The sequence below is a fragment of the Nicotiana tabacum genome, chromosome 14, assembly GCF_000715075.1.
Source record: "Nicotiana tabacum cultivar K326 chromosome 14, ASM71507v2, whole genome shotgun sequence".
NCBI classification, from domain to species: Eukaryota; Viridiplantae; Streptophyta; class Magnoliopsida; order Solanales; family Solanaceae; genus Nicotiana; species Nicotiana tabacum.
This window is the reverse complement of record NC_134093.1, coordinates 12,573,833-12,645,921: the sequence shown is the minus strand read 5'-3', so window position 1 is coordinate 12,645,921 and position 72,089 is coordinate 12,573,833. Positions and strand designations below refer to the sequence as shown.

Genomic DNA, 72,089 nt, shown 5'->3' with positions numbered 1-72,089 from the left:
CTCAAAACTCGACACTCGGCACTCGCACTCAGTAGGTATTTGTGCTCGCTGGGGGTGTATACAGACTTTCGGAGGGGCTTCTTCAGCCCAAGCGCTATATCAAGCCAAATCATGGCATAAATCAATGAAACCTTGCTGCGGCATGCAGCCCAATCCCATAAATATCCTCACAATCAGGCCCTTAGCCTCACTCAGTCAACAATCTCTCCAGTATTTCGGGCTCTCAGAAATCAGAAAAATCTGCCCAAACAACAATAATATGATGTATCAATAAGAATAATAGAGACTGAGATATGAGATGCGAATAAAACTGAGACTTAGTACAAATAGCATTTAGCAGGTAATTCAACATGTAACACGGCCTCTGTGGGTCCCAACAATACCAACACATAGCTTAAATATGGTCTCTAACATGATTCATAGTCAAATTTCAATAACACATGAAGAGCATTAAGTTAACAACAAGTTTATTCAACTTCTTAGTTTCACGGAATGGACCAAGTCATAATTCCCATGGTGCACGCCCACACGCCTGTCACCTAGCATGTGCGTCACCTCTAAAACAATCATATAATACCAAAATCCGTGGTTTCATATCCTCAGGACCATATTTAAAACTGTTACTTACCTCAATCCGAGCAAAACCCTACTCCAATATTCCTTTGCCTCGTGAATCGGCCTCCAAACGTCTCGAATCTAGCCATAAACAGTACAATACAATCAATATGGACTAAAGAAATCAACTCCACAAGAAAAATACGAAATTATAAGCCAAAATTCGAAATTGGTCAAAAGCTGGCCCCGGGCCTACGTCTCGAAATTCGACAAAAGTCACAAAATCCGAAAGCTCATTCACTCACGAGTCTAACCATACCAAATTTATCAAAATCCGACATCAAATGGCCATTCAATTCCCCAAAATTAACTCTCCAAATCCCTAGCCTCAAACCCCCAAATTTTACCTCAAAAACACACCAACTAGGTGGGAATCAAGCTTACAACTTCAAAACTTTATCAAGCTTACAACTTCAAAACTTTATCCGTTAATCACTCGAAATCAACCTGAGGCCCTCGGGACCTCAACCAAACATACCAACACGTCTTAAAACATCATGCGAATTTAGCCAAATCCAAAAATCACCTCAAATAACGTCAAAAACACGAATTACACACGAATTCAAGCCTAATGAACTTTGAAATTTCTAAATTATACAAATGACGTCGAAACCTATCAAACCACGTCTAATTGACCTCAAATATTGCACACAAGTCACAAATGACACCACGAACCCACTCCAACCTCCGGAATTCCAATCCGACCCCAATATCAAAAAGTTCACTCCCGGTCAAACTTTTCAAAAACTCAACTTTCGTTATTTCAAGCCTAATTCCACTACGGACCTCCAAATCACAATCTGGATACGCTCCTAAGTCCAAAAGCACCTAACGGAGCTAATGGAATCATCAAAATTCAAATTCGTGGTCGTTTACACATAAGTTGACATCCGGTCGACTTTTCCAACTTAAACTTTCAATTATAAGACTAAGTGTTTCAATTCACTCTGAAATCTCTCCGGGTCCGAACCAACCAACCCGATAAGTCATAAAATAACAGTGAAGCACAAAAATGAGCAGAAAAGAGGAACGGGGCTACAACTCTCGAAACGACCGGCCGGGTCGTTACACTAACAGGGTATACAGTTGTATAGGGTCATTCCAACAATTGCCTATAACTATAAAAACTATTACATAATACACATAATTTATGTCCATCGACATAAAAAAATTCGCACTGCAAATCATGTTCATATAAATAATTCCATAATATAATTCACTTAAAAATGCAACTAAAATAACCAAAACAATGTTCAAACTATCATATGATACCAATATGGCATATAACTATACCAACATAGTATACAATTTTACTGGTTAATTTTCGGCAACTATATGACTATCCTACTATTACATAACACACATGCATAAAGAGAAAAAAAAAAAAAAAATTAGTGTACCACATATTACTATAATAAAGTATTTCAAGATATTGTACTATATTACTATTATTAAAAAAAAATCAAATACTGTACCAATTAAATGCAGCTAATCAACCAAAAAAGGATTCAACTAGCATATGATACCAATATAATATATAGATATACTAATAGGGTATATAATTGTACGGGGTCGTTCCAACAACTGCATATAACTATAAAAATTATTACATAATACACAAAATCTATGTCCATAGGTACATGAAAATCCAACACAGGAAAACATGATCATATAAATCATTTTAGAATAGAATTCACTTAAAAATACAGCTAAAATAACCAAAAAATATTTCAAATACCATATGATACCAATATGACATATAATTATACCAATAGAGTATACAGTTCTACTAATTAATTCTAGTATGACTATACTACTATTACATAATACACATACATAAAGAGAAAAATTAAAAAATGGTGTACCACATATTAATATAATAATATATTTTAAGATATTGTACTATAATACTATTATATAAAACAAACGCATAAAGAAAAAATCAAAATGATTACATAATACACATGCATAAAGGAAAATTAAAAAAATTCAAGATATTGTACTATTCTACTATTACTAAAGAAAAATCAAGCAGTGTACCAATTAAATGTAGCTAATACAACCAAAAAAAGTTTCAACTAACATATGATACCAGTATAGTATATAGCTATACCAACATGGTATACAGTTATACGCAAAGAGTTTAAAAAAAGATTTTTTAATTCAATTATTAAACTGAAATAATATCAGTTGTCATATAATCTAATTAACTCTTATAGATGATACCCGCATGGTATATATCATATATTATCACGAGTATCATAGATGATTGGTTCATTCCTTCAAAAAATTAGTAGTATACTATTGCAATTAATTATATATTCTTAAATTAATTATTGTATACCAATATTATATACATTATAACATTTTGGTATACAATACGAATCTATCTTATTCGCTAGTTCAACTCAATTCTTTCTTTTTGTTTTGCTTCTGCTATCTGCCTTCTCTGCCACAAAGTGGTGCACAAATAGTTCCTAAAACTGAAAAATAACCTTTCCATTAGTTTTGTAGTCAAATATTCTCAAATTTGGCCAAATCCTACGGCATGCACACAATCTTCTTCCTCTGTTCATATGTGGCTCAACCGTTGAAAATTTTAAACTTCCGGTGATCCTCCAACAAAGGTCCCTACTTCTACTAATCACTTTTTCACAAGTAATTATCAATTCGATTTTTTTTAGTCGTCGATCTAGCTTATCCCTCCTCCTATGATATTGAAGCAACAACTTTTTGTCAATCTGCTAGTTCCGATGACTAATTCCCGTCAATCGCAAATTCTACAGAGATGGCCGGATTTTTTATATACCAGGTACAACAAATTCAAGAGAAAAAAGAAAATGGGTAGTCGGGTAATAGGTTTGGGCTGGATAGGTAGAAATTGTAATTAATTCTTAAATGGGCAAAAACAGGTAATTAATTTGAGCCTAATGGATATATTGTGTAGTTTTCCCTTTTTGTTTTGCACCTATATAGCCCAAAAATATTATAAACACAGAGATATAGATAATGTTTTTTGGTATTTCCTACGATGATTGTTTAAAAATATTTGACGCTAAGTATCACGTCAAGACATGCTAAAAGAACATGATAATTAATATTTTCTCTTCTTCCCTTATGAAGAAGTAATCTGAATAACCGCCCACCCAAGGTCTTAAACTAAAAATAGTTGGTATATATAAAATATATGTATAATTCATATGTAATATGTGTATAACTCTTTTTAATCAGAGTATAATCTTTGCATATATACCAGCTAGAAAAGATAAATTACGAATTCGACTGGCTATTTGGGTAAAGATACCCTTTTTTCTTATCTAGCAATTTATACTCTCAAAACATTTAGCAATTTGTGTCTCTTTTTATTTAACGAACTATAGTAAAGACGTATATATATTTTCAGTAACTTATCCCGCATGTTTCATGGAAACAAAAAAAGTGCTAATTGTAAAATCCCAAGTAGTATGCAAATCCTAATGAAGTATGTGCAACGATATGTAAAGGGCCAATACGTTTGAAATTTAAAATTTAGATAACTTTGTGTACATTGATTCATGCCATTGAAGCAATAGAATATATGATTCACAAAATCGTGGTCAATCTAGCTATTATGAGTTAAGAAACCATGCTCTTATGAAACGAGGAAACTTTTGTAGCATATGGTACCTTCAAACTCGAAAGTGTGAAGTTAGGCTCAACTGACCTTTGAACTGAAGTTTTCAAATTTTAGCCCAAAGTTTAAACTAACTGAAGTTGGACTTTACAATTCCAACTTCAGACCTGAAGGACTGAAGTTTGAAACTTCATTCCCGGGATTTTCAACTTCAGCCCCTGATAACTTCAGCCTAAAGGTCTGAAGTTGTATTTTAACTGAGAACCGGAGTTAGACCCTTTGGCAATTCCAACTTCAGACCCGAAGGACTGAAGTTTGAAACTTCATACCTTGGATTTTCAACTTCAGTTCCACATGATTGAATTTGATTCTAAGGCAGCTTAACTTTATAATCTTTATGAAGTTGGCTATCTTTTAAATAGGAACCGAGAAATGGCTATATGCGCAATTCCCTGGGTAAATTTCAAAAATAGCCAATTTTCCGCTATGTAATTAAAAAGTAATTGTTGTATATTTGACCATCTTAATGAGTTTCTTAGAAACAGATTTGAATTTCGATTACTTGTCAAACATCAAGGAAAATCAAGTGACTCACTTTCCAAAGTAGTTCCCGCAAGAAAAGATTGTGTCCCCTTAATCTTAGATTTAACTTCTTTAATTTAGGAAGGTAAGTTGTTTGACCCTTTCATATTAGAATTTATCTTTATTATCATATCTCCATCAATTGAAAATTTGATGTATGTCTTTTTCCCCCCTATAAATACATTGCTAAAGCAACCGTTAAGACATCAATAATAACAATTATATAATTACAATTCTGCTACCACAATACCTCGAAGACAATGAAGAAGGCAACATTCCTTAAGATTTTCTTGGTCTCTTTTTTGCTTTTTTTGTTAGGTAAACAATTTAGATCAACTTACCTATACATTATGTAGTGGTTCATATTCAATCAGGTTATAGTCCCAATGAATTCTTTTTGTGAGAAGTATTTTTTTTAAAAGTATTTTTTTTTTTTTTTGTGAAGCTCTCAAAATCTTCTTATTTTGAAAAGTTCTTACTATCAAACTTTCTAACCTAAACAGTTTTTCTGAAAAATAAGCACTTTTTACTTCCAAAAGACTGACAAAACATACTATTAGTTATTAAAAGATATTGCTCATACTTCAAAGGTCGAGTGCCTACTTTATGTTTGCATTAGATTAGCCAAAATGTTAAAAATATATAGTACATTATATTAGCCAAAATGCTATATAGATATTGAATTATCTTTTTTCTTTTGTGAATGATTTGTTTTTTATTATTGATAATAGATATTGTACCATACATTCCAAAAGAACTTCGTACCTAATATTCTCTTTAGAAAACGTTCAGAATTATTTGATCTATTAGATTTGGTTTTAAAATATTGTTCAATAACATATTGAGTTAGCAAAGCACCCACCATTTTCTTTTGGCCCAAAAGAAAACGGTGTGTGCTTTGTTTGTCTTGTAGGTTCGGAGGGCATTTTATAAAATAAAATCCAATAGATCAGAGACAGTTTTGGCCCATTTTTTGTATTTGCTTTTATAGCAAATTGTACCCTAAACAAGTATCGCAATTTGTGTCTTTTTATATGTTGAAATATGATAACTCTAATTAAATTTTTCTTTTTAACAACTTATTCAACAATGTCTTATTGTTGTTAGGACAATCAAGCAATGCGGCATTGTTATGTTCTAAGGATGCCGATTGCGCTGCAATTATGAAATGCATAGACGCAGGTCCCAAATGTGACTTAACTAAAAAGGCGTGCTTCTGTCCAAAACCTCCCGCAGCTAATAATGGAGCAAAAAGAGTTCACAAGACAGTCCAAAATTGATCTATTTATGTTTGTTATTACTATTTGCTGTATGCAATTGAAACCTGATTTTATGGTTTTATTTTTCATTGGTAATAAGGATATCAATAAAAGTTCCTAGCTTATTTCCATTTTGATTTTGGAAAAGGGTCTGCTCCCTCTGAATTTATTACTTTGCACCATGCATTTTACTTTCTATGAATTTCTTCGAGCCAATTATACAAAATTTTAGTTATTTTTAACTGTGATTGATATTTATTTAAGTCTTGCGTAGCGAGAAAGAATCAAAGTATCGCTATAGATATTCCGTTTTCTACTTTTATTTTAATGCACTAAAGTCACTAATTTCTTTATTCTTTTTATTGTGATGAAATAATAAAACGCTTTTTTATAACAAAAAGTCATCAACCGGGACCAAATTGCCCAAAATAGTCATTAGGAGAAAATAAATTAGACATTTTATATGATACATAGACCAAATCGAATAATTATTTTGCTTACATTAAGGTAAGCTGTTTAAATTAGACATTTTATATGATTCGGAATTTGGAAGTAAAATAAGGTTGCATATATTTGTAACGACCCGATCGGTCGTTTTGAGTGTATTAGCCCTGATCCCCTAATTATTGTTTTCTCTATATTATACTGTGGTTGCGTAACCCGGGATATTTGGTTTTAGTTTCGAAGTGAAATGGGACACATAGTCCCTAAATTGGAAGTGTAAGTCGTAGGAGTTTATCGTAGTTTGACTTGTGTGAAGACGACTCCGGAATAGATTTTTGACGGTTCCAATAGCTCTATAGGTGATTTTGGTCTTAGGAGTGTGTCCGGATGTTGATTTGGAGGTCTGTAGGTCATTTCGACGTTAATTGGCGAAAGTTGGAAAATTGAAAGATTTTGAAAAGTTTGACCGGGAGTGGACTTTTAGATATCGGGGTCGGATTTCAATTCCGGAAGTTGAAGTAGGTCCGTAATATTATTTATGACTTGCGTGCAAAATTTGAGGTCAGTCGGACTTAATTTGATAGTGTTCGGCATCGAATGTAGAAGTTAAAAATCTATAAGTTCATTAGGCTTGAATTGGGGTGCGATTCGTGTTTCTGATGTAGTTTGATATGATTTGAGGCCTCAACTAAGTTCGTATCGTATTTTAGGACTTGTTGGTATATTTAGTTGAGGTCCCGGAGGCCTCGGGGGGTGATTCGGACCATGTTCGGCGCATTTCGGAACATTTAAGATTGCTGAATCTGGTGCTTCTGGTTTCTGCGATCGCGAGTGGATTAACGTGATCACGAAGGGTAGTTTGGAACTGGGGGAAATTTTTTCTATGCGATCGTGAGAGGAGGTCTGCGATCACGAAAGGTTGGCTTTCAGTGGATCGCGAACGCGTGAAGGAACTCGCGTTCGTGTAGAAGAAATGGCGAGGCTGGGGTTGAGGCAGTTTGTGCTACGCGATCGCGTGGCCTGGGATGCGGTCGCGAAGTTAAGGCAGCTTGTTTATCGCGTTCGCGATTAGTTTCACACGATCGCGAAGAATAAATTGGAGCTGGGCAGAATTTGTCTTACGAGATCGCGAAGGGATTTCCCCGATCGCGATGTGTAAATTACTTGGCAACAGAACTTAAATTTCAAAACGAGGGTTTATTCCCTTATTTCATAATTTGGACTTTGAGAGCTCGGTTTAAGGCGAATTTTCGAGGGATTTTCAGAGGGATTGTTGGGGTAAGAGTTCTTAACTCGTTTTTAATTAAATTTCCTTAATCTATATTTGATTTCATCATTTAATTAATGATTTGGGGGGAAATGGAGGAAACTTATTAGGCCGAATTTTGAGGATTTGAGCGAGATTTTGGTATCGAATTTGTGTAATTCTTATATGGTTGGACTCGATATCGAATGGGTGTTCGAATTTTATATTTTTTGTCGGGGTCTGAGATGTGGGCTCGGGTCGCTGTTTTGGAGTAATTTTTTAATTCTTTCGCTATAGTCCTAATTTTATTATTTAAATTAGTTTTCTATAGTTATATTTATAGTATAAAATTATTTTGGCTAGATTCTAACCGTTCGGAGTTGGAGAATCGAGGGAAAGGCCTCCTAGTTGATTGATTTAGCGTGGTTTAAGGTAAGTGACTTGTCTAACCTTGTGTGGGGGAAATTCTCCTTAGGATTTGGTATTGTGGTGATAATTTGTGATATGTGAAGGCCATGTACGCAAGGTGACGAGTGCGTACACGGGCTAAATGTTAAAATTCTGGATTTAGTTACGTAGTTTCCTTTTTATGCCTTAATTGAGTTACTTTAGCATGCTATAGTCATCATGTTTAGCCTAATTTCACATGTCTACCTGTCTTATCTCTTAATTGCATCTTGTACTACATGTTTAATTGAATTACTTGCTTTCTTAATTCCGTATTCATTATTTAACTGTGGGATTCTCTACTTGAAATTGCTATCCTTGAAATATCTTGTTGTTGAGTTTGGTGTTGAGTTGCAAAGGTCGTGGTTTCTTTTGAGGCAAGGTGTAAGTTGTGAAATTTTATTTTATTTAGTTGCTATGTTTTGGTTTCGTGTTATTATTGATGTTATTATTTTGTTGTTGCACGAGGTTTCTGTCGTGCTGTTGTTATTGTTTGCACGAGGTTTCTGCCATGCGGTTGTCACTATTTGCAAGGTTTTTGTCGTGCCGCTGTGATTATTGATATGCATGTAGTGGTACAAGGCATGGGTGTTGATACGTATGCCGTGAGATAAGGTGGGCTTGATACGCGTGGCTAGTAGGGGAACTACTAGAAGCTATGTGGTGTGACAAGGTGGGCTAAAATGCGGGGGGTGCTATTTCGGGAAAATGACTTTCAAAACTAAATGTAAAGGCTCCTACGGTGATATAAGGAAAGTTATTTATTTTTATGATTTGGGACTACGAGGCGGTACCTCAGGAGTGCCTCTGTTGACATTCTCTATTTGCTGTATTGTTTGGTTATTGTTTCCTTAACATGAAAAATTCTTGCTTTCTTTTCGTGTTGTATTAGCTTCTTGATTCATGATTGTTACTTTCCGTAAATCCTTTATTGTTTCACTTCCCTGTTATTTTCATTATATCATAGTATCTATTGTCTTGTTTCTTATTATCTCCAGTAGGGCCTTGACCTGACCTCGTCACTACTCTACCGAGTTTAGACTTGGCACTTACTGGGTACCGTTGTGGTGTACTCACACTATGCTTCTGCACATATTTTGTGCAGATCCAGGTACATCCTATCAGCCTCGGTATTAGCGCGTGAGTGGCTTGCTTTGGAGACTTCAAGGTACACCTGCACGCGTCCGCGGGCCTCGGAGTCTCCTTCTATCCTGTTCTTTTCTTATTTTTGTACATCTTTATAGACAGTGATGTATAGGAGTATTCAGTACTGTATCTAGAGCTTATGACTTGTATTTACACCGGGTTTTGGGAGATGTACATGTTGAGTTGCAGATTTTATTAATATAGTTGTTGATGTTTTTTGAGATTTAAATTATTATTCAGTTATACCCCATGTTTGTTAGTCTTACCAAGTCTTCGAGACTAGGTGTCGTCACGACATCCTACGGAAGAGATTTGGGATCGTGACAAGTTGGTATCAGAGCTCTAGGTTCATAGGTGTTATGAGTCACAAGCACGTTTAGTAGAGTATCACGGATCAGTATGGAGACGTGTGTACTTATCTTCGGGAGACTATGGAATGGTTAGGAGACTCTCGCCTGGTTTCTGAGCATGTTCAGCACTTTGGCTAAGGCAGGGTTGATACCACTTTCTCCTGCCATATTTCAGGTCGGGGGAGGAGCATAGACTCCACCCGCTCGTACCCTAGAGCAGCGGGTCCAGGTTGACCAAGTTTCGGAGGTCATACCAGCACAGCTGGTCGCCCCAGTTCAGCCCGAGGTTAGGGCAGCAGTTTCTGAGGGGGAACAACTGTCACGACTCAAAATCCTAACCTGCCGTGATGGCGCCTATCTCAATACTAGTCAAGCCGACAACCTCAATAAACCGCAATTTCCATTAAGTTTGAAAACATAATATTGAATTTCATAGAAAATCTCACAATTACTGACATAAAAATATATTTCCAAAACCTGGTGTCACTGAGTACATGAGCATCTAAATAATAACAAAGTCTGATTGATAAGAACATTGTCTAAAAATATAGAACAGTCCAATAACTGAAAGGAAAGAGAGTCAAGGTCTGTGAACGCCAAGCGGCTATCTTAATAGTGTCTAACAAATAAATCCTCAACTCTGATCTTCGTTGTATCTGAATGTACCTGGATCTGCACACAGTGTGCAGAGTGTAGTATGAGTACAACCAACTCAATAAGTAACAAGACTAATCTTTGGGGTGAAAGAAGTGAAGAGCTCAGCAGGTACAGTCCAGTATAGAGATAACAGTACAGAAATATAGGCATGCTTTCAAGTTCAACAGTTAAACTCAGTACAAGTAAAATAGATAAATTCTAAACAACTTGAGGAATATGACATCTCTATATCTACATGCCCATGCACAAACTGTATGTGATGCACCTTAGTGAAAACTTCGTGTACTCACAATCTAAAAATACTCAATCACTCAGTATTATATATAGCCAATCCAGCCCAGGGAAGATCCATCCCAAATATATATATGTATATCCATCAACTGATAGTCAGTCACTCGGTACTGTATAAGGCCAATCCAGCCGAGAGGAAGATCCATCCCCGAATATCAATGATTCTTACGAGATCCATGTCCAGGGAAAATCCATCTCTCAATATAAACAATACTCCGAAAATTCCATTCCGTGCGTATCAACCTCCATACGCCTTCATGTCTCCCCAATTCAAGCCAAACAATCTGTATATATTCAAATAACCTGTAAATAAATCACAATTTACTCCAATGCTTACAAATTAATAATTTATGAAAATTTCCAACTTCGCTCAAAAAATCGACAGTGGGGCCCACATCTCGGAATCTGACTAAACTCATAAAATACGATAATCCATTCAATTACTAGTTCAACCATACTAATTTCACTCAAATAGGACTCTGAATCGGTATTCAAATCCCAAAAATTTGTTTTATGAAATTTGTACAATTTTTTCCAAATTTTCATCTCAAAATACTGATTAAATGATGAAAACAATGATATATTCATGTATATTAACCATATCCGAGTTAGAATCACTTACCCCGATGAATTTTTTGAAAATTCCACGAATAATCGCCACAAACCGAGCTCCCCAAAGTCCAAAAATGAAAAATGAGATGAAAACCTCGTTCATATAGTACAAAATCTGATCCCCATTGTGCTTACCACACATTTGTTTGTGCGACATCCCAGGTTCTATGGCCGCAATCCAAATTGTGCGGCCGCACTTCAGTAGCTCTGCACTACTAGGTTTCAGTATATTGACCATAACTTTCTCTACAAATATCCAAATGATTCATGATATACCTTTCTGAAAACTAGACTCAAAGGGCTATAACTTTTGTTTTGAATCATCTACAAATTCCTTGTAAATTAAAGGATATAAGCTTTCGCAATCAGACCATCGAATCTGCAAAAATCTCAATTCTGCGGCCGCGAGATAAATTCTGCAGTCCGCACAATTCCTCTGCGGTCCGCACTTTTCCTCTGCGGTCCGCACTTTCCTTTGCGGTTCGCACTTTTCCTCTGCCTCAGCACTCCATAATGTTCCCCCCGCACTTCCAAACTTCCAAAACAACATCTGAGTGACGAAATGGCCAGTCTCGCTCAAAACTCAACCTGAAACACACCCGAGGCACTTGGGACCCCGTCCGAATGTACCAACAATTCCTAAAATGTCATACGAACTTAGTCGAGCCCTCAAACAAACAACATCAAAAACACAAATCGTACTCCAATTTAAGCCTAATGAAAACTAACAATTTCCAACTTATACATTTTATGTTGAAACCTATCAAATCAAATCCGATTGACCTCAAATTTTTCATACAAGTCATAAATGACATAACGGACCTATTCCAATTTCCAGCATCGGATTCCGACCCCGATATCAAAAAGTCAACTCCCCGGTTAGACTTCCAAACTTAACTTTCAATTTTAGCCATTTCAAGCCAAATTCAACTACGGACTTCCAAATAATTTTTTGGACACGCTCTTAAGTCTAAAATCACCATACAGAGATGTTGGAATCATCAAAACTCCAATCCAAGGTCGAATACTAAAACTCAAACTTGGTCAACTCTTCCAACTCAAAGCTTCAAACAAGAAAATTTATTCTTCTGAACTAATTTTGAAACCCCTGACAACGCAAACCGACAATTCACACAAGTCATAATACATCGTATGGAGCTATTCAATACTTCAAATAGTTGAAAGGAGCGTAAATACTCAAAATAGTCGGTCGGGTCGTTACATTCTCCCCCACTTAAACATACGTTCGTCCTCGAACGTGCCAAGAGTTGTTTTCAAGCCATTAGTTTACTATCCCACCTTACCACGCACATATCCGAGGGTGATCCCATGCCACCCTATTCCATAGACCTGGCAACACAACACAATTGAAGATCATTACGTTAACCTTAGTCCGTAAAACTTAGAACCCAACTTCCAATATCCAGAATTTCTTACAAGACCCGAGTCTCACATCTACACACTTTATAAGTTTGAACAAGTTGTATCAAACCATAACCATAACCCTGGATATAATCACATAACATACTACACAACTCGTATAGTCGCAACACCATTCCCGATCATAGTAACTACTCAAAACCAACCTGGTACTAGTATTAAGCCCCATAACAAACAAAACCTTCGTACACTGCTGATAATGAAAGAAACACGCAAAATCTCATGACCCCTTATCATATCAAAAAGTCATGGAGCTCTCTCGCCCCAACCAAACCATAATCAATTTCTAAGCCGACTTTCAACATTATCCTTCCGAATTTACCGTAATCAAACCTGATAATACCCATTTTAGGTCCAATGACCTTATATTATTAAACACAACTATCCCACAGATAAACCGGTGAGGTGACAGGTGAAACCGAAAACAGACAGAATGAGAGTCAGCAAATAACTGGCACTGGATGCGGAGTATGTAACTGGTACCAGATGGATTTCGAAGGAAGCATAGCCTATAATAGAGATCAAAGGTTTGACATCAGATATTATTTAATGAGCAGTCGTAACAGAGAATATATGCATTCAAAACCAGCCGTTATGCAACCTTCAATGACATTTTTATTCTCATTCAAGTGGAGCTTGATTTTAGGATCGTGTCTCCCTAAAAAGAGCTATAAATAACAAGATTAACAACCATTGAAGGACATGAAATATTTTGCACTCAAAAAGCTGTAATCTATTCTCTCATTACACGGAACCCAAATACTTGAAATATTTTTGCTATTGTCATCGGAACGGTTAAGCCCTTAGTCAGGCTTGTTATCTTCTTTAATTCCATTCGTTAATCTTATTTTCATTCTTGTTTATTTATCATTTTCGGATCAAATCGATTCGCTTGTCTATAATAAATAATGACTTTGGTGTAAAAAAGTCATAGTTATATGACCATTTGTGAAATTTATCCCACTATATTATTATGACTATGGTAATATCTTCTTGGATTATAATCCAGGTTTAATATCGTTTAATCCCTGTGAAAAGAAGTGGTTATCCACATCGGAAACTCGACTTTAGGAGCTAGTGATTGGCAAATTGCAGGTGGTGTAGGCAGGGGCAGATCTACTAAGGCTCATGGGGGTGGTACGCCACCCGAAAGCTTTGGCCAAAACCTTAACTATATGTGTATGCATATCTGTGAAATGTGATAAATATCCCTAGTGCCACACGGAGTAACAATAGTTGTTAAGGTGTCAGTGGCAAATGGCTGATAAATCCTCCTTGGCAGTGAGGGATCGAACCACTAAGCCTACACTTTTTAAAACCTTTTTAGCTCCTTATTTTTCGTTATTTAATTATTGTTGACTATATCTTTCTTTGTTAGGAAATCTTGACTTTTTTTTCCTCTTAGTCAGTAGTATTTTATTTTTTTCACCCCAACTTAAAAAAGCATCTCCTTTTCAAAATTCTCGCTCTTATTAGAATCCCAAACAAAACCCCATTTGGCTCGAACTGTTCGGCAGATTCCCACGCGTTACGCACCCGTTCGCCACTTTGCTCTCAACTCTTCTCACCTCCTGGGCGCTTTTTTTTTCTCTTTTCAAACAAAGAAAAATGATTGAAGTTTTTCTATTTGGAATCGTGTTAGGTCTAATTCCCATTACTTTGGCTGGATTATTCCTAACTTCATATTTACAATACAGGTGTGGTAATTAGTTGGACCTTTATTTAATTATTATGTGACCTATGTTAGGTCCAAGATACCACAGATTTTGGTGTTCTATGATTTACCTATGAATAGGTCCTCAGGCAGACATCGAAAAGGGAAAAGAGTCTATTTACCTTTACAATATTTCGGAATGTGTCATGGCTCTATCTATTCGTTAAAAAAAATTACCATCGTCCCAACTTCTACCCCTTCGCTAGCACCATTGTCAGTCTTCACTTCCCTTCCGCTGGCATCGCTGCTTCGTCTGTCCATCTCGACATCTTCCGTCATCCTCCAGTAAACAATTGTAAGTCCCTCTCACTCATAGTCTCTCTTGGTTGATTTCTCATGATTATTTCCAACAAATTCTTCACTGAAATTTCTACATGACGTATTTACAAATGTAAGTAATGATGTCATTATTGACCATTTCAGAATATGAAAACTCGTCGAGGACAATTGTAAATGGATGATGTATATTTTTGTTAGAAGTTTTATGCTTTGCGTCAATTAGTTATAGTTATTTTTTCTTTTCGTTTGATCGATTTGTCTATATAGATAAAAAAGATTAATAACCCGAACCAACGCCAAAGTTGATCAAATTGATTAGCTTGGCACTAGGAACCTCCACATCCTAGATCCGCCTCTGGGTGTAGGTCCTGTATAAGCCTTGCAAACATATTTTTCATAGTTTAGATAATCCTGCAGTTAGAATAAAATATTGGATTTAATTAAAAAGCAATAATAAGGGATTGTTAAAAAACAAAAAATGATAGATTAAAAACTAACAACTCCAAGAGGATCGTTGTTCACTAGCACCCATGGAAGAAATTTATTTGGTGGGTTCAGACTAGCAGTTTAGTTGGCATAGTTCACTTCAAGCTGTACAAATTTTTTTGCCTCAGTAACATAGACAAGGTTTTGAAAATTTCAAAATTTTAAAAAATAATCTTATTAATGGATTTAAGTTATATATACTGATAGTGTAAAGAACTTTTACCCTACTATAGCAGGCCAATTACTATTTTTATCATATTATCAGTTAATACTTATCATAAAAATACTTCCTATAATTATTTTATAAGTGATATGTCTGTGCTATTGTGCATAGAACTTAAACTCGTTATCCCATATTTGATAAATATTTAGTGTTATTTCAAGTATTTCGAATGTACATAGTGTATAACAATTAACAGGTGAGAGATGTGTCTTGGGAGAATGAGAAAACATATGTAAAGCATGAAAAAACTAACATCTATTCCAATTGTGATCTTGTGCAAATAGTAACATTATTAGGATATAGATCTAGAGATTCAAAGCACTTTGCCAACTTTGTTTTCTTTCCCATCAAAACTAGTTTCTCAACGACATAGGGTAAAATCGGTTCATATTAAATGATCGAATAATAGCGTGTCACGTGGAATCGAAGACAGATGGAAGATAAATCAAGTAAGAATTAAGACCGGGGACAACAACTACAGATGTCATTGGATAGACCCCGAAGGGAGCATAATTCTCGGGAGCAGGACGAATGTTTACCACCAAATATCATTTAATGAAGAATATTCTCTAGTATTAAATGGGCAGCCGTTGCAGAGACTGTTGCATTCATGGCCTACCATTACACATTCATCAATGACCCCCTTTATTGTCATTTAAGAGGGCCCTGAAATGGTCACCAATATAACTCAAATCACAACGGCGCAATCCGTGTACCCAAAAATGGAAAATGTCTCAAAGAAGAGAACCGTTTCTTTTTGCAGGTTCAACCAGCACCACCACAACCGCAATGCTATGAACTCATCATATATAGTAGAACCATGACACACGAATCTAATAACGGTAACCATCTCTCCTAGAGCTCACACTAACATCATCCGCATGGATAACTCAGTGCTATAATATCAATATTTGGACCCGCACGGACAATTCACGTGCTAATAATATAAATATTTGTACCCGCATGGACAACTCATGTGCCAATAATATCAATATCTCGACCCGCATAGACAACTCACGTGTCAATAATATCAGTATATGGATCCGCACGGACAACTCACATGCCAATAACATAATCCGCATGGCATGGTCACAGGCCTCCAGTCCAAGCATATCATACAGGAGAAATCAAATAATTACACATGTATATGATAAATGAAATAAGATTCACATGCTCCTGGACTGGTATAAATAATACGTCATAGGGTAGGCATGTGCAAAGTGTGCTATCACAACTCAAATCGGTAAGTTAACGCAGAATTAGTAACTACCCGATTTATTCAATGAATCAACCTCTTTGTAACCTCAAGTATAGCCCAGATAGCTCTCCACAAAGGTACGAATACGAGAAACATTATAACTTTATGCTTAACAGTCAAATCTAGGCATATCATAGCCTAAGCATTCTTCCGAATATGAATACGTGCCCCGATTCTCGCACATGGGCTCAAACCTCACTTATATACACACTCGTAGCATGTAGCTATCCCAAATAATTAACGCAACTAGTGCCTCCACTGGATTTAAATAAAATACTCACTTCAAATAGGTCACCACTTGAAACAATATGCTTCGGAGAACTCTCAGTCTCCAAATTCATAGAACACATGAACCATCGTAATTGATCCCAAATCCAACATTCAAATGACTAACACATCTTTCATGCACGATCATCCCACGAGGAATACTTTCATAATTCTTCTGGGCCACATAGCAATAATTTGAATATCAACAGTCTATCAACCAAGTGAGTACCACAATACTAATGAACTTTTCTAAGTCAAAACATAATACGCTTTTTGAAATGCGCACCCCTCTCAGGGATTACTGAGCAGTTATAATATTCATCTATATATCTGAAACTGACCATTCTGTCCAAAATTTGTGATCTTCCTTTCAAGATTGAATTGCCACATTGTACATGTAAATCTAAATTACATACAACAAACCACATCTATCATGTGAAAAGCATGAGAATCTCATTATAAACTCTGAGTCACCAGCAAATTACATACCCTATTAGTTAGAAACCTTTCTCTTGATTCTTTCTAGGAGGAAATTACAATATACAACATATTCCCTACACCGGTAAAAAATATCTGGCTCAAACCATGGTAAAAACCATCAAGAACACTTTGAAATCCATTTGCACATAACCAAGATATCATAACTGAATTCCTCTAACTCGACCAAGCCACACAGGTTGCCAAATCCGAGAGTATTGCCACAAAACACCCATAAAGCCCCACTTCATCATAAGAACCAAAAGAACCGAGCATACTGTTACCATACTGATCCAGCATGTTACCCATTTGTCATATTTTCTCCGAGTTTCTTCTGAATTACCCTCAAGTTGACACTTCTCCTTGTCAAAACACTACTATCCTTACCCAAAGCTCACTACAAGACATCCTAACATAAAACCACACCGCCCTAAGGCGCATAAGCCATTGTATTCTTCTTAAGCACCCCCATAAGTACCACAACTGAAACGCCCACCCTGAAAATACCTTATGTGAATTTAAAATTGTTCGTTTACCTTTCTTATACTGGAATGTAGAATCCATAGTCATACGAAATTACCGCAAGTCCCGGCACCATCAAATGTAAATCTCAAATTCTATCCATACACAAATTCGGAAAAATTCTTGATTGCTATATATAAATCTCGAACCCATTAGAACCTTCTAGAGAGTCATCCACTCTGCTCAAATCTAAATTATACCACCCAAACGGGCCGAAAGACACGTGCTCCCATAGCTTAACAACACTCAAAGAGGTAACCCTTTCTTAACACCACCAATCAATTCATACTCCGTACGTACTACATCCAACAATAACAACTCGATCATCCCATGATTTTCATATACTCATAAAGTGCAATATAACCTATATCCAGAAATTTTTTTACTCGAGTCATCCTCGATCTCAATCTCTACAAGTCATAACCGATTCACATGTATGCCTCAAACCAAAACCAGTACAACACATAATCATGAAATCAAATCGTCAATAGCATGCTCCCCCACTTGGCTCAAAGCCATAGAACAAAACATTCCATAACTCACAATATCCATACTCTATTACTGCCATAATACTGCAGTCAGTTCAACAAAAATTCTTCACAAGCTCAGGTAACACAAACCATAAAATACCTCAATATATCTGCTAAGCTCGCCTTCATTCTCGTGATAGTCAAGTCAACTTTCTCAACCAGATTCAAATTCAAATCTCAAAAAATGCACTCCGCTATGTAGAAAAGAACCCCCCCCCCCCTTAATATTATAAGGAACACACCTACGTAGATTACTCCGCAGGAGATAACCCACCTGCTTAGCCTCAAATTGGCATCTTGTTATACCCTTTCGCAACTACAATTACTACGTAATCACTTAATCTTTCAAAGTCCAAACTCATTAACAAGACATGAGTATTTAATTTGTCCCACAATTTAACAACTTGAAAGATCCTTCAACACATTCATACTCGAGACTATACGTCAAATCAAGACAGACACCAAGCACCCTTTTTTCATCAAAAGGAAAACACTTCTCGTCACATACAAATCATCTTAACACATCCCGCAATCACATCATACTTATTATATAGCCATTTAACCGCTCATCGAGCCACAAATTCTTCTCGTAGGGACATTACCGAACATATGAGTCTAAATGTACAAGTTCTTATAACCGAAACTACCGAGTCTAAGCTGCGGTCTAAACCTGGCCTCAAGTCCTCTAGACTGGTCCATCACCAAGAAATAGAATATATATCTCGAACCTCATTCATGGAATCACAAGCCAGCAATACACAGCTGATACTGAGCGCTCACATGCGCACACGAATGTGAGAATAGAATAATAGAAATTTAGTTACGAGAATCAACAAATCTGCACGACAAGAATGCAAGAATGTGAAATTTCCTAAGGGTTCGGTAGCATCTCGAAGATAAGTACAGATGTCTCTATACCAATCCTCAAGACTCTACTAAACCTGCTCATGACTCGTGAGACCTATGTAACATATGCTCTGATACCAACTTGTCACGACCCAAAATCCTAACATGTTGTGATGACGCCTATCTCAATATTAGGCAAGCCGACAACCTCAATAAACCGCAATTTACATTAAGTTTGAAAACATAATATTGAATTTCATAGAAAATGTCACAATTACTGACATAAAAATACATTCCCAAAACTCGGTGTAACTGAGTACATGAGCATCTAAAAATAACAATGTCTGACTGATAAGAACACTGTCTAAAAATATAGAACAGTCCAATAACTGAAAGGAAAGAGAGTTAAGGTCTGTGGACGCCAAGCAGCTACCTTGATAGTCTTCAACAGATAAATCCTCAACTCTGACCACCGTCTTATCCGGATATACCTAGATCTGTACATGAGGTATAGAGTGTAGTATGAGTACAACCAACTCAATAAGTAACAAGACTAACCTTTGGGCTGAAAGTAGTGACGAGCTCAACAGGTACATTCCAGTATAGAGATAACAGTACAGAAATGTAGGCATGCTTTCAAGTTCAACAGTTAAACTCAGTACAAGTAAAATAGATAAATTCTGAACAATTTGAGTAATATGACATCTCTGTATCTACATGCCCATGCACATACTATATGTGATGCACCTTAGTGAAAACTTCGTGTACTCATAATCTAAAAATACTCAATCACTCTGCACTGTATATGGTCAATCCAGCCCAGGGAAGAACCATCCCAAATATATATGTATATACATCAACTGATAGTCAGTCACTCAGTACTGTATAAGGCGAATCTAGCCCAGGGGAAGATCCATCCCCGAATATCAATGATTCGGACAAGATCCATGCCCAGGGAAGATCCATCCCAGATATATATATATATATATATATATATATATATATCAACTGCGCTCACTGTGGGGGGTGCAAACTCCGGAGGGGCTCCTTCAGCCCAAGTGCTATAATAGCCAGATCCAGGTATAAATAAATAAACCTAAATATCACTCAAAATCTTTAGTCTCTCAGGTTCTGAATGACATAAAAATCAACCCGAGATGATTATATAATGTATCAATAAATGACAACAGAGACTGAGATATAATATGCAAGTGACAGATATGACTAAGTACAAAATTATATTTTAAACAAATAGTTCAACAGCAATACGACCCATGTGGGTCCCAAAATATATCGGCGTGTAGCCTAAACATGATCTTTAATATGAGTCTCAGCTCAATTTCTCTAACACGTGGAGGATAAGCGGATAATGACATTTATTTAATTATGCAACTCCACAGAATCAATTATGTCACAATTCCTATGATGCACGCCCACACGCCCTTCACCTAGCATGTGCGTCATCTCCAAACAATTCATACAACACGTAATTCAGGGATTCATACCATCAGAACCAAGCTTAGAAGTGTTACTTGCCTCAAACAAGCCGAATCCAATGCCGAGCAAGATAAACAATACTCCGAAAATTTCATTTCGCGCGTATCAACCTCCATACACCTTCCTGTCTCCTTAATTCAAGCCAAACGATCTGTATCTATTCAAATAACGTACAAATAAATCACAATTTACTCCAATGCTTACAAATTAACAATTTGTAAAAATTTCTAACTCCGCTCGAAAAATTGACAGTGGGGCCCACGTCACGGAATCTGGCAAAACTCACAAAATATGACAACCCATTCAATTACGAGTTCAACCATACTAATTTCACTCAAATCCGACTCCGAATCGGTTTCAAATCTCAAAAATTCATTTTATGAAATTTATACAATTCCTCCCAAATATTCATCTCAAAATACTTATTAAATGATGAAAACAATGATATATTCATGTATATTAACTAAATCCGAGTTAGAATCACTTACCCCGATGAATTTCTTGAAAATCCCATGAAAAATTGCCATAAACTGAGCTCCCAAAGTCCAAAAATAAAAAATGAGATGAAACCCTCATTCATATAGTACAAAATCTGATCCTCATTGTATTGACCGCACATTCGTTTGTGCGGCCGCACATCTCATGTTCTGCGGCCGCAATCCAAATTGTGCGGCCGCACTTCAGTAGCTCTACACTACCAGATTTCAGTAAATTGACCATAACTTTCTCTACAAATGTATAAATGATTCATGGTACACTTTTCTGAAAACTAGACTCAAAGGGATACAACTTTAGTTTTTGAATCATCTCCAAATTCCTTGTATATTAAAAGATATAAGCTTCCGAAGTCGGACCACCGAATCTGCAGAATTCTCAATTCTGCGGCTGCGAGAGAAATTCTGCGGTCCGCACAATTCCTTTGCGGTTCGCACTTTTCCTCTGCTGTCCGCACTTTTCCTCTGTGGTCCGCACTTTTCCTTTGCGGTCCGCACTTTTCCTAAGCCTCAACACTCCAAAATGTGCCCCCGGCACTTCCAAACTTCCAGAACAACATCAGAGTGTCGAAATGGCCAGTCTCGTTCTAAACTCACCCCGAAACACACCCGAGCCACTCGGGACCCCGTCCGAATATACCAACAAGTCCTAAAACATCATACAAACTTAGTCTAGCCCTCAAATCGCATTAAACAATATCAAAACACAAATCGTACTCCAATTCAAGCCTAATGAAAACTAACAATTTCCATCTTCTACATTCAATGCCGAAACTTATCAAATCAAGTCCGATTGACCTCAAATTTTGCACACAAGTCATAAATGATATAACGGACCTATTCCAATTTCCAATATTAGATTCCGACCACGATATCAAAAAGTCAACTCTCCGGTCAAAGTTCCAATTTTAACTTTCTATTTTAGTCATTTCAAGCCAAATTCAACTACATACTTCCAAATACTTTTTCGGATATGCTCCTAAGTCCAAAATCACCATACAGAGCTATTGAAATCATCAAAACTCTATTCCGAGGTCAAATACTAAAACTCAAACTTGGTCAACTTTTCCAACTCAAAGCTTCAAACATGAAAATTCATTCTTCCGAACTAATTCTGAAACACCTGAAAATGCAAACCGACAATTCACACAAGTCATAGCACATCGTATAAATCTATTTAAGACTTCAAATAGTTGAAAGGAGCATAAATATTCAAAACGACATGTCGGGTCATTACAACAACTCAGGCTCGAGAGGTACATAAAGTACCACCTTCCTACTTTTAGTGCCTTGGTGTCAGAGGATGTCGAGGGTTTTCTTGAGAATTTACACCATATCCTCCGTACTATGGGTATTGCGTAGTCTAGTGGGGTTGCTTTCACTAGACCTATCAGTGGTGGCGAGCATATGAGTTGGCTAATCTGGTCGAGGCAGCTTTACTCACTTGGACTCAGTTCTCAGATATGTTCTTGAGGGAGTATGTTCCCAAGAGTCTCAGAGATGCATGGCGTACAGAGTTTAAGCAGTTGCGCCAGGGTTCTATGACTATGTCGGTGTAACGACCCGGCCAGTCGTTTTGAGTATTACAACCTCGTTACCCCATTCACTACTCATTTTGATTTACAATTGTTATGTGACTTGCCGGAGTAGTTGGTTTGGTTCCGGTGAGGTTTCAGAATGAATTGAGATACTTAGTCTCAAGGATGAAAACTTAAGTTGAAAAGTTGACCGGATGTTGACTTATATGTAAACGACTCCATAATAGAATTTTAATGATTTCAATAGCTCTATATGGTGATTTTAGACTTTTGGAGTGTGTCAGGATAATTATTTGGATGTCTGTAGTTGATTTTGGCTTGAAATGGCGAAATTAGGAAATGGAAGGTTTGGAAGTTTGACCTGGAGTTGACTTTATTGCTATCGGGGTCGGAATTCAGTTCTGGAAATTTTTATAGGTCCGTAATATCATTTATTACTTGTGTGCATAATTTGAACTCAATCGGACTTGATTTGATAGGTTTCGGCATTGAATGTAGAAGTTGGAATTCGTTAGTTTTCATTAGGCTTGAATTGGGGTATGATTCCTGGTTTAGGCATTGTTTGATGTGATTTGAGGCCTCGAATAAGTTTGTATGATGTTTTAAGACTTGTTGGTGTATTTGGTTGAGGTTCCGGAGGGCTCGGGGTTAGTTTCGAAGGTTAACGGATTAATTTTGGACTTGGTGTTATAGTTGCAGATTTTTCGGTGCACTGTCTGGTTTCCTTCTACGCGATCGCGTGAGAAGGTCCGCAATTGCGTAGGCTTAGCTGGGTGGGGGAGGACTTTCTTCTACTCATTCACGAGAAGGGGGTTGCGATCGCGTAGTTGTGGGATGCTGTAATTCACGAACGCGTGGCTAAGGTCATGTCCGCGTAAAGTATAGGAGGTAGAAGCTGGGGTCACGCGCTTTGTTCATCGTGATCGCGTGAAGAAGGTCACGATAGCGTAGATCTGTGGAACCAATGCTTCGCGTTCGGTTGGGCCTTTTTGCGATCGCGAAGGCCAGTTATTTTTGGGCAGTTCATTTTTTTTCTTTACGATTACGTGAAGTTATCCGCGATCGCATAAGGTTAATTTTAAGCAGTGGAAATTGTGCTTCGCGATCGTAGGAATTGGTCCGCGATCGCATAGAGTAAATGACTGGGCAGCAGAACTTCAGTTCTGAAAATGAGACGAATTTCCATTTTTGATGATTTGAAGCTCGGGGAGAGGCACTTTTCGAGAGATTTTCAAGGAAAACATCGGGGTAAGAGTTCTTAACTCAATTTTAGTCAAATTACCCGAATCTATTGTTATTTTTAGCATTTAATTGGTGTTTTAAGTTGAAAATATTGTGAAAAACCCTTAAGGTTAAATTGAGGATTCGAGGGTCGAGTTGATGTCGGAATTTGATAAATTTGGTATAGTTGGACTCGTGGTTGAATGGACGTTCATATTTTGTAACTTTGGTCAGGTTCCGAGATGTGGGTCCCACTATTGATTTTTGGGTAGATATTCAGATTTAATTGGGAAATTTAGTATTTCCATATGAAATTGATTCCTATAATTTGTGTTGACTATATCGAATTAATTGTGATTAGATTCGAGGCGTTCAGAGGTCGATTCGCGAGGCAAGGGCATATTGGAATAGAGAAACTGCACGGTTTGAGGTAAGTAACACTTCTAAACATGGTTATGAGGGTATGAATCCCTGAATTACGTGTTATATGAATTATTTGGAGGTGACGCACATACTAGGTGACGGGCGTGTGGGCGTGCACCATAGAAATTACGACTTAATTGTTTATGTGGAGTTGCATAATCAAATAATGATCTTATTATCCCTATATCCTCTACGTGTTAGAGAAATTGAACTGAGACTCATGTTAAAGATCATGTTTAGGCTACATGCCGATCTTTTGGGACCCACATGGGTCGTCTTGCTATTGAATTTGTTGTTTTAAATATGTGAATTTCATACTCAGTCATGTTCATCCAATTGTGAGGATATTTATGGGATCGAGTTACACGTCGCAGTAGGCCATATTGACGTTATATATATTTATTATTATATGGATCGGGTTGCACGCCGCAACAGGTCTTATAGACTTTATTATTATATGGATCGGGGTTGCACGCCGTAGCATGCCTTATAAGATTTATTGTTATGGGATCTAGCTACACGCCGCAGCAGGACTAAATGGCTTATTATAGCGCTTGGGATGAAGGAGCCCCTCCGGAATCTGCACCCCCTACAGTGAGCGCAGTTGATATTATGTTAAGTACGAGAGGTTTTCATTATGTTGCATCACATATGACATGTACATTGGCATGTAGAGATGTCATATTTCTCATATCATTCGGATTTAATCTATTTTCTTGTATTGAGTTTAATTATCGAACTTGAAAGCATGCCTATATTTCTGTACTATTATTTTCTATGACTGGACTGTAATTATTGAGCTCGTCACTACTTTCAACCCAAAGGTTAGTCTTGTTACTTATTGAGTACATTGGGTCGGTTGCACTCATACTACACTTTGCACTTCGTGTGCAGATCTAGGTACTTCCGGATACAATGGTTGCTAGATTTGGAGATTTATTTGTTGGAGACTATCGAGGTAGCTGCTTCGCATCCGCAGACCTTGACTCTCTTTCCCTTTCAGTTATTTGTATTATTCAATATTTTCAGATAGTATTTTTATCAGCCAGACTGTGTTGTCATTTAGATGCTCATGTACTTAGTGACACCGAGTTTTGGGAGTGTATTGTATAAAGACAGTATTTTATATCAGAAATTGTGGGACTTTACTCTTATATTTACTTATTATGTTTTCAAACTTAAAGGAATTTGTGGTTTATTGAGGTTGTCGGCTTGCCTAGTATTCAAATAGGCGCCATCACGACAGGTGAGATTTTGGGTCGTGACAGTCGGAGTATGCGGTCTGGTTAAGTGATTTGGCTACGCATGCACCAACCTTGGTTGCTACTGTTAGAGAGCGAGTCCGTCGATTTATCGAGGGGCTCAACCCTAGTATCATATTTAGCATGGTCTGAGAGTTGGATATGGACATCGCATACCAGCATGTAGTGGGGATCGCTAGGAGATTGGAGAGTATGTTGACTTGGGAGAGAGAGGAGAGAGAGGCCAAGAGGTCTCGAGAGTCTGGCACGTATAGTGGTACCCGTACCCCAGTTGTAACTCGTCATAGTAGGGGCTATGTGAGTCGCCATGTTCATTCTGGTATACTCCCGGAGCTGGGAGGATCATGAGTAGCACTTGAGGACCATGCTCCAGACCTTGAGAGAAAAGAAGTTATATGCAAAATTTTCAAAATGTGAGTTCTAGCTAGATTCAGCGGCATTTTTGGGTCATGTAGTATCGAGTGAGGGGATCAAGGTAGATCTGAAGAAGATTGAAGCAGTATAGAGTTAGCCCAAACCGTCTTCAGCTATGGAGATCCAGAGTTTTCTTTGTTTGATAGGGTATTACCGTCGATTTGTAGAGGGTTTCTCGTTTGTTGCAGCACCTATGACCAGATTGACCCAGAAGGGTGATCCGTTCAGGTGGACTGAGGAGTGTAAGGAGAGCTTTCAAACACTCAAGACAACTTTGATTACAGCCCCAGTGTTAGTGTTGCCTTCGGGTTCGGGGTCTTATACTATATATTGTGATGCATCGCGTATTGGTCTCGGTACAGTGTTAATGTAGGACAATAGGGTGATTGCCTACGCGGCTAGACAACTGAAGGTGCATGAGAAGAACTATTATGTCCACGACCTCGAGTTAGCAGCTATTGTTCATGCCTTGAAGATCTGGACGCACTATTTGTACGGTGTCCCTTGTGAAGTCTATACCAATCACCGGACTCTACAGCATCTGTTCAAACAAAAGGATCTTAACTTGCGGTAGCGGAAGTGGTTAGAGTTGCTTAAGGACTATGATATCACCAATCTATATCATCCTAGGAAGGCCAATGTGGTGTCGATGCCTTGAGTCGCAAGGCGGAGAGTTTGGGCAGCTTAGCATATCTACCGGTAGCAGAGAGGCCATTAACCTTGGATGTTCAGGCCTTGGCCAACCAGTTTGTTAGATTGGATGTTTCTGAGCCGAGTTTTGGCTTGTGTGATTTCTCGGTCTTCTCTTTATGATCGTATTAGAGAGCGTCAGTATGACGACCCCCATCTGCTTGTCCTCAAGGACACAGTTTAGCACGGCGATGCTAAGGAGGTCACTATCAGAGATGACAGTGTATTGCGGATGCAGGGCAGGCTATGTGTGCCCAATATAGATGGTTTGCGTGAGTTGATTCTCCAGAAGGCTCACAGTTTGCGGTACTCCATTCATCCATATGCCGTGAAGATGTATCAGGACTTGAGGCAACATTACTGGTAGAGAAGAATGAAGAATGACATAGTGGAATATGTAGCTCGGTGCCTAAACTGTCAGCAGATGAAGTATGAGAATCAGCGGCCAGGTGGAAGTTTTCAGAGGTTAGAGATCCCAGAGTAGAAATGGGAGCGGATCACTATGGATTTTGTTGTTGGGCTCCCACGGACTCAGGGGAAGTTCAATGAAGTTTGGGTGATTATGGATAGATTGACCAAGTCAGCTCATTTCATTCCAGTAGTGACTATTTACTCTTCAGAGCAGCTGGCTCAGGTGTATATTCGCGAGATTGTTAGGCTTCATGGCGTGCTGGTATCTATCATCTCTGACCGAGGTACGCAATTTACATCGCGGTTTTGGAGGTCATGAGTTGGGCACGCGGATGGAGTTAAGTATATCATTTCACCCTCAGACGGACAGACAGTCCGAGAGCACTATTCAGATATTGGAGAATATTCTCCGTGTGTGTGTGATAAAGTTTAGGGGTTCTTAAGATCAGTTCTTTCCACTTGCGGAGTTTGCCTACAACAGCAACTACCAATCGAGCATTCAGATGGCCCCATATTAGGCTTTGTATGGTATACGGTGTCAGTTTCTGGTGGGTTGGTTTGAGCCGGGCGAGGCTACGCTATTGGGTACAGACTTGGTTCAGGATGCATTGGAAAAGGTTAAATTGATTCAGGATTGAATTCGTACATCCCAATTAATACATAAGAGTTATGCAGATAGTAAGGTTCACGACATTGCATTCATGGTTGGGGAGCGGGTTTTGCTACGGGTTTCGCCCATGAAGGATGATATGAGGTTCGGGAAGAAGGGCAAACTGAGCCTTAAGTATATCAGACCTTTTGAGATTCTTGAGAGGGTTGGATAGGTGGCCTACAAACTTGCGCTACCACCTAGTCTAGCTGTAGTTCATCCAGTATTCTATGTTTTTATGCTCCAAAAGTATCACGGCGATCCGTCTCATGTGTTAGACTTCAGCTCAGTCCAGTTGGACAAGGATTTGTCTTATGTTGAGGAGCCGATAGCCATTTTGGACAGGCAGGTTTAAAAGTTGAGGTCGAAGAACATTGCTTCAGTGGAGGGGTCAGCCAGTCGAGGAGGCGACTTGGGAGATCGAGCATGATATGCATAGCTGTTATCCTCATCTTTTCACCACTTCAGGTATGTCTCTATACTCGTTCGAGGACGAACATTTATCTTAAGAGGGGGAGGATGTAACGACTCGGTCGGTCATTTTGAGTGTATTAGCCCCGATCCCCTAATTATTCCTTTCTCTATGTTATACTGTGGTTATGTAACTCGCCGGTATGTTTGGTTTTGATTTCGGAGTGAAATGGGACACATAGTTACTAAATTGGAAGTTTACGTCAGAGGAGCTGAGCGTAGTTTGACTTGTTTGAAAATGACTCCGGAATGGAGTTTTGACAGTTCCAATATCTTCTTATGGTACTTTTGGTCTTATGAGGGATTTAAGGCAAATTTTCGAGGGATTTTTAGGGGATTGTTGGGGTAAGAGTTCTTAACTCGTTTTTGATTAAATTCCTTTAATCTATCTTTGATTTCATCATTTAATTAGGGATTTGAGTTGGAAAGTAGGGAAAAATGGAGGAGACTTCTTAGGCCGAATTTTGGGGATTTGAGCGAGATTTTGGTATCGGATTTGTGTAATTTTTGTATGGTTGGACTCGATATCGAATGAGTGTTAGGATTTTACAGTTTTTGTCGGGTTCCGAGACGTGGGCCCGGGTCGACGTTTTGGAGCGATTTTTTAATTCTTTGTTAAAGTCCTAATTTCATTATTTAAATTAGTTTCTTATAGTTATATTTATAGTATGAAATTATTTTGGCTAGATTCGAGACGTTCGGAGTTGAAATATTGAGGAAAAGGCCTTCTAGTTGATCGATTTAGCGTGGTTTGAGGTAAGTGACTTGTCTAACCTTGTGTGGGAAAAATTCTCCTTAGGATTTGGTATTGTGGTGATAATTTGTGATATATGAAGGCCGTGTACGTAAGGTGACGAGTGCGTACACGGGCTAAATGTTAAAATTCTGGATTTAGCTATGTAGTTTCCTTTTTATGCCTTAATTGAGTTACTTTAGCGTGCTATAGTCATCATGTTTAGCCTAATTTCACATGTCTACCTGTCTTATCTCTTAATTGCATCTTGTACTACATATTTAATTGAATTACTTGCTTTCTTAATTCCGTATTCATTACTTAACTGTGGGATTCTCTACTTAAAATTGCTATCCTTGAAATATCTTGTTGTTGAGTTTGGTGTTGAGTTGCAAAGGTCGTGGTTTCTTTTGAGGCAAGGTGTAAGTTGTGAAATTAGTTGTTATGTTTTGGTTTCGTGTTATTGTTGAGGTTATTGTTTTGTTGTTACACGAGATTTCTGTCGTGCTGTTGTTATTGTTTGCATGAGTTTTCTGTTGTGTGGTTGTTACTATTTGCACGAGGTTTATGTCGTGCCGTTGTGATTATTGATACGCATGCGGTGGTATAAGACATGGGTGTTGATACGCATGCAGTAAGATAAGGTGGGCTTGATACGCGTGGCTAGTAGGGGAACTACTAGAAGCCATGTGGTGTGATAAGGTGGGCTAAAACGCGGGGTGCTATTTCGGAAAAATAATTTTCAAAACTAAATGTAAAGGCTCCAGCGGTGATATAAGAAAAGTGAGTTATTTTTATGATTTGAGACTACGAGGCGGTACCTCGGGAGTACCCCTGTTGACCTTCTCTATTTGCTGTATTGTTTGGTTATTGTTTCCTTAACGTGTGAAGTTAGGCTTAGCTAGTTCCCAACTTCAGACCTTTGAGGTGAAGTTTTCAAATTTCAGCCCAAAGGTACGGAGTTGTAAACTAAAGAAACTAGACTTTAACAATTCCAACTTTCAAACTTCATACTCGGGATTTTTAACTTTAATCCCTGAAAACTTCAGCCTAAAGGTCTGAAGTTTTATTCTAATTGAGAACCTACATTAGATCCTTTGGCAATTCCAACTTCAGACCTGATGGGCTGAAGTTTGAAACTTCATACCCGGGATTTTCAATTCCAGTTCCACAGATATGAGTTTCATTCTATGGAGCTAAACTTTACAAACTTTACGAAGTTGGCTATCATTTAAATAGGAATGGAGAAATGGCTATTTGTGCACTTCCCTGGTTAAAATTAAAAAATAGCCACTTTTCATCTACGTAATTGAAAAATAACCACGATATATTTGACCATCTTAATGAGTTTATTAGAAATAAATTTGAATTTAGATTACTTGTCAAATATCAAGGAAATTTTAGTGACTCACTTTCCAAAGTAGTTCTTGCAGGAAAATATGCTGTTACCTTAGTCTCTTAGATTTAATTTCTTTAATCTGCTACAGAATTATAGGAAGTTAAGTTGTTTGACCTTTTCATATTAGAATTTATTTTGTTACTATATCTCCATTAATTGAAAGTTTGGTGCATGTCTTTTTCTTTCCTATAGGCTATAAATATATTGTTAAAGCAACAGTTAAGACATCAACCATAACAATCATATAGTTACTGCAGTGCTACCAAAATACTTGGAAGAGAATGGAGAAGGCAACATTCCTTAAGATATTTTTAGTCTCTTTTTTGCTTATTTTATTAGGTAAACAATTTAGATCAACTTACCTATATTATATATTAAGTAGAAGTTCATATTCAACCAGGTTATAGTCACACTTTGTTTATAAATTTGAGGCAATGCATTTTTTTGTCAGAAGCTCTTTCTAACAAGTACTTATTTTGATCAAGCTTCCAAAATCTGCTTATTTTGAAAAGTATATGTTGTCAGACTTTCTAATATAAATAATTTTTCTGAAAAATAAGCACTTTTAACTTCCCAAAAAATTTACGCAACATGCTATTAGTATCTAAAAGATATCGCTCATACTTCAAAGATCGAATGTCTACTTTTATTTTTGCATTATATTAGCCAAAATGTTATAAATATATAGATATTAAATTATCCTTTCTTCTACAAATAATTTATTTTCATATTTATTCTATATATTGTACTATATATTTTCTTTTCTAGCAAATTGTAAGTATAGCAATTTGTGTCTTTTTATATGTTTAAATATGATAAGTCTAGTTAATTTTTTGTTTTTAATAACTTAATATTCAACAATGTCTCATTGATGCTAGGACATTCAAGCAATGGGATATTTTTATGCTCTAACGATGCCGATTGCGCTGGAATTATGAAATGCATAGACGCCGCAGATCCCAAATGCGACTTAACTGCAAAAGCGTGCTTCTGTCCAAAACCTCCGGCAGCTAATAATGGAGCAAAAAGAGTTCAGAAGACTGACCAAAAGTGATTTATGATTGAATTTTTCATTGGTAATAAGGATCAATAAAATTCCCTAGCTTATATCCATCTTTATATATGTTGGAAAAGGATATTTTCCATTTGAATTTATTACTTGCATAATGCATTTTTCCATCTATAAATTTCTTCGAGCCAATTTTGTTTAAGGGATTTAAGGAACTTAATTTTTAAAGATTCCTATTTGAGGACAACATTAAGTAGAAATGACATCAGGTAGCCACTCTAAAGGGCTACTATTTAAGAAATAGTCAGTGCGTCTTGAATTTCAGTTTTTCGGTTCAAATTTTGAGGACAAAAATGTTCTGAATTGTCCTGAAGTTAAGATTTTTAGTATTAAAATTCAAGACAAAATAAGTACAGGCTAATCTTGAAATAACATCCATGAGAATGACTATATGTGCACTTGCCTCTAAAATTAAACAGGATTCAATTAATCGAATGGTTACGGATGATTCAAATAGCGAAAAGGATAGCTTTGACTTTCTCTAAGTATTGCTGCATTCGGGTTTCCTGTACCACGTAGATTCCTTGAATTTAATTAATCACGAGTTGAACGTCTCTTTTCAACTCGATGTGTTCAATGCCGAGTCCCCTGTCTATTTCAAGCTTCAAACCTGAGTTTCATACTCGGCTTCATTATAGGTATATAACACATATTCAACACCTTTTGTCGGGAATTTTTTTTACTTCTTCCAAATTTGAACACTCTTGGAATAGTTCCTAGCTTCATCACTAGTGATAGAGTGACATTTCTCCACTTCTCCGGATGGTACGGAAAGCACTATATCGAGTTCAGAACCTTTAATATTAGATGACCCGTCCCCGTCTCTATAGAGGGTCCAAGTTATGAGAATGTCCTAGCAGCATGGGGTTGATATATGATATCGTACTCACTAAGTTCAACTAACAATATGGCAAGTCGCCCCGAGAGCTCCGGTGTATGGCCCCGACAGCAGTTGCTCGTAACAGCAAATACTATCCATCTAAGTCTTCAGGTAGGGAGAAAGAATCAAATATCTTTTCACCAAATATCAAAAAGTTTAACTTTTAATATTTATTTGTTTTTTTATTGTTCTATAATTGAATCAATGATATAAACGTTATACAACGATTCATAGTATACGCTTAGATTAATCATGATGGGATGGAAACAAAAAAGGGATCTTTACCTATCTATACTATATTGTAAACTTATTTACCCTTCATAGAGGAGAGGTTATTACTTAATTACATTAGCATGTACAATTTACTATTTATATACAAAATAATATATTAGACTCCAATCTTATCCATTTTAGGCTACATTCTTCTCTATTTTTCTTCTCCCTATAGACATTTCTCTCTCTGTTCCTATTCGATTCAGCTTTTGCAGATGACATGCTCAGAGCTTTGAAGAATGGTGAAGAAAAATAATTCAACAAGTTAAAAGCCATAGAACATACATGAAGCACCAATATAAATGGGTTACAAGAACTTTTTTTAGATGAATAAAAAAGAAATTGTCAACAAAAGTAGCGTTTGGAACAAAACTGAAACTAATTGATGGTGTAATTGAAACTAAACTGAATTTGGTCATGTATACATGAGCTTAAACTCCATTGATAGCAATTAGAAAGCTTAGAAACTTTGAATTCGAAAATCAAAATTTGCAAAATTATGTTTGTTTGGATTGAGTGTTGTTGCAAGTGATTGAGAATATCCTTTCGAGTTTATATCTCAATTTTCAGAGAATTTGGTGAACATTCGAGATGGTTTTGGTTGGAATTTCATATTGAAACTCGAAAAAAAAGACATAAACAAATTGTATATATATATTTTGTATGTTGGGTGTAGAAACAGTATACAAAATATCTACAACTTACATAATTGTATACAAGTTGTATATAAATTATATTTAAATTATAGTTTTTGACCGGATTCTGTACAAAATATTTGTATTTAAGTTGTAGAGAAATTGTAGATAAATTATAGATTATGACCGGATTTATATATATTTTGTAAAAAACTTTAGTTACTTTCTGTAAATATAAAAACTTAGATAAACCAGGTAAATAAGTGTAAAATCTCGTATATATAAGAAAAAGTCCCAAAAGAAAAAAGATTAATCATGATGGGCTCTACATGTTCAAGTTTTTATTTTATAATAATTTGTTATTTGATTTTTGTTCAATGTACATTAATAAGAAAATAAGAATTGTTTTAATAAAAGTTGTAATAGAATTCTTTTTTAAAACTAATGCTGTAGGTTGTCGCAGCTAAAATAGGAAGAATGTCTTTAATATTAGAACAAAGGAAGTTGTGTACTAATAATAACAACTTAATGTGCTCAAACAAATAAGATAACAATCTTTTATAATTAATTTTCTTTAATATTAATCGCCAATTGCTCGAGCTGTAATACTAGTTAGAAGTTTTAATTGTTAATCTGGTTGGCTGAACATTATTCTTCTTTTTACAGATAGACATGGGCATAGGGATAAGTCAAATAAATTGTTTAATACTTACTAAAGGAGGTTTCTGATTGCATATTTCAACAACAAATGAGTTTATATACTACAAATGAACTTGAATTTAGATTACTTAGCAAATTTGGTTCATTGATAGAATCTTTCAAACATATGTAGTTAGCACAGTTGGAAAGTTGACTATGGGATGATGCAAGGGTGCCATAACATAGTGGTTTAGTTAATTAATCAGAAGGAAAATGGGAGGGAAAATGCATGATTATATATAAGGTAGCATCTGAAATTTTTGCTGAACTTCATATACATTGATGTATACATTTGCAACACCTTAAGCAAATGTCTATGTTATAGTTTCAAGTTCCAATATACAACAACAACAACAAGGACGACGATCCCATTGAATCCCACAAGTGAGGTCTGAGGAGGGTAGTATATACGCAGACCTTACCCCTACCTTATGAAGGTATAGAGACTGTTTTTGAGAGACCCTCGGCCCAGAAAAAGCATAGTCAAGTTCCAATATGGTGGACTTATTATTCCTATGATTGAGATAAACCTGCAATTTCCTTGAGTGGCTTCCACATGAACTTTCTCCTGTACATTCCATAAATAGAATTGTCATGTAATGAATCAAAATATAAAAGGCTCCTATATATTCAAATATAAACATGAACTTTCTATAGTAAAATTCTTGTCCTAATTCCAGGTAGCTGTTGCATATAATGTTGTTCAACGACGAAGTATATGAAAAGGGAAGCCTTACCAGTTACCACACTCTGCGATGACCTTTACTTTAGGACGAAGCGTTGGAAGTAAAGCAAGAAACTGCAGCTCTGCCTTTGATAATACCTGAACAGTTTTAAGTCTAGAAGTTAACAGATCTAGCCAAAATACAGCTAACAAAATAATAAGACTATGCACATTTTAAGAGGTTGATTTAACCTTGGCTTCTATTATCCAAACCACTAGTCCTTTGGCATTTGGAGGAAGTAAAGAAAGCCTATAATCAACTTCTGGAGGAAAATACCATCTAGCTATTGGTTGCTTCCCAACATGCGCCTGCAACATCATTATTGCAAGTGCAAGTCAATCAGATTGTATTTGAGAATAAGCATATTGCGCGCAGATTACTATAACTTACAGGGCAGACAGGGTGAAACTTAGTAAGAGTGGTTTCAGGATCACCGAGGCCACGAGCAGAAAGATCCAAGAAATGATATCCTTGGTATTTAAGACGTGTAAGGTAGCGCCCTTCATAACCGCCTTCGTGTGGAGAATAAATTGCTAAGGCTTTGTGTTCTTCAACATCTGATAACCATTGGCCTAAATCCAACTTAATGAGATCTCCACCTATGAAGTCCTCAAGTTCAATGCTACATCTAACTACTGTTTTCTTTTGTCTTCCCACTGATCTCAGTCTTCTCATTGTCATAGTCTTTGACGTGCTATTTATCTGTACTCGTTGCTTTTGCAGACCGTAAGACAGTAGTGCCCCTTGATAGCAGGCTGCAAATGTCATTTTAGTTCAAATTTTCATAGTACAAGGGGGGAAGAACAAAGGCACCATAATGAAAACCACCATATTTACTTATGACTTTGTAAAAAATAAGGCTTTGGTTTATTTGTCATAAATAAATGATTGACATGTATATTTACAACCATCTCTTGTTCCCTGCCTACATAATTTTTTTGGAAGTGAGTCATGGTAAGTTTAAAGAGTTAAAAAGACTAAACCACAATTGAAGCAATGGCATCAGTAGGTCTAGTGGTGAAAACAAAAGTGTAGAATTTAGGTGCACATCACCAGTACGAACCCTGCTGCAGACAAAAAGTCTAGTATTTAAGTGGAAAAGAATAGAGGAGCGGACCCATTATCTACTGAATTTCGAACCATAAGCCACACGCGCTAGAAATTTCTCGATTATTAAAAAAAAAAAAAAAAAATACGGTAACCGGTACTCCATTGTAACTGTGGTCTGTGGGTTGACTGTGTGTCTATTGATTGAGACAGGACAATAAAATACAATAATGCTGATGAAAACAATAACTAGACATTGTAAATTTACATTGTTAGGCCGATTATGTCTACGATCACGAGCGGGCAACAACAACAACATACCCAATATGATCTTACAAGTGGGGTCCGGGGAGGGTGGAATTAACAGAGACCTTACTCATACTTGTGTGAAGTAGAAAAGTTATTTCCGATAAACCCTCGTCTAGTAGCGAACCAAAAAATTGTGTTCAAAATTTGAATACCTTTTGCCAGTAGGCTATGCAAGGTGTTCGAAGTCTATTTTTTGATTACTAACAAGTAATACTTTAACCTACGCACAGTATAATTTGTCAGCTAAGGGGATTCAGTTGACCACCTTTAGCCACACATAGCTTCGCCCCTGGGCCTCGTCTACAACCTCGAGCATAATAGAACAATGTATACTATAACAGAAGTGTATCGAAGACGAGGTTCAGGGGAATGACCTGAAGAGGAACATGGTTGTTCCTCAGTGGATAATGTGACATTTGGACGGTGGCGAGAATAGCCATTATTCTTGATCAAGAACCTGCTGCTGCTGCTGAAGGCATAGGAGAGAGTTGAGGCAGCAGTTGCCATGTTTGTGGGAGTAGCTACAACAACCACTAATGAGAAAATGGACCATAGAAATGGAACAAGAGTACAAGACTACTATCTTTTTAGCTATGAGCAACAGCCTTCCAATACTCTTGTCTTGACTAAGATGTCTACTTTCTTCCTTACCACTCAATTTATATAGATGATAAAGTTTGAGGGAAATGGAAAATTTCGAGAAAAAAAAAACAAGAAAAGAAAAACAATTCCCATCCTTTTATTATGAGTATATATTTACTCAAAAAAATGGATGAGAAAGTTTGAGTAAGATCGAAATTTTTGAAAGAAAAAAGAAATTATTTTTAATATGGCAAACTTGTCATATCTTAATTTTTATATTTATAATAAATAAATTTAAAAAGATTGTTATAAAGAAATCAAAATAAGAAAGGTAATCGTAATACCATAAACCACGAGGGATGTTAGTGTGATGGAGCGAAACGTGATGGGAGGTCTCTGAAATGATACATATATTATATTATTAAAATGTTACACTATTGCGTTTGGCCATAAGTTTTGGAAGCTTTTTTCTAAAGAATTTTTTTAAATATGTGTTTATTTATAGAATTAATCTAGTTTTTGGGAGATTTTGAAAATCAAAACTTCAAATACCAAATATAGCGTAAAAATTGCATGGGGCACCCTATTTGGTCTCCCATTTGTAACTTATACCCGTTTTATTTTTCCGTTTGCATCCGTACCCATTTTTATGTTAAAAGTATTTTAAAAAGATAATTTTGCCCTTCTTTAATAAAAGACTATTGACAAACTGCAGGACAAAAACTTAATCATGTTTAGGCTGAAATTTTAGCAAATAAACTAAAAAAAAATTCAACTTGTTTAGACTGAAGTTTCGGATAAAATTCAAAACAAAATTGTAGACTGCGTTACAAAACTCCAACATGTTTTGGTATGAAATTTTAGCAAATGAACTAAATAACTTTAGCATGTATTAGCAAAAATTCTTTAGAAAATTACATACTGCAAGACAAAAACTTAAGTATGTTTAGTTTAAAGTTATAGCAAATTAACTAAAAAATTTCAGCATGTTTAGTCTGAAATTTTAGCAAATGAACTAAATAACTTCAGCATATTTTGTCTGAAATTTTAGCAAATGAACTAAATAATTTCAGCATGCATTAGCAAAAACTCATTAGAAAATTACGTACTACAAGATAAAAATTTAAGCATGTTTAGTATGACGTTTTAGCAAATGAACTAAAAAATTTAAGCATGTTTAGTCTGAAGTTTTAGCAAATGAACTAAATAACTTAAGCATGTTTAGTCTGAAGTTTTAGCAAACGAACTAGATAACTTAAGCATGTTTAGTCTGAAGTTTTAGCAAATAAACTAAATAACTTAAGCATGTTTAGTCTGAAATTTTAGCAAATGAACTAAATAACTTCAGCATATTTAAACTGAAGTTTCGGATAAAATTCATGACAAAACTATAGACTGCAGGATAAATAACTTCAGCATGCATTAGCATGAAGTTTTAGCTTTAATGTGAAATAACTTCATGCTATATTAGCCTGAAGTTTTAGCTTCAACATGAAACAACTCTATGCTATATTAGCATGAAGTTTTAGCTTCAAGGTGAAACAACTTCATGCAAGTGTGATTCTGAAGATGAATCTGGACGAATTTCTAATTAAGTTACTGAGAGGAGAGGAGGAGATCGTTTTATATCTTTCGTCAGGGGTGTAATTGTCATATTATTATGGATTTTTTGTGAGATGACTACCAAATCAATAATTTTAAAAAATAGGGTACATGTTAAAAGGTGATACAAATATAGGGTACGACTGCAAATCCCCCAATATAGCTTAAGACCTCTTTTTGGGCCAAATCATGACAATTTGGGACTTATTAGCCGGAAAAAAAAAAAACTTTTTAACATGTCAAAACTTGCCAAAATTCATGTCCAAACACATTTTTAATTTCAAATCAAACTTCACTCAAATCAGTTTTTTCCAAAAAATATATGGGAATCCATATCCATACATGCCCGTAATAATCCATTAATCTTTTCAATTACAATTGAAAAATAATACTATAAGGACGATATAAGGACAAAAGTGATTTTCAAGTTTATATTAAAAATAAAAAGGAAAATGAGAAAATCACGGGGAAGAAAAAGAATCTTGGACCATGAGGAATATATTATCTTCCTCTTATCTTTAACAGAAATTCACAAAGCAAATGATTGGCAAATTATTTGACATGAGTCTTATTCAGATTGAAAAATAAAGAATCTTGGAACATGAGGAATATGTTAGTACACCAATTTAGAGTACCAAGATTCACCACTGGAGCTGCTAACACTATTACTCTGCCACCCTTTTGTTATATGGGCGCTCCTCAACTAATTCCGACTATTCATTTCCTACTCAGTTGACAGTTCTCATTGCCCTGTTCATCTCTCTCCGGAATTGTCCATTTCAAGCAGCTATCCTTCAGACCCCTTTTGGCCCTTCTTGTAAATCCTCTCTCTTTATCTCTGTGATTCTCAATATGTTACCTTATGCATATATATTGTTATATTAGACAGTAGATTGCATTCGTTTTTGTGTATTCATGATGTTGATTAAGTCTGCAAGTTTACTGTTTGCTCAATTATCTGTACTGTCTCTCTCTTAGGTTTTGTTTAGGGGTCATTTGATACGCGGGATAAGGATAAGGTAGGATAAAGTGTGGTACTAAATTTAGACTATGTTTAGTCGGGATAAATTTATACCGTCAACCATAGTATAAACTTAGTCCCAGACTTAATCGTGAATATCCCAGCTAATCCCACTTTATCCCATCAAACTTGGTATTATTTTATCCCATGTGGGATAAATTAGTCTAGGGATCTATAATCCCGGGATAATTTAGTCTGCGTACCAAATTGGTGCACATTTGGTGAGAGTTTCTGCATAGTATCCATTTGGTGCACCAAGGATTTATGCTTGACAAGTTATTAAGAATCATGTTTAAATGGTTAATTCTACTGTGTACATTTACAATTAAGCTTATTTGTTACTATTACGATCAAGAAGAGTGTTTTTGGGTTGTCATGAGCACCTATGATATTGAGGGTCATGAAAAGGTGCTGTAATCAGGAAAATTAAGTACAGTTTCTTTGTTTCAAGTATTGTTTTCGCGTTTTTTTTTTGTTTTCCCTGGTGTCCAATATCCCCTTTGGGGCCTCGGCTAATTTGAATTCGCGCTGCATGAGGTCTATTAAAGGGGGAAACGCTCCTTATCAGGATTTTTTCCATTATTGTTTCAGTTATTGGTCTTCACGTTGATTGCATGCCTATACATTGTGGTGTTTCTCTTTTTTTTTCATGATTATAAGCTAAAAAACGACTTGATGCTATTATTTTTTCTATATTGATTGGTCCTTTGTTGTGTGCCAATTTCTAGATGACGTTTGTCAGTTTGCTCAGAAATGGAAAGTGCTGAAGCCAGCCCTCTCAAAAGATACCCTCTAGGTTTGGATGAAACCTCAGAGGAAGAATACTCTTCTCAGTCTACTTTGCTCCAAGATTTTGCTAGTATCCCTACCATTGACAAGGCATGGACTTTCACATCTACCAGTGGTATGAATCCGTTTTTCCCATCATTTTTAATATACTAACTTTTGATGATAAAAATGACAATATAGACTCTGAGGATAAAGAATATCTATTCGTGAATTATTGTTTTTCTACTTTTAAGAGAGAATAATTGTTGTTCTTCAAAGCTGCTGAATGACCCTTTTTTGTTTTTTGCTGCATAAAAAGGTTCTCAGTGTATGTTCTCAATCAGCCAGTCAAATCTCCTTGCCAACAAAAACAGGAGATACATATTATCTAGTCATATTTCGAAGGGAAGTACAAATGGTGTAAGCTTTCAATGGGCTGCCTTCCCTATTGAGATGCCTAGCGGGTCGATAATGGTTCCATCACCTTCAGGTTCAAAGCTTCTTGTTGTTAGAAATCCTGAAAATGATTCTCCAACCAAATTCGAGATTTGGAGTCCATCTCAAGTCGAGAAGGAGTTTCATGTCCCGCTCTCTGTCCATGGCTCTGTATATTCGGATGGATGGTAAAATATCTTACCTACTTGAGGTCTCTGATTTTTCACTTCACCATCATATGGTGTTAGTTAGAATTTGTCAATGCAGGTTTGAGGGAATTTCTTGGAATAATGATGAAAACTTTATTGCGTACGTCGCTGAGGGGCCGACTCCCTCTAAGCCCGTGTTTAATCATTTAGGGTACAAGAAAGGGAATTCTACAGATAAGGAATGTGGTAGCTGGAAAGGTCAAGGTGATTGGGAAGAGGACTGGGGGGAAACTTACCCTGGAAAAACAGAACCTGCTATTTTTGTTATCGATGTTAACAGGTATCATAACTTATATTGTCTGCTTATATCAGTCTACAACAACAACTACACTTCAGTCCCAAATAAGTTGGGGTTGGCGATATGAATCCGCATTCCTTTCATTAAGCTCAACTCATATCATCATTATTACCAAAATAAGTGCTTATATCAGTCTAAAGGGTAAATATTTGATTTCTCTGGACAAATATAAATTTGTGCAGTGGAGAAGTACATCCTGTTGAAGGAACAAGGAAACTTAGTGTTGGACAAGTTGTGTGGGCTCCAGCTTCGGGAAGCTTGCAACAATATCTGGTTTTTGTTGGGTGGCCATCAGATACTAGAAAGTTGGGCATTAAGTATTGCTATAATAGGCCGTGTGCGTTGTACGCTGTTAGAGCTCCATTTTCAAAATCAGAAGATCACCAATCTGGGTATGTAACTTGCTACTTTTTACAGATGAAAATGTTTTGGATCAGCTGCAACTCTTCCTGTGTGAATATAGTGAACAGCCGGCCGAGCTAGGGAGAATTTCTTTATTTTTCATTTATTCTCCTACATGTTTGATGGAATTTTTACAATTTCAGAACTAATGCAAGTGAAGAAGCATCTCCTGTTAAGCTGACACAAAGAATAAGTAGTGCATTCTTTCCTCGTTTCAGGTATGTCTGCTTATACAGATGCTAGAAAGACGAGACATGTAGATGAATAAGTAACTATGGAATTAGTGAAAGCATGTTGCTACTTAGTCTCATATCGCTCTTATTTGATTATTATCGGGAATCAACAATAGCTTCATAAAGGATCTGTCACTATCTTGTATAGTTTCTAAAGTTAAGTTTGTTTGAAAAAGTTAAACTAGCTATTAGTTTTACTGAATTTTCCAGCCCAGATGGAAAGGCCCTTGTGTTTCTGTCTGCAAAAAGTTCCGTAGACTCTTGGGTACATTCTGCAACTCAATCACTTCATAGAATTGATTGGTCCCCAGATGTGAAGCCAAGTCCAGATGCTGATATTGTTGATGTGGTATGCTCTGTCTCTGTTTTACTAACTTATATCAGCACTTTGAGGCTAGTCAATGATCGTTCATTGTTACTTTCATTATAAAGTTAATACTCTTATTAATATTGGAAAAATCTCCCATAGACTAATTAGTTCATTGTTACTATTTTTCATTTTTTCGTTCTTATGTGGCAACTGCAGGTTCCTGTTGTGATGTGCCCCGAAGATGGCTGTTTCCCCGGCCTTTACTGTTTTAATTTGCTAAGAAAACCTTGGCTTTCTGATGGATATACCATGATTTTATCTTCTGTCTGGGGAAGCACTGAAGTAATACTTTCAGTGAATGTGTTGAGGTAACTATGGCTAATGTGACTCTATTTTTCACTAACATTATGGTGTCACGGATTTCTTTGAATTTTCTCTGGACTAATGATTTCTTGTTAATCTATAGTGGAAAGGTGTCACGCATTAGCCCAGAAAATTCGAACTTTTCTTGGAGCTTGCTTGCGCTAGATGGCAATAACATTGTTGCTGGTAAGACTCGCATCTATTTTGCACAAAGTGTTTATCTTTGTATTATTCATATACTTGTTTATTCTGATCAATCCAATTTGAATAAAGCTGATATTTATCTGTTTCAAAGTCTGTAGCAGTCCCGCTGATGTTCCTGAAATCAAGTACGGTAGCCTTGTCGTAAAATCATCTGCGGAGGCCTCATGGAGTTGGCTAGATATTTCAAGTCCCATATATAGATGCTCTGAAAAGGTTCTTTTTTTTGTTTGTTCATTAACTAACGTATCATGCTGATTGTTCTGCTCGGTGTTTACTTGTGAGAATAACATTTCTGATATCCATATCCATCTATGATGCTCACAGGTTATTTCTCTGCTGTCATCCTGCCAATTTAGTATTATTAAAATTCCAGTCAGAGATGACTCCGGGAACCTTACAAAAGGTACTAATTCGTCATGATCCGACTAAAAACTTGCTTATAGATGTGCACATGGGCGTTTTAAGTTTTGAGGAGAGATCCTTTTATGTTGGGGAGATCAACTTCTTGCTTTGTACACACTACCCTCCCCAGACCCCACCTGTGGGATTATACTGGGTTTGTTGTTATTGTTGTATCAACTTCTTGCTTTAACCTTATGCACTTATGTCCAGATGAAAAGACATTGTACTATCCTACACTTTTAACTGACATATAGCATATACATCTTGATTAACTGACATATTAGTGTCAGAGAACTACAAAGAAAGAATGTTTTTACAGCAATATTGAATATTAGTCAATAGTGTTATTTAACTATGTGTTAGGATGAGCGAATGAACTGTTGATGGCTCTGTCTATTTTTCTTGGTCACTCATTGCAAATGTTTGATGAGGGTTAGTAATTCCCTTGGAGCTTGAGCGGGAGGTTTATCATATGAAACTCTGCATGCTTATGAGCTTTTGTGCGATTTGCCAAGTCAATTTCCAAATTAGTGATCTATAATAATTTTCTATAACTGTAATCACGACCAAGTTTAATTCTTTTCAGGTGCCGGCAACCCATATGAGGCTATCTTCGTATCCTCCAAGTCTAAGAGCCATAATCTGTGTGATCCGCTAATCGTTGTCCTTCATGGGGGTCCTCACTTCATTTCATTATCAAGCTTCTCTAAGTCCTTAGCTTTCCTTTCCTCAATTGGTTATAGCTTGTTGATTGTTAATTATAGGTGAGAAACTTTCATGCCTCCTGACTTCTGAAGGATGCTGAAATTTATTTGAGTATGATGAAATACTAGTAATGCATATGAAATAGCTTGATGAATGTTCAACCCCATAAATTGAAAAGCAAAGCTCATCAAAAATAAAAACTCCTAAAGTTTCAGAATTTCCTCAAGATATTGAGGGAAATTGCTGTTCAATCTAATTATCAACTTGTAATACCTATTCCTATTTGGTTTGACTTTCGAGAATGAGACCTTTTCCTTGTAGGCAATCCAGACCAGACAAATACTAAAGTAATTGCTACTCTCTTGTTTGAGGCAATCCAAGCCAGACAAAGTGCATATATAGATTTGCTACTGTTCTAGAAACATTTAATTGAGGTACTTTGTGTTAGGCTAAGCGACAGTTATCACCGCGATTAAGTTCCCTTTCTTTTTATTACCTTATCTTAGAGGCTCCTTGGGATTTGGTGAGGAAGCACTGCAATCTCTTCCAGGGAAAATTGGATCACAGGTACTTTTCTGCGGTCCTCTTCTTTTTCTTTCGCATAAAAGTTTCTTTCTTATTAAGGATTTGAAGCTGAAAAATGTTCTTCCTCATTTGTAATTTTTGATATATAAATGTGAGCAGGATGTTAATGATGTGCTAGCTGCTATAGATCATGCTGTTAATATGGGACTCGCAGATCCAGCTAAAATAGCCGTGCTTGGCGGCTCCCATGGTGGATTCTTGACGACACACTTGATCGGCCAGGTCTACTAGTTCTACAAATATTGGCTTAATTATGGTTTCTACAATCTATTCATTTGCTACTGTTTATTCAGGCGCCAGACAAGTTTGCTGCAGCAGCTACAAGGAATCCTGTTTGCAGCCTTCCTTTGATGGTTGGTACAGCTGATATCCCTGATTGGTGCTATGCGGAGACGTTTGGAAAACAGGGAAAATTGATGTATGCTGAAGCTCCTTCATCTGAACACCTTGCTGTCTTTCACAGCAAATCACCGATATCACACATCTCCAAGGTCTGCTGTAACCAACAAAATGTTGATTTGAAAAAGCTTTCCATTTTACACAACCGTGTTTCCCATTATAGAGTAAAACTTGAAATATTATGTTTTCTAGATTTCAGGGATAACTGGTAATAGTTGTATAAGAAGTAAATCATGTACCTATGGATGCAATTTTCTGGATCCTATATTTCTGAAATCATTCCTTACATCTTTGTTATTCTAATGTTGCAGGTCAAAACTCCTATACTCTTCCTGTTAGGTGCCAAGGACCTCCGTGTACCAATATGTACAGGATTGCAAGTAAGATTTATTATCGTCTTCGTCTTACTTCTTATATTAATACATGTTTACATTTCATTCTCAACATGATATTGACAGGTTTGTATTATCATGTATAGTCGAGGGCAATGGCGAAGCCAGAAATGTTTCCAAGGGTGTTCAGACTTGAAAGAACTAAAAAAAATTCTCAACAAAGGGCGTTCAATATATATTTTATACATCTAAAAGCAATATTTTACTTATATACACAGTGTAATTTTTCGTAATATTTCGGTGAAGGGTGGTCAGTTGACAACCCTTTGAAAAAGGTGGCTTCGCCCCTTGTCGAGGGTCTATTGGAAACAACCTCTCTACCTTCACTAGGTAGGGGTAAGGTCAACGTACACACTACCCTCCCCAGACCCCACTTGTGGAATTATACTGGGTTTGTTGTTGTACATTGCAAGGATCATTCATTTGCTTTAATGTACCTGCATTGAGCGGGTGTGTCATGAGTGTGGGTTTTATGCAGATTCTTGAAGATACACAAAATATTAGCGAAAACCTGAACACGCCATATTAGATACTTACACAGACCCATACCAGATAGTTGAGTCCATGTAACATAGATTCCCACAATGATGATATATTTTTCATTTTTCACCATTAATTCCTAGTATGATTATATTGTTTAGAAGAATATCCAGTGACTGGCTCTACATTAAGGCAAGTAATGCTATTCTTTTTCTATTTATCAGTAATCTTTTTTAGAAAGGACTTTTCTTGAACAAGTCAATGTAATAACTTCTGCTCCGAATATCAATTTAGAAACATGAATAAGTGAATTGTGGTTAGTCCATGTTATAAGATGTATAATTTCAGAAAGTAAATGCTTTTCCTTTCGTTGCACGCAGTATGCACGTGCATTGAAGGAGAAAGGAACTGAGGTCAAAGTGCTGGTATTTCCCGAGGACAATCACGCAATTGATAGGTAGGATAGTCCTGAACCAATTTATGTGCATCCTTGGTAGTGCTGAGTTTGATATTGTTTTCCCTTCGAAACTTAACCTGTTTCTGTCTTTTTGCAGACCACAGTCTGACTTCGAAAGCTTTCTTAATATTGGAGTGTGGTTTAAGAAGCATTGCAAATAGACATATATTCTTCATATCTTGGCAGAGATTTCATACATTCCTCCACTCTCACTTGCAAGAAGAAGATGAAGTGATTTGCAGGTCAAATTTCAGAACTGCCCCTCAATAAGAACGACGATTATACTCCTCTCGTTGACGTTCAAGCTCGCATCTGAGTTGAAGATATGAACACTCTAATAACATGTTTTACCTAAGGAAAGTTGTCATATATATATATTTGACCTCTGCAGTGACTGGCCATTCAGCACTCATTGTCAAACTCAAAATGTATGTAAAATAAACTGACAGTTGCTTTCGTTGTACAGTTCAATAAATCATCAAAAGGACTTTTTCTTCATTTATGGGAGCAAGATTTGTTAACAGTTTCTTATATAGTATTTCTCATACGCAAGAACAGATTGTAAAATTTTCCAACTGTATTGTGAACTGCAGATAGACAGGAGTTGTAAGATTTTTTAAATACTAATATTTGATGATATTATCTCCAATTTCTATTTGGTATATGTACAAAGTTAAATAACATCAATTTAAAGAAAGATATGATCTTTCAACTTTTTAACAACATAATAAAAGGTATTATTAGCTTAATATGATTTCGTTTTTAGTCTTATCAAGTGAAAAATGAAAATTGTAATATACTATTTGATTCATGTATAGTTTCTTGCTAGTTTTGCTCACAAAATAGGTGTACTTGTTTGCTAAATCTTAGTTGAAGCAAAATACTGACATTTAAGTTCTCTAAAGAATTAATCTAACCTGATTTAGCTAAAAATTCATGATATTGGTATCAAAGAGATTAGGATAGAGGAAGTAGTTTAGAATGAAACATATTACATTATTCAAATGAGTGGAGGGATACTTTATACTAAAGTATCAAAATAATATTCCGATGCATAATTTATTGAATAGAGATCAATTATTTTTATCCTTAAACATCAAATGCAGCTTAAATTAATAAGACTTATCCAGATATAAGGAATATATATTTCCAATTTTGAGTTAAAATTATTGCCCGAGTACTGACACAGTAAGAATGATGAGACACTCAGAGGAAATGAATAAAGAAAGTCAATTATAGATGCTCTTTGGCAAGTGGGACATAATAAATGGACAAAACAAAAACATTGGAATTTAGTGACAAACTGATCACTTCTGCTGCTACTCTACTCTTCTCCTTTCCTCCATTTTCATTCCAATTCTCCTCAACTTATTATCAGCTAGATCATTTTTCATTCTCCATGTAAGCTTTCTTGGTTTATCTTTATCTGCATGTGTGACTATGAGTATCATATATACTGTGTGTCTGTATATGCATAATTTTGTCATTAAGTTTTTCTCCTCTTTCTTTGTGTCTGCTAGCCAAGAATTATCTTTTTATATTCAGAATGAGCTGAACAGTCCTAAAATATTACAGTTAGAATGCTGCAAAAGAAAGAAGGTTGAAGGAATTGATTCTTTTTCTTTGTTAAAAGTAGGTATCAAGAGTAATGAAAGTGAGGCGTGATCAGATTGTTTTATCGGAAACAACCTCTCTCTACCCCGCAGGGTAGGGGTAAGGTCTGCGTACACACTACCTTCCCCAGACCTCACTCTTGAGATTATACTGGGTTGTTGTTGCTGATATCTTGGTGAACGATAGACATTGAAACCAATAATGGATATCCGTCTCTTGTAGTTCTCTAAAGCAAATTATCACATAATTGTAGTTCTTGTTATTTTAGTTCTGCCTAACCATAATTGAATTTTGTCAGTTTGCTTGCAAATGGAAAATTCAGGAGCAAGCCCTCTCAAAGATATTCCTGTTGGTTTAGATGCATTTTCAGAAGAAGAATACCATTCTCAGTCTACATTACTCAAAGAGTTTACTGAAATCCCAACAATTGAGAAGGCGTGGACTTTAAAATCTAACACTGGTATTGCTACTTTGGTTCTCTCTAGTTCTTCTAAGGAATAAATATGTACAAAAGATGACTCGTTATGTTCTTTGTTGTTTCGCGGTTCAGGAGGCTCACAGGTTATGTTCTCAATTAGCCAACCTAATCTCTTGGAAAACAAGAAAAGGAGATATGTATCATATAGTCACATTGCCAAAGAAAGAGATGATTCTGTACAATTTCATTGGGCTGCTTTCCCTATTGAGATGTGGACAGCATCTTTGATGGTTCCCTCTCCATCAGGTTCAAAACTTCTTATTGTTCGAAATGCTGAAAGTGATTCTCCTACTCGCTTCGAGATTTGGAGTTCATCTCAGGTGGAAAAGGAGTTTCATGTTCCTTCATCTATACACGGATCTGTATATTCAGATGGATGGTAACTTTATTTGCTATCCAAAAAAGTACTGTATCCTGTGGTAATAGCATTAGCAGTCATTAGTTGTTATTTCTATCGGTTGCCTGTCTCAGGTTCGAGGGGATTTCCTGGAATTCTGACGAAACTTTGATTGCTTATGTTGCTGAGGAGCCTGTTTCTGCAAAACCGGCATTTACATGTGTTGGTGACAAGAAAGGGAATTGTCCAGATAAAGATTGTAATAACTGGAAAGGTCAAGGGGATTGGGAAGAGGGTTGGGGCGAAGCATATGCAGGGAAAAGACTACCTAAGCTTTTCGTAATCAACATTAACAGGTTAATATAGCTGATATCTGTTAAAGTAGTTTTGGAAAACTTTATCATTTAAACTTGATGAGGGAACCCTTTAATGCAACATTCTGCAGTGGCGAGGTACGCGCTGTAGATGGAATAGAGAAGTCAGTGAGTGTTGGACAAGTTATTTGGTCTCCATCAGCAAAGGACTCACTACAATATCTAGTTTTTGTCGGGTGGCGATCAGGGACGAGAAAGTTTGGTATCAAATACTGCACTAATAGGCCTTGTTCTTTGTATGCTGTTAGAGCTCCTTCTTTTAGATCAGAACCAGAACAATCTGGGTAGGTTGCTTGCTCTAAAGAAGCCTTCTTTTTTCAAAGATTTCGACATCTTGCTTACGCTAAAACATTCATTTCTATTTCCACTGAACCGACCAAGTATTTATTGATAAAATTTCTTTGATGTTCTTGTAATTTCATTTTTTTCCGTCTTCAGAACGGATGCAAACCTATCGGCAGTTCTGCTGACAGAAAGCATAAGTAGTACATTCTTCCCTCGTTTTAGGTATGTCTACTTTTTGAATTGTTGGCTCTCAACAACTCCTACCAACAAAAGAAGAAAGCAAAAATGGAGGAGTAACGAGAAATAAAGGAAATAAGAAATAGGTGAGAAATAAAAAGAAAACAATTCAGAAGTTCACTTTGAGAGGCCCATGCATTTTATTTCCCTGGCTTACTTTTTCTTTAATAGATAAAAAGGTGATATGGTTGCATAGCCTAGTGGAAAACATCAATTGTAAAGTCTAATTAAATAACTTTTTCGAACTATAACATAAAATCTGACAACCCCATTTTTGGTTTCTAAATTCTCAGCCCAGATGGAAAGTTCCTGGTGTTTTTAGCTTCAAGAAGTGCTGTAGATTCTGGAGCGCATAATGCAACAGATTCACTCCATAGAATTGATTGGTCCATTGATGCAGAGCCATGTCCGCATAACAAAATTGTTGATGTGGTAGTATTTTTCTGCTTTGCTCACAAACTTATACGAGCGGCTGAACATTGGCGCTCACAACTCTTGTTGAATTGAACACACCAACGGCATAATTATTTCACCTTTTCCATTTTCTGAGTTCTTAAATTTGTTGTTTCACTTATCAAGCTTATTAGATAAACCATGTGCTTATTGGTGTTCAATGACATGTATAGGTTCCTGTTGTGATGTGTGCTGAAGATGGAAGCTTCCCTGGGTTATACTGTTCAAATATTCTTAGTAACCCGTGGATTTCTAATGGACGCACTATGGTTTTATCATCTGCCTGGGGCAGCACCCTAGTTATACTGACCGTGGATGTCTTGAGGTAAAGCGGGGAGACCATTCTATCTCCATCGTACTCAAATGTTGTATATCTTCCTCTGTGTTCAACCACATGCTCATTACTTTCAGTGGAGACGTATCACGAATCAGCCCTAGCACATCAGAGTTTTCATGGGATGTCCTTACTCTAGATGGTGACAATATAATTGCAGGTAAGAGTCAATATCGACTGGGGAATCTTAGTAGCTCAGTTGGTTGGAAACCTGAACTTTCACCTTACTAGAGAGAAGAAGTGGACCTAGGATTGAAGGTCAGGGGTGCACTTTTGGATTCAACCAAAATCTGTTTTGTATAGAGGGTGTCCACTACTAATATATCACTATTTTCTAAAGACATATATATGTATACTTGAAATTTTTGCCGAACTTTACAGGTGGCGGTGACCACTCTTAGTATAGCATAGGTCCGCCTCTGTTGGTGAGAGTTTGATTCCCCACCTTGTAATCTCCTCCCCCATTTCCCCTTCTCCTACCCCCTATGTAATAAAAAGACTTTTTAACTAACAAAAACAACTTTTCATCGATCCCAAGCAAGTTGTGGGTCAGCTATATGACTCTCTTTACTAACCATGTTGCTCATTTAAGCTAACATTTTAACTTATCAAAAAAAGTCATGGTTGACACCTGAAATCTTCTGTTTGATAAGCTTGAAAATGTATTGCCTAATCAAAAACCAAGAGAGTCTTCTAATGTTGTTTATATCTTTGAAGTATGTAGCAGTCCAGTTGATGTTCCTGAAATCAAGTATGGTTGTCTTGTCACGAATGCCTCTGATTACACCAGATGGAATTGGCTAGATATCTCAAGCCCCATAACCAAATGCTCCGAAAAGGTGAATATACAACAACAACCCAGTATAATCCCACTAGTGGGGTCTGGGGAGGGTAGTGTGTACGCAGACCTTACCCCTACCCTAGGGTAGAGAGGCTGTTTCTGATAGACCCTCGGCTCCTCCAAGAACTCCCCACCTTGCTCTTGGGGTGACTCGAACTCACAATCTCTTGGTTGGAAGTGGAGGGTGTTTACCACGAGAGCAACCCACTCTTGTCCACATTGTTTAAACCCTTTAGGGCTAGGCTACAACGAATAAAGACTAGCCCAGTCCTAATTATTTTCTTGCGACTCTTCAAAGGTGAGGTCTTTGCTGTCATCCAAGGAGTTCTGTATAATGCCGGTACCTGTTAGAGATTTCTCTGAGAACCTTACAAAAGGTATGTGATATTATAGCATGTCAAGAATGTTTGGTGGGTGTAATCTCTCTTTTTTAACCAACAGATGTAACATTAATTTTTAGCTCAATTTTATGTTTCATTGCTTCTAATTTATCGCGTGAATCTAATTCATGGTAGGTGCATGCAAACCTTATGAAGCTATTTTTGCGTCATCCAAATCAAAGAAGCATGATGCATGTGACCCGCTAATCGTAGTCCTTCACGGGGTCCTCATTGTGTTTCGTTGTCAAGCTTCTCAAAATCTTCAGCTTTCCTTTGCTCGCTTGGATTTAGCTTGCTTCTTGTAAGTTACAGGTAAGTTAAAGAGTAGCCTAATTACTTTTTGGCATCTGTGATTCTTGCCAGGAAATGGCGTCTTTGAGTAGTCGACAATTGAGATTTACTTTTGAGTGTACTATAACTTGTGCTGAACTAGCAGAAGATGTGTGTTACGTTATAAATCACTTGGTCCAAATCTCACATTAAGATAAACTGTAAACTTGTAAAGACAGATTCCATATAAGTTTATCTTTTTTATCTTGACATTCATGATTCACCATAAGATTTGTACGTGGGAAAATGAGTTACCAAAACAGTATTTGCTATATATTTTATGCTCAAACTGCCATCTTATAAATTAAGCAATATCTTGATTACATTACAAAACCAATTTCTTATTGAGGTATTTCCAGAGGTTCTCTGGGATTTGGTGAGGAAGCATTGCAATCTCTTCCAGGGAGAGTGGGTACGCAGGTGCTTTTCGTCCAAAGTTCTTTACGACAGCCCATTGCTGTTCTCTCCAATCATATTTTTATCCATAATGATAATCATTCTTTTAAGTTCCTTTCAATTGTTTCACATCCACAGGATGTTAATGATGTACTTGCAGCCGTAGACCATGTCATTGATATGGGACTTGCCGATCCATCCAAAATTGCTGCTGTTGGCATTTCCCATGGAGGATTTTTGACGACACACTTGATAGGACAGGTTGAATAGTTCCACAAATTACCTGTTTTTACTACACCTAAATCCACTTCTACTAAATGTTTGCGCGTGGCCATTAGACCAAACGTTCTGATACTTCGTTTATACGGTGATATGAAAAGTTAAAACTATTCTATTCTTACTCATGCATTCGTATGCAGGCACCGGACAAGTTTGCTGCTGCAGCTGCTAGGAACCCAGTGTGCAACCTTGGGCTAATGGTTGGTACAACTGATATACCTGATTGGTGTTATTTTGAGGCATTTGGAAGTGAAGCAAAATCAACCTTTACAGCAGCACCTTCAGCTGAACATCTTGCTCTATTCTACGACAAGTCCCCCATTTCACATGTATCCAAGGTATATATGCTTCATCAGCTGGTTGTTTTTTGTTGAAAAGAAATAAAACTTTTATAACCTAGTATAATTTTTCTCATACTATCAATGTATTTTAACATGTCGTAGTAGGGTAACCTGCGTTGCTTTTAGGTTACTAATGATCTCTCTTTTGATGGACGGTTAACTATAGTTAATCTGTTAGGCAATTTTAGGTGATCTGATAGTGACCGTCAAGATAAAGAAGTTAAATTCTTATTGAAGAAAGGCTACCAGGTTTTATTGGACAGGAGCGTAGAACTTGGCAACTGAAACGCAAAGATTATAGTCATCATTTCACATCTGTTCTTTCTACTTCTCATTGACATCCAAACAAAAAGAAACTGGAAATGGGTGGGGAAAAAATTACAGTTAATTCCTTTTAGACATACAATTTGCTGGTGCATATTGGAATTTACATGGCACTAGATTGTTTTATCGATGCTCCTATACTAACATGGAGGTAATCTTGCAGGTCAAAGCTCCCACGCTCATGCTATTAGGTGCTCAGGACCTTCGCGTCCCCATTACTGATGGATTACAAGTATGTACATTTCTTTTTTTTGGGACATAAAATCGTAATAACAATGGAAATCATCGCTTCCTTGGCTCCTTTTTGTCGCTTGAGTTCTCCAATTTTATCCGAGTCTAACAAGAAAGAATCCATTCTCCTATTAATTGGGACTCTGAATAAAAAAATCATTCAGCTCATTTGACCATCTTGTGACAATGAAGTTAAGTTTTCGTACAAATATGAACACTTCCTACAGTGCTATCGCGCTCTCTTCCATTCTGATGGAGAAACTTTAGTCCGTCTTGCCTGCAAGTTTGGTGTTTGATAAAACATTGTGTCTCAGTAAACATGTTTTGTTCTTCTGTGTCTGATGCAGTATGCGCGAGCATTAAAGGAGAACGGAGCAGAAGTTAAGGTGATGATGTTTCCTGATGACATACACGAGCTCGATAGGTAATTGTGTTCCTTCCCCCTAAATTTGAGCACTAGTTTTCTTCCCTCACCTGAGATGATCAATAACCGTTTTCCACTTATCCATCAGTGTAATTAAATTTCATGTTATGCTATGTAGTGAGATCTAATGCCATGTGTTTACTTTTTTGGCAGACCAAGAACAGACTTTGAAAGTTTTCTTAACATTGGAGTGTGGTTTGAGAAGTACTGCTCATAGATTGCCACATTAATCAGTGTTTCTGCAACAAGAATAAAGGACAGCCCAGTGCACACGGCATATTGCGTTCACGCAGGATGCCCTTTACCGTAATGTAGACAGACTACCCTAGTGAACGCAAGATGCCTTTTACCGTAATGTAGACAGACTACCCTAATGCAAGCATTAATTGTTGCTTATATGGCTCGAACGCATGACCTATAGGTCACACGGAGATAACTTTACCGTTGCTCCCCGCTCTCCTTCCTTTCTGCAACAAAAATGTTTAGAGATTCACGGCCTGCTCTTCCAAGAAAATGAAGGTCATAATTGACTCAAATTCATCATGATCATACTACTATACTAATAAATTGCTTGTAATTCTCTATATAGCACTTGAAAATATGTCTCTTATTAATCAAATGCATAGTGCACTTTTTCAGGGATAAGTGCTCCTTTTTGCACAAACCATGAAGTATTTAAAATTCCTTTTTTCCCCTTTTTGCTTATGGCCATTAAATTTTTCCCGAAATTCCAGCAGTAACAAAAATTGGAGACTGAAATTATATACTCCTTCCTCCGTCTCAAATTATCGGTCATAATTTTTAAAAAATAGTTGTCTTAATTATTTTTTTTCATTACCCTTAATAGTAATTGTTCTTGAAGACGGAGATAGCACATAAATAGAATAAATATTCAACGAGGAGAAATTATATTTTAAGACATAAACAAGGGTGAAGTAGTCCAAAACTCCTAATTAATATTTTTTTAAGGGGCGTGTAAAAGAGAAACACGACAAATAATTTGAGACGGATGGAGTAGTAGATAGATATCGAAAGGGTCTTCTTCGGAAAAAGAAAAGAGCGATTGAATAAATATTTCCTTTATTGTAATTCGTACGACACATCTAAGGATGCGTACTCACTACCCTCCTAGACCCCGCGTATGGGATTAAGCTAGGTTTGTTGTTGTATCTATGTTGGAACGTAATCAAATTGTTGAAACTACTTTACAGATAATATTTTTCCACGACTTTTAATTATTTTGAGAGTTCAAATTCATTTAACTATTCAAAATTTAAGCATTGTGGTGATTCTTTTTCTTCGAATACTACTAAAAGAATATACTTCCTATAAGGAATAAAAAGAATCTAGTGTGTAATCAGAGAGGCATGTTTCCGGTAGAACTTAGGCTCAAAAAAGATACAAAAGTAAAGCGGATAAAAAAGCTCAGGAAAGGTAAAAGCAAAAAATAACAATAAGCAGTAATACCAGCAAAACAATCAGAAAACCAAAGTATAAGAATTGTAATAACAAAAATTTGAGAACAAGAAATACGAGACTATTACTACTACAGGCGCTAGAACTACTGGTACAAAGAAGACGATCGGCTACCTAATCTCCTGCCCTAATTCTCGACCTCAACATCTTTCTATCAAGGGTCATGTCCTCGGTGAGCTGGAGCATCGCCATGTCTTGCCTAATCACCTTTCCCCAGTACTTCTTCGGTCTATCCCTACCTCTCCTTAGGCCCTCCACGATCAACCTCCCACACATCCTTACTGAGGCATCATCGCCTCTTCTCTTCATATGTCTTAACCATCTAAGTATCGTTTTTCGCATCTTGTCCTCCACCGAAGTCACTCCCATCTTGTCTCAAATAACTTCATTCCTAATCTTATCCAGCCTAGTATGTCCGCACGTCTATTTCAACATTCTCATTTCTGTCACCTTCATCTTCTGGACATGGGAGTTCTTGATTGGCCATCACTCAGCCCCATACAACATAATCGGTCTGATCACCGCTCTGTAAAACTTACCTTTAAGTTTTGGTGGCACATTCATATCACACAAAACACCAGAAGCGAGCCTCCATTTTATCCAATCCCCCCCGCGATACGATGTGTGAATTCCTCGTTAATCTCCCGATTCTCCTGTATAACTGACCCAAGGTACTTGCAATTGTCTCTCCTAGGAATAACTTGTGAATCCAACCTCACATCCCCGTCCACTTCCTGATCCACACCACTGAACTTGCACTCAAAGTATTTTGTCTTGGTCCTGCTCAACTTGAAATCTTTAGACTCTAGAGTCTGCCTCCAAACCTCTAGTCTTGCGTTAACACCACCTCGCATTTCATCAACTACAACAATGTCATATGTGAATAACATGCACCGCAACATCTTCCCTAAAATGTGGCGTGACGCACCATCATATAAATGTAATATATTTCTATCAAATTAATTCCTTAAATATCTGATATTTTTTTCTTTCAAAACTACAGATACATTCTCTCTATTTTATTTTAGACACTTTTATAATTTGAAGGGTTAACAAATTTTTCCTTTGACTCGATTTTCAAGAAAAAAAATGAATTTTAAAATTTGTGCTTTATACCCATTCTTTATCTTAAAAATTTAACGTTCTTCAGACTATTTTATTCATTTAGGTATTTTTCAAAAGAATTGAGTAATATATAAGTCAAATTCAAAGAAAATCCACATAAACCCAAGACAAAGTTTGACTACCAAAACCAATTAAAACCCGCCGTCTGTGGGGATCGAACCCACGACCACGTGGTTAAAAGCCACGCGCTCTACCACTGAGCTAAGACGGCTTTGTGGTAGTACACACTTACATTTTTAAATCTATATAATAATAATTCTCCAGTCTCAATTTTTTTCTTGCTTAGCCATTATGTTCATCTTCTTTCGTTCACTTTCTTAACACCAATTCATTCTGAAGTTCCTAATGTGCTGCATATCTTAAAACTTTTACTGAAATTTTACATGTAATCAACTGACAGGTTGAAGAAATGTTCGTGAAGTTACAGTATGTTGATACCAGCAATTGCTTCCACATACTAAACTCAACTAAATCCACTCCAAATATAGGAATTTCAATCCCAACCACCAAGAAATACAAGGAGCAGAACCAATTGCATGACCCAAATGGTAGACTTGAGAAAAGCAAGAATCTTGGGGTCAAATTCAGGCCTGGAGTTGGCTATGACAGTGATGTAAAAGAGAAGCTGGACTATCAAATTGCCAAAAACTCGCGTACTCATGTTTGGAAAAATGGCGTTTTGAAGACCCAAAATGGTTTCGTGAGGAAACCAGTTGATAAAACTGAGAGTGAGGAGAAAATTGGGGGTCAAGTGCAGACCGAGCGGTCGACGAAATGCGGCAATGACGTGAAAAGTGGCCAAGACTCACCTACCCATGTTGTGAAAGATAGTGTTTTGAAGACCCAAAATGATTTTTTGAGGAAACCAGTTGAAAGCATTGAGAATGAGAAAAAATTGGGTGGTCAGTTGAGCTCGGGGAATATGGTGGAGAAAGTGCAGATTAAGTGTTCGACAAAATGGGCAAGATATGGAGGATGCATTCCTGTTATGCTGGAAGCTTTGGAGACAGTTAGTGATTTGGATGAGGCATTGAAGCCATGGGAAAAGAGTTTGACTAAAAAAGAAAGGACTATTATATTGAAGGAACAGGTGGAGTGGCAACGAGCAATGGAGATTTTTGAGTGGTTTAAGAGAAGAGGATGCCATGAATTGAATGTTATACATTACAATATTATGCTTAGGATTCTCGGGAAAGCACGGAGGTGGGGCGAGATCGAGAGGTTGTGGAGTGAAATGAGGGCAAAGAGAGTTGAGCCAATAAATTCAACTTATGGGACTCTGATCGATGTCTACAGCAAGGGTGGGCGTAGGGAGCAGGCAATGAAGTGGTTGAAGTTGATGAATGAACGAGGTATGGTACCGGATGAGGTGACAATGGGAATTGTCGTTCAGATGTATAAAATGGCGGGGGAGTTTAAGATGGCAGAAGAATTTTTAAAAAAGTGGTCTTTATGCAAATGTCTGGTGGAGGAACGCGTAAATGGTGCCACAAGAAGTGGTAATAGGGTCAATGGTTCTTCTGGTTCAAGTGTTTGTTTGAGCTCGCATACCTATAACAATTTAATTGACACTTATGGGAAGGCAGGGCAAGTGAAAGAAGCATATGAGACTTTTCATGAGATGTTGAGGGAAGGAATCCTGCCAACGACAGTTACTTTCAATACAATGATACACATGTGTGGTAATAATGGCCGAATGGAAGAAGTTGCTTCCTTGATGAGGAAGATGGAGGAGCTTCAATGCCATCCTGATACAAGAACATATAATATTCTTATTTCCCTTCATGCCAAGCACGACAACATAGGAATGGCTGCCACCTACTTTAAACTTATGAATGGTGCTTCTCTAGAGCCCGATTCCGTGACTTATCGCACTCTTTTATATGCATTTTCTATAAGGAATATGGTAAATGATGCAGAGAAGCTCATTTTGGAGATGGATAAGAAAGATCTAGAGATTGACGAATTCACTCAGTCAGCTTTGACTAGGATGTATCTAGAAGCTGGGATGGTAGAGAAGTCTTGGTCCTGGTTCCAAAGGTTTCATCTTGCTGGAAAAATGGCTTCTGAATGCTACTCCGCCAACATTGATGCCTTTGGCGAACGTGGCCATATTTTGGAAGCTGAGAGAGTTTTTAACTGCTGTAAGGAGGGAAAAAGACTTACTGTCCTTGAGTTAAATGTAATGATCAAAGCATATGGAATTAGCAAGAAATACGATGAGGCGTGTTATTTGTTTGATAGCATGGAGAAACATGGCTTATTTCCTGATAGATGCAGCTTTAGTTCGCTCATTCAAATGCTTGCTGCTGCAGATTTGCCACTGAGAGCAGCATTTTACGTGAGGAAAATGCAGGAGGCGGGATTAGTTGATGATTGCATCCCTTATTGTGCTGTGATATCTAGTTTTACTAAAGTAGGTCAGCTGGAAATGGCAGTAAGATTATTCGACGAAATGATTGCATTTGATGTCAAGCCTGATGTTGTTGTTTATGGTGTACTGATAAATGCCTTTGCTGACATAGGAGGTGTTAAAGAAGCTACAAAATACTTGATTGAAATGAGAAACTCTGGTTTAGAGACAAATGTTGTTATATATACTTCCTTGATTAAGTTATACACCAAAGTCGGGTATTTGAGAGAAGCCGAAGAAACATACAAAATGCTTCAGTCGTTTGAGGCAGGGGCTGATGTATATTCTTCGAATTGCATGATTGACTTGTACAGCGAGCGCTCGATGGTTGGACAAGCAGAAGAGATTTTTGAGAACCTAAAGAGAAAGGGAAATGCAAATGAGTTTTCTTATGCGATGATGCTGTGTATGTACAAGAGAAACGGAATGTTTAAGGAAGCCATTCAAATTGCCCGGAAAATGAGAGAACTCGGACTTCTGACTGACTTGTTGAGTTGCAACAATGTGCTTGGATTGTATGCAACTGATGGGAGGTTTAAAGAAGCTTTGGCGACTTACAACGATATGCTTTCTTCTGCCATCCAACCTGATGATTCAACATTCAAGTCACTTGGAATTATTCTTCTTAAATGTGGTGTTCCAAAGGAGGCTGTTGGAAAGCTGGAATTTATTAGGAAAAAGGATCCTCAGAGTGGCATGCAAAAGTGGAGTTCAACGTTATCTTCTGTTATCGGTGTGCTTGATACTGACAGTCCTGATAGAGAAGATGCCTAGCTCTTCCTATAGATACTAGTATACCATGTAACTTCAATTTTCAATGCTTATTTAATAGTTGCATTGAAAAGATGGATTGCTACTTCTGTCTTGTCCATTTTGAAACTCAACTTAGAAACAGATTACAGTTCGACTTACACTGAAATTGTGAATCAGTGACCTGAGGTTGAGTTTCTGTCTAGTTCTCATCTTATTTAACTTTGGCGTTTTAAATCATCTTTTCTCGATTGTCATTGCTTTTGATGTTTAATTTGTAAAAGACTGGAAGTAAACATAATTTATTTATTGAATTCATGTCAGACTACATAGAACTAAGGACTATTTCCTGGTATTTTTCAAGAGCAATCAATCAACTATCAGTTGACTGCACCTCAATCCCCTATGTCCCCTTGAACTACATAAGAAATCCTTCTTCCTGTGACATAAAGGAGCAATTGTAGTAATTTCTTGAGGGTGATCCCATTTTTACCTACTATAACTACAACAAAATCTGTTCCCAGGAACATTTTTAAAATGTTATGTTAATTATAAACACCAATAAAAGGGGTGCAGCTGATTACTCTGCGAAAGCAGTGTTAGTCAACTAATGATAATAACTCTAACTGGTCTTTACTCAATGAGACATATGGCTTTATAGAATGGGATTCTAGTTCTTGGGGTCATCATCTGTCTTCATTTAGTTTTCTAGATTTAACAGTTATATGAAGTTTTTGCAATTTTACAGGTTGCTTCTCTTGGAGAGGGACTATCATTTGAAGCCCATTTATTAAGCAGGTACAATTTGTAGTGTTTTCTCCCCTTTCATATTTCTGCTTAACAAAACATTGTCTGATGGTATGCATATTATTGCATATTGTCTACAGGAAGCAAGAAGCAGTTCGCGAGAGAGAGTTAGCTTGAAGAACTGTGAATACAAGTGGTAAAGACAAATATTGTTATTAACTATGTCACTGATGCGTCAAAGACTGTTGCTTGTCAAACTTATTAATACTAATGGTATGCATCAAAAACTTAACAAACACTATCTGATGTTATGTTAGTGGTTCAATTCTTGACACTAATTTGAACCTGCTTTGAGAATAGGGAGCTGCCTTTGAGTGATGTGAACTTAATGGAAGCTTACAGGACTTTAGTTGAGAATTGTTAGTTGCTGAAGTCTGTTAGGTAATTAATACTCAGTTCTTCAGCAGTTTGTGCCAAAATTTGACTGGTTTGGAGTGCTACTGCCTGAGAAACAAAAGATTGTGCAAAATTACGACTAGTGTTAATCAACGTCTAACTCTTTTTCAGCAAAAGATTTACCATAACTCTATTGTTGCCTAGTCCTTCTAAAATTTACTACTCCCTCCGTTCCAGTTTATGTGAACCTATTTCCTTTTTGGTCCGTTCCAAAAAGAATGATCCTTTTCTAAATTTGGAAACAATTTAGCTTAAACTTACAATTCTACCCTTACTGAGAAAGTTTTTATAACCACACAAATACTCTCGGCCTTTTTTGACTTGTTTAGGACCACAAATTCCAAAAGTTCTCATTTTTTTCTTAAACTCCGTGCCCAGTCAAGCAGGTTCACATAATTTGGAACAGAGTGTTTACTATAACTTTGTTGTCGCCTGGCCTTCAAAAAATCCACTAAACAATGATCAACAGGTTAAGCATTTCCTTTTGACATATTGACATGGCATTATTAAATTGGGATAGGATTATCATCATAAGATGAGCATATCAGAGTATATCCAAATCCCTTTTTCAGGTCATTACTTTTTTTCACTAACAGGAAAACTACATTACATTATGTGCTAGTGGAGATACTTTTAGATGCTATTTTGTAAGTGGTTTTAGCCTGTCTAGCATGTGTAGATATTTTCTTTGCCAGATCTATACGTTTATTTATTGAGTGCATCTTTCTATATTGTTCTTTACTGCAGTAGTATAATGTCTTTGAAATAGCACCTTGTTGATTAAGCTGCTGGATCCAACAACTAGCTCAACAGCTGCTAGTATTTGTTGTGTGGTGAAATGGAGATCTATGCTTTTCTGCACTGTACAAGATTTTATACTCGGTATAATCCCGAGAACTTGTTTATTATGTTTTCAGCAAATTAGGCTTGGTTGAAACTTTAGTTGACGAAAACTTACCACTATTATATTATATTTATGTATGTCAGATATTTGGTTCTTGGTTTTTCATTGAATCTACCTTATTGGGACCTCTGCTTTAAAAGGCGTTTTTGGGGCGAGCCCTGGGGCGAGGCGTACCGAAAACGTCCCGGGGCGATGGCGTGGGGCGAAAGTCTCAAGAGGCGTACGCCCGGGCGTTCGGGGCGCGTTTTTTTAGTAAGGATAAGCCCTAGAGATTTTTTCAAATTAAAATAAAATTTGTTGAATTAGTCCTTCATATAATACCCAAATTCTCAAAAGTCAGTTTGATAATTACTCAAAAGGTTTAAAAAGGAACTCAAAAGTATTAAATTTAAAAGTAAAAACCTTTTTTTATTGATTTAAGCCATAATTCATGGTTTTCCCAATTTTTTATCTTGTCCGCTAGTCTGCTAATATTTCCCAAAAGCAACGAATATTTAATTTTTTTACAAATACAAAGAGAACTACCTCCTACCTCCTTCTTCTTAGCAGCAAATTCAAAGTTCAAATTGCAGGTTAATCATCCTTTTTGTTCCTCCATATAAAAAACTTTATTCTTTGACTCAAATTACTTGTGCTTGTAAGTAACGTATAATAGATTATTTTGATTAGTTTTTTGTGGGGATGTAGCACACATATATATAGTTTTCTTCAATTTTTATGCAATTTTACCTATTTATAAATATTTACTGTCATTATATTATTTTATAAAATATTAAAAACTAAATACCTATGGGGCTTACGCCCCGTTGAGACATATGTAAAACGTCTCGCCTTACGCCCACGCCTTTTAAAACACTGATTGAGACTACTTTTTTTTTGGGGGGGGGGGGGGGGGCAAATGAAATTTTGACGGTTGCTTAATCAACTTGTAATGGCAGCCATGAGCCGATCTATAGTAATAATTACGGGTTCACGTGAATCTAAGTAAATTTTGTACCATCTTTATATGCATGTTAAGAAATTTTCTAAATATGTGAACGTAATTATTATTATTATTATATATATATATATTAATTTGAGGTGGTAAGAATTCATGAACTTCAAATTTTGTATCGTTTTTGTCTGCTGTCATTTGTGCTGTCAAACTGCTGACTTTAGCCTTATTTTTGCCACTGTCATGTTTCAGACTTAATTGAAAGAAACTGAAGCAGGGAAAACACTAAGAAACTCATGAAGACGTTGAAAATTTTGATTTTTTGAACCGTTTAATAGAACTTGCTTAGCTTCAGCCTTCCACCGAGATTGATAAACATTATCTAATTTGTCATTTTCAGTTTCTTCTAAAAGAATGGGCTTCCATAGCCGCCCACCCATTTAAAACTATTTTCTGAAAGATTTACCAACCAAACTTGATTATCAAACCGCCGAACCAGCTACTGATGCAAGCATGGATAAGCTATAAGCTAAGAGGAAGAGGTGTGACATTTCCTCAAACTCTTGCATAAATTACTAAATATTTTGTGCATCGAACTATCCTAACTTTTGAAAAATTATAGAGATTATTTCATGATCCATGGGTCTAGTATTAGATTTAAATCAAATTGAAATATTAAAAATAAACAATTAAAAACAGATGCATAACTAAACCAAAAAAAAAAATGTTTTCCATTTCAATTTACAGAGTCCAAAAAAGACTAACAAGAACTACATTTTAGCTCACTAATTACTGCCTAATGCCTATACGCCCTGGAAGATCAAGTATCAAAGACACCTACCACTATGTAATGCCGCCTCCATCCCCCGCCGTCCGCCACCACAAAGGCTCAAACTCCGCCGCCGGCCGCTGGCCACTGCCATATTCCACCACCACCTATCCTCTTCAAGATCCATCATTATACCATGAAACAACAATATCTTTCAACCCAAATTTCAACTCTTCCCATTGACAATCCTCAAATTCTGTTCCACCATTCACAACCTTAAACTCCACCAACCATAACTCCTTTGCCACTTCCAATATTTCCACCAACAAAACCACTCTCCTTTTCACCAACCCAACTCCCCCACTCTTCCTTCTTTCCACTCTATACCCTCCATCTTTCCCAATCTTCATCACCTTCTCCTCAACCTCAATCACCCCCACATTCGTCGTAAACCTCATTTCCTTCTTATTCAACCCCATTTCAAATAACCCCGACAAATCCAACCCCGAATTCATCGATATAATATCAAACGCATTCATTCTCCCCATATGTTTACTACTTTCCTTCTCCAAAATCCCCTCACCAAATTGCTTAATCTCTTCTTGTTTCATCGACGACGACCTTTTAAACCAGGGAGTTTTCATCAACTCCTCAATACTGTATCTCGTATCCGGGTTCGGGTCAAGCAACCGGTTTATTACTCTCCGAGCCGGCTTTGAAACCCAATCGGGAAACTTAAATTCACGGCGATGTATAGCTTTATACATGTTAGGTAAATTTGAATCATCAAAAGGTAAACTACCGGCGAGAAATACATAGAGAATAACCCCACATGACCATGCATCCGCTTTAGCTCCGTCGTACCCTTTTCTGTAAACTACTTCAGGTGCAGTATACGCCGGAGTTCCGCAAGCGGTGTGAAGGAGACCGTTACGTAATTGCTCCGGCAAGGCGGAGAGTCCGAAGTCAGAGATTTTAAGGTGACCGTCTTCATCTAGGAGGAGATTTTGAGGTTTAATATCGCGGTGTGCGACGCCGTTTTGATGGCAGAAGTGTAAAGCGGAAGCAAGCTGGTGGAAGTAAAACCGGGCGGTTGATTCAGAAAACCGGCCGCCACGGCGGTTGAGCTTCGTGAAAAGTTCTCCGCCGTGTGCGAGTTCCATTACGAGGTAGATTTTGGTTTTTGTAGCCATGACTTCGTGGAGTTTAAGAATGTTTGGGTGGTGATTAAGGCGGCGCATGGCGGAGACTTCTCGGATTATACGCGGTTCCATAGAAGCATCGAAAGTAGTTGTCGTTGTAGTGGTTTTGTTTATAACTTTAATGGCGACTTCTGTATTGTTGTCGTCTAAACAACGGCCGAGGTAGACTTTAGCAAAGCTACCACGGCCTAAAAGACGACCAAGTTGGTATTTGTTGAGAATTATTGTACCGGTTCCGCTACCGTCGGAGCTGGTGGTTCTTTTGATTTTGACGGTGGAAGGTGGTGGTTGGGGGTATTTTACATCCATGCCTAAGGCGGCGGATGGTGGTGGTTGGGGGTATTTTACATCCATGCCTAAGGCGGCGGATGGTGGGTGGAGGCGGAGCAAAGGGAGGAGGAAGATTAGTAAGTGGCAGGGCAAGAAAGAAGAGGGGATGAATGTTGGTTTTATAGGGAGATTAGTATTGAGTGGGGTATATGGCTGGATCTAATCTGTCATTTTTACCAAATTCTTTCAATTTTCAACAGCTATTTTAGGAGTGTACAATTATGACTAGAGAAAATGATCATTTTACTTTAGTTTACTTATTAGAAGGGGAATAAGATTGCAGCAGTTCAATATGCCTGCTTGCCGACCTAGGGATAGTTCTGGAATTTCTCAAATTATTATCTCTGAGCCTGTTGTACCAGACTTTTGTACTATTATGCCCTTGGTGAGAACGTTGGCTTTCCTGATCTTGCGGTCCCTTCGTCCTTGCAAGTTGTAGCCTTTGTACTTCTACACTAGTGTATTTTTTCTATAAAGATGGCTCTATTTAGTTATTTATAGAAGCTTTAAATTGTACTAACAAAGAGAAAATCATTCCTTATTAAATTTAAATCCATGAACAACCGTCAAATATATATATATATATATATATATATATATATATATATATATATATATATATATATATATATATATATCTGCTCTGCCGTAGTAGGCTCGCTCATAAGCGCTCAACTCTTTATTTGTTCTTCTTATATAAGGGAGAATAATGGAGAACTTATTAATACTTTCATCATTACTCTTTAAGTATATAAAAAGGTTAGAGATTGTTCAACTCTTTTTTCTTTTGGTTTCTTCAGCATAAAAAATCTTTTTTTTTAGTTAGATAATTTTGAAATGAACGGTTAAAGAATTGTTAATTACTGTTTAAACTTAATTGCGCAAGAGATGTTTGTATTTTGGTTTATATAATCTCAACAAAAATAGAAAATAAATAGCATATAAAAATAGTCAAAAAAAGAGAGGATAAAGACATTATATTCAGGTTAGAAACAATTCAAGATTCGCATCACTTTTTTCTCAAGCGAAAATTATCATTTAAGTGATGTAGATGCACATAAGTACTTCATTTGTAAATGATAGTTAAAGGTTTAAAAGTTAAATAAAACGCAACAAGTTGGATTCTTTATCTCAATATCTTATAATATATTTGACCCATGTGCTAGACGACTGATTTTGACATTAAATAATTTTTTCTTAGTGAGAACACATGTATATGAGCATTGCTTTGCCACTTTGCAATGGATGTTGCATTCTTTGTATATATACATGGACATATATTGAGGGTATTATATCAAAACTGATTATAATTCTAAAAGCCTCAGTCACAGTATTAATATTTAATTCTTATTTAAAAAGTACTTTTACAGCGAGTTGATGATATAAAACTATGACTATGAAATCTCATGGTGACTTATTTTGGTTTCTCACTTTCTCTACTAAGACCCATACATGGCAGGTTTGTTTATCTCAAATCAGAACAAGAAAAAAGAAAGATGCAATAGATACCGGCCGCCGAATGAAGACAACAAATTCTTAATATTTTGGTGAAATAATACTTTCAAAATGAGTACGTATTAGATAATTTATTTGGGTATAGAAAGTTCAATATAATTAAATTAATTAGTAGGAGAAACTAAATATGAAATACATCAAATTTTAGTCCCCATATTAACCCGACCAAGTTCGTATATAACTTGTTATTTCTTAATTGTAGAATTTCAAAATTAACATCGTTTCTTATCCGAAAAATTTTAACAAGATAAATAATGTAAAACGACTAAAAGATAGGAAATGCACATCTTGCGCTTATGAATTCACCAATGAGTTTACCGTTAGCGGAAAGGACAATGTCTCATGAAGTTTAGCTGAAGGAAAAATCACGAAATTGAGAATTATGGCATCCATTAATGGAAATTTCAGTATATATTAACTAGCAGTTTTACCTACTAATTTTCTGAAAAGATAGTTTATTTAAAGCAGGAGTTCATGCAGGTTTTTTGTCGATGAAATTATATTAGTATTACTTTATTTATTACGAAGTGTACTAAAATAACAATCTTTCACATATATGTTGTCTTGCTTTATTTTCTGTTTTAAAGGTCTGTATCAAATTCAAATCTAATTACAAATTTGAAGAAATAGTAAAAGCAATTTACTGTTAAAAGGTTGTTAAAAGGCTGCATTTGAGAGTTAATGGAGGGTCCAAATAGGTCTCAAAACTTCAATAAGACCACTCTTCACTAATGTTACGGGTAGAATTAGGTTATACAATGTAGGGTGAAACAACATACTTCTACCCCACTAGTAATTGAATAAAAGAGAACAAGTTTAACTAACATATTTTGCAAATGTACAACACTTTGTATTTGAAATACTTACTACACTTAATATTTATTACGATAAGAAAATATATTACTTTTTTCGTTTTAATTGATGTGACACTCTTTTTTAATTTATTTTAAAAAGAATAAAAATAATTATATTAAAAAATAATTTAACTTTAAATCTTTTATTTGATCTATTTTATCTTAATGGAAAGTTTTTATAGTCACATACTTATAGTCCCAAAAAAAAAAACTCTTTAAGTTTTAAAGACCATAAGTTTCAAAAGTCTTCCTTTTTTTCTTTAATTTTATGCCGAGTCAAACTACAATAAATTAAAACGGATAGTGAAGTTGAAAATATATATTATATTAAATAAATGTGATTAAACAAAAATTTAATATGTATATTTTCACCTTCACTATCCGTTTCAATTTATGTAATGTAATTCGATGCGGCATAGAGCTCAAGGAAAGAAAAGGGAAGACTATGTAGGGGTAAGGCTGCGTATTCTCTACGCTTCCCAGACATTGTTGTATATATGATTAAGTAAAAATTTATGTGAAAATACAAATTATTTATCTATTAATTTAGTTTGCTGTAAAAATTGGATGTTACTCACTTCATTCCATTTAAATGTGACATAATTTGTTCATTTGAAAGAGGAGGACCGCTGATTAAAGTTGGCGCAGGTATATAAAGAGATTAAGATAATTTGTCCTCATTGACCTGCCAAACTTCTTCTTAATTAAGCTAAAATTAAGCGAATAATTAAATGATGAATGACAGCTTGTACGAAGACGGCAATACACATGCAAGAAGAAATTAAGATTAGTTGTATAATATGATTAGTTCTGGTGGAATATCTAATCTGTCTTTATTCTGGTTTTGGAGAGTACAAATGATTTTTGCAAACGTCCTAACCAATTATGCTTACTTCCTTTTATAGTATTAAGAATTGCGATTAGATATTGTATTTAAGTTGTGTTTTGCGACTTAATTACATTCTTAATTACTGATTATACGTTGATTTTAGACATTATTCCAGCTTTGAATTTCTCATAGCATTTAAATTATTTCCCAATAGCGTGCTCGGCAATTTCATTTTTCCTTCTTCACGTCATAGACCAATTTTTAAAATTTCTTTTAGGTAACATCTTCCTTAATAATAATCGAGATAAAAGCTCAAGGTAATATAGAATTATTTTTAGTTAAATTGCTCTTCAACTTTAACTAGATACAAATAGATTAGAATAAAAAATATAACTTATAAGTAAAAATTGTCTTATAGTTATTTCTTTGACTAATATTTGTTTGAGTTAATTATACAAGCCGGTTTTTAAAATATATGTTGCACAATTGCTCTATCACTTGCCTATAAAAAGGTCAACATGAGTAAAATTATGATTAAATACAACGTTCACTTGTATGATTTTTTCCCCAAAAGGAATCTTTTTTTTTTTGGATTACACGGAACGTTACTTAATGAAAAATTAATGAACAAAGAGGCACCATATAATTGATACGATGCCAAGCCTTTTAATGCTTAATTAATTATGTAGCATAATATCAAAGATTCTAGACAAAATTAGATGAATTCACTACGAAAAAATAAGGTTTTCAGCGACGATATTATGTGACGACCTCTTTTGTCGCCACCAAAAGTAAGTGCCAATAAGTTGTCTTTTCAAAGGCGATCTACTTTAAATTTATTTTGTGACTTATTTATTTACTATTTGTCTCGAGCTAATAAGTCAACATAAAAGCTGACTTGTTTTATTATTAGCTTTTGTGTCATCTACGTCCATCACAAAAAGTAAACAAATGTGTCACAAAAGTAAATAAATGGGCCACAAAATATTTTTTTTGGTAAATTGATTCACAATATAGCAATATATAGGCATTAACTTTTGGTGGCGACCGTATAGAAGTACGATCGTCACATAATGTCGTCACTAAACTTTAATTTATAGTGATTGGAGCTAGCACATGTCTTTTCTTAATCATTTTATCAGTGAAAAAGATGTACAATTGTACATTCTTAAAGGAAAATGATTGTACCATTATTTTACTAATAAAAGGACACCTGCTGAAATTTTATATCATATCTCTTTGTAACTTTTCTCTTCAAATCGTCTGATATGCTTTTATAAAAAATGTACTGCCTTTTTTCCCAAAACTTGACCAAACAAATACAGTTATATGAATCATTCTCATTTCCACTGTAAATTAATTATGAAACTTCGACGGTACATATTTTTACAAGATTTTTTAAACCTATCACTTCTCCTTTTCATTGATTTAAAATCAATAAGTACACATATCTTTTGGTTTAAATAATTGATTTCCTTTCATTTCACATTGTCCCACCCAATTGAAACGTGATGACATATAAGAAGATTATGCAAATTGCAAACGAACACCTTTGCAAAGTACTGATGAGCAGAACCACCTTTGTATGGCATATATTACAAGATATTTTTCCCTTCTACTTAACAATTATGGGTTGTTTGGTTCAAAACTAGGTTAATATCAACGATAGATAATTCACTTTTTATATGAGATAGATAATTCTATGATTTTAGTATAAACTTTATTCTGATTTTGGCTAATACCTACAACTGCAATAAATAAATTTAATCCAAAATTTATATTGAAATAATGAATACGCTAATTCCGTAACCAAACGGTCCCTAAGGATTTTCATTTTAGCTGAGTACACTGTAACCCAGATATACAATCCATGATCTTAAGCAATTGGACGTATCTTGGGGTTCCATGGGGCACGTGAACGCTGTTCCCCTCCCTAAATCATGTATAGTAATATTATATTTTTTAAAAAATATTTAAATATATATATGTGCACTCATGCTCAAAGTATTATATGATATGATAGTTATTAGGCGTACATCTTTAGGTGGGGTTGTGATTTCAAATCTTATGTTAATTTTGTTATTTTGTTTTCTCTAGAATTAGACACCCACGGGGATGGACGTGTCTTGTGTCTCTTTTTGCATAGTAATTAAATACTTTTTCTTTTTATATCTTCAATTCTTTGGTTTATTCTTTCAAAATTTTCAAACATTAAAATTCATATTCTTCTTTTGTCATTGTAAAATCTTATATGATTAAATAAAACGTGTATTTTAAAACTAGCAACAGTGTATGATGTAGCATATAGTCAATAGGTTCAACTGATCCCAGTATTTTTAACATGGAAAATATAAATAGATGTAAGAAAAGTGTAATGGGTGCACAATAGTAAGAACTAAAGGTTAAACCCGTAAAATTTATATTCTGGATTCACTTCTTATTAATAGTGCACCCATCCTGTCAAAATCCTGGATCCGCCTCTGAAAATTAATAGTATATGCCATTAGAAGCGTAACCACATATAATAAAGGATAATCAGTTAAACGCCATTTATCAAAAAATTATACAGTGTATACAAAATTTTATACGCTATTTTGTGATATTCTCTAGAGAGTGTGAAAGAAGCCAAAGAATAGTTTTGTCTTCTTAAAACCAACGAAAGTTATCATCAAATGTGTACCAACTTAATTATTACGGGTTTAGTGGGGGTCTCTTTCTTGGAGTTTTTCTTTAAATAAGGAATATATCGTTTAGTCGTTGATCAATGATTACAATAATTGAAAAATAAAAACCTTAACGTTTTTCTAGTTACAATGCTGCTTATTAAATAGCAGATTGATTATATATAGTTATACAGTCAGATCTATAACAGACATCCTTCTTTAATTCTTTCAAAACGTGATCATCCGAAACAATTATTCTAGAAAAATAAACCATACTAAAACCTTGTCTACATTCATAGAGGTAGAATAATTGTTTCTGATCGATTACCACGTTTTGAAAGAATAAATAGCTTTGTTTCTTTCTTTGAAAGAGTGGAAATTTAATATTTTCCAAGTAAAGTGTTTCAGTTTGATTTTACACTAAAGATAGACATATACACAATTCTGAATTGGGCAGTTGTTTAACCCAAAAAAAAATGGATAACAATTGAATTTATACGCGGCTCTAAGAATACGTGAATATATAACTTGATACAAACCGAAAATATATATATATATATATATATATATATATATATATATATATATATATATATATATATATATCAGCACTATCATTAGCTACAAAAGAGATAAATGCAAACCAAATAAATCAATTAGCTTTTGCCCTTGAATTCGGTCACCTTCCAAACAAGTAAGGATTAAGCTAATGTAAGAACAGAGTAACCAGATAATCAAGCTTTCAAATAAAGTAATGTGTTATTTTTATTGCTTCCAGAATGTCCTACAAATAATCAAAAGAAATTCTTTATATAGTGAAAAAGTCCTACTTTGTTTATAATTCTTAATACATAAGGAATTTCATGATAGATTAATTAATTGGCCTTTCCTTGATATGCGTCGGGATTCTCGCCCAAATTACGGATATATCAGCTTTATTGTTTTCTGGTTCAGTTTCGATCTTGACCAATCATGCACTTGATCGATTTTTATTTTGCTCGGTCTCAATCTTGGTCGATCTTGATCTTGGTCGGTCTCTAGGTCACGAGCTCGGCAACCTAACTTCACATCATAGCCCGATATTACACGAAGTTGAACCTTGATCTATCATGTTCCAGTCTCGATTCATCATATGAAGGGCAAGCTCAGTTTTGACTATATACAGATAGTCCCCTCGTTTCTCGGAAAGAAGATGGCGAGAAACAATATGAACTTACGAACTCCGACCTGATGGGTAATGACGTCAGCGACGAGCCCGATTATGACGTATGCGACGAAATGTCATGTCGGCCCAGTTACCAAGGCATTAATTACCTATCAGCTGTTGGTCGGCTATTATCGATTCTGAACCGTTGCCAGCCACATATAAGAGCCCAATCTTCATTCAAACTTTACCTTCAAAGCTTCTTCTCTATTCTTGCATCTTCCTCAGAAGAATCCTTTTGCTTCATAATTTTTAGACCCAAATTTCTAG

At 36.2% G+C, this 72,089-nt stretch overlaps 4 protein-coding genes, 1 non-coding gene and 1 pseudogene across 5 annotated transcripts; 3 read left to right on the top strand and 3 right to left on the bottom strand.

Moving 5' to 3' along the window:
* Positions 1-34,276: 34,276 nt before the first annotated feature.
* LOC107811006 (NAD(P)H-quinone oxidoreductase subunit N, chloroplastic-like) lies at positions 34,277-36,774 on the bottom strand. The gene is made up of 5 exons (XM_016635843.2): positions 36,518-36,774; positions 35,178-35,542; positions 34,979-35,095; positions 34,800-34,885; positions 34,277-34,630 (listed from the first exon to the last, which is right to left on the bottom strand). Exons 1-5 carry the CDS (start codon positions 36,648-36,650, stop codon positions 34,576-34,578), a joined length of 756 nt encoding a protein of 251 aa, XP_016491329.1. The 5' UTR covers positions 36,651-36,774; the 3' UTR covers positions 34,277-34,575.
* Positions 36,775-38,790: 2,016 nt separating this feature from the next.
* On the top strand, positions 38,791-46,488 carry LOC107811002 (acylamino-acid-releasing enzyme). Its single transcript, XM_016635838.2, has 18 exons — positions 38,791-39,144; positions 40,077-40,252; positions 40,436-40,739; positions 40,819-41,040; positions 41,241-41,450; positions 41,604-41,678; positions 41,904-42,042; positions 42,220-42,371; positions 42,470-42,552; positions 42,662-42,783; positions 42,895-42,973; positions 43,559-43,736; positions 44,184-44,244; positions 44,362-44,484; positions 44,556-44,753; positions 44,973-45,041; positions 45,914-45,990; positions 46,088-46,488. Exons 2-18 carry the CDS (start codon positions 40,102-40,104, stop codon positions 46,149-46,151), a joined length of 2,307 nt encoding a protein of 768 aa, XP_016491324.1. The 5' UTR covers positions 38,791-39,144; positions 40,077-40,101; the 3' UTR covers positions 46,152-46,488.
* A 764-nt stretch (positions 46,489-47,252) lies between these two features.
* On the top strand, positions 47,253-54,309 carry LOC107811003 (acylamino-acid-releasing enzyme-like; annotated as a pseudogene).
* Positions 54,310-56,388: 2,079 nt separating this feature from the next.
* Positions 56,389-56,460, bottom strand: TRNAK-UUU (transfer RNA lysine (anticodon UUU)). The gene has a single exon. It is a non-coding gene; the product is annotated as a tRNA-Lys (tRNA).
* An 87-nt stretch (positions 56,461-56,547) lies between these two features.
* LOC107811004 (pentatricopeptide repeat-containing protein At3g23020) lies at positions 56,548-61,644 on the top strand. Its single transcript, XM_016635842.2, has 4 exons — positions 56,548-59,463; positions 60,161-60,210; positions 60,300-60,355; positions 61,363-61,644. The coding sequence occupies exon 1, from the start codon at positions 56,659-56,661 to the stop codon at positions 59,434-59,436; it is 2,778 nt and encodes a 925-aa protein (XP_016491328.2). The 5' UTR covers positions 56,548-56,658; the 3' UTR covers positions 59,437-59,463; positions 60,161-60,210; positions 60,300-60,355; positions 61,363-61,644.
* A 1,517-nt stretch (positions 61,645-63,161) lies between these two features.
* Positions 63,162-64,864, bottom strand: LOC107811005 (CBL-interacting serine/threonine-protein kinase 7-like). Its single transcript, XM_075229336.1, has one exon. It carries the CDS (start codon positions 64,776-64,778, stop codon positions 63,399-63,401), a length of 1,380 nt encoding a protein of 459 aa, XP_075085437.1. The 5' UTR covers positions 64,779-64,864; the 3' UTR covers positions 63,162-63,398.
* Between the last annotated feature and the right edge of the window lie 7,225 nt (positions 64,865-72,089).

Bases quoted from the DNA above. Each gene is read 5' to 3' on its own strand.
- LOC107811006 (XM_016635843.2), bottom strand. From the start codon at position 36,650: ATGGCAACTGCTGCCTCAACTCTCTCCTATGCCTTCAGCAGCAGCAGC. The intron at 35,543-36,517 runs GTCATTCCCCTG...TGACATTTGCAG, and splicing joins ACAACCATGTTCCTCTTCAG to CCTGCTATCAAGGGGCACTA. The intron at 35,096-35,177 runs GTAAGTTATAGT...ATGATGTTGCAG, and splicing joins AGTTTCACCCTGTCTGCCCT to GCGCATGTTGGGAAGCAACC.
- LOC107811002 (XM_016635838.2), top strand. From the start codon at position 40,102: ATGGAAAGTGCTGAAGCCAGCCCTCTCAAAAGATACCCTCTAGGTTTG. The intron at 42,974-43,558 runs GTACTAATTCGT...AATTCTTTTCAG, and splicing joins CTCCGGGAACCTTACAAAAG to GTGCCGGCAACCCATATGAG. The intron at 44,485-44,555 runs GTCTACTAGTTC...CTGTTTATTCAG, and splicing joins CGACACACTTGATCGGCCAG to GCGCCAGACAAGTTTGCTGC.
- LOC107811004 (XM_016635842.2), top strand. From the start codon at position 56,659: ATGTTCGTGAAGTTACAGTATGTTGATACCAGCAATTGCTTCCACATA.
- LOC107811005 (XM_075229336.1), bottom strand. From the start codon at position 64,778: ATGGATGTAAAATACCCCCAACCACCACCATCCGCCGCCTTAGGCATG.